A 70623-nucleotide genomic window follows, 5' to 3' on the forward strand; every position below is an offset into this window, starting at 1 on the left:
TTAGTTATCTTGGTATCCTCCAAAGTTAGCAGTTTGGCAAATACTCTATATTTGTTGACAGTATTTATACTCAGAACTAGACACCTTGAGGTATATATAAAAAAAGACAAAACATAAAATGCAATCCTTCTCAATAAGTTTATTAGTTCACAATTTAATGCAATAATTTAATACATTTAATAATAATATTAGATGTGCCACATATGTACCATTTAATAGTGCTTACTATATCCCAGGCACTGAATCACTGAATTAAACACACATATCTGGTTTTTAACTCATTTACTTCTCACAGTAACATGTAAGTATTGTTATTATCCCCCAAATTACTGGGTGGGTAAAATTAGGCTTGGAGAGATTAAAGAATTTGCTTGCGATCTCAAAGTGATTGTCAGAGTACAGGCATTTCCAACTCCAAAATTCATGATCTTAAAAAAATTTTGAAGAATTTATTTTTTTTAAGTTTTTATTTATTTACATAATCTCTGCACCCAGTGTGGGGCTTGAACTCACAACCCCGAAATCAAGAGTCTCATGCTCTTCCAACTGAGCCAGCCAGGCATCCCCTAAATTTATGCTCTTAGCCTTTGTGCTATAGGGCCTGAGTCAAGTTTTGTACAATACAGTTTATACCATCACTATTACAAGGCAATATAATAAAACACAAAATCATATGGTTTGATTTGCAAATAAAACATGTAAATCAGGTTATTAATTATTTGGTACATATAAGGGACCGACACTCATGGACTTTCTGTGTAAGCGCTTTACGTACATGGTCTCATCTGATCCCTCACAATCACCTGCGTCGGGAGCTCTATTCTCCCCATTTAGAAGAAACTGAGGCTCAAGGAGATTAAATAATTTGCCAAAATGCACAGTGCTGTGTTGAGCTGACAAACTCAGATCTCTCTTCTACTCCATATTGCCTCAGGTTGGTAGGAAGGGCCAAGCAGAGCATTCTGGTGGAGGCGAGTGGTTTGAGCAAAGATAGAAGACTGGACTGAGCAGGATGGCTGTGAGAAGGAGCAAATAGTCAGGCATCTGGCTGGCTCCATCAGTGGAGCCTACGGCTCTTGGTCTTGGGGTGGTGAGTTTGAGCCCCACGTTGGGCACAGAGCTTACTTAATTAAAAAATAAACAAAATTAAAGGGACACCTGGGTGGCTCAGTAGGTTAAGCATCTGCCTTCAGCTCAGGTCATGATCCCAGGGTCCTGGAATCAAGTCCCGCTTTGGGCTCCTTGCTCAGCGGGGAGCCTGCTTCTCCCTCTGCCTGCTGCTCCCCCTGCTTGTGCTCTCTCTCTCTGACAAACAAATAAATAAAATATTTTTTGAAAAATTTAAAAAATAGGCATCAAGTCTCATCCTCTAAGGCGCAGAGGGTGGGGCTTCCTAGGCAGCTCCACCCCTGCAGAGGATTACAACATGGTGAGGTGGGGCTAGGGGCTTGGGGTTCCTGGAAGGTGACTGAAGCCCATAAGCTGGCCCTGTGCCCATTGTGTGGCTAAAACTGGCCCCGCCTAATGGTGCTGGTGGGAGAGCCATGGCCTGAGGGCTAGTTCCTGGAAGTCTAGCTGCCACCCGTCCCCACAAACTGCTGCGTCCTAGGCCTGAATGTCTCCCAGAGTCAGGCTGCCCACTGGCTGGCTGCAGTTCTGTTCCAAGTGTCTCTCACAGAGGAGTGTGGGCTCCAGATAGGTTAGTCTTGTTCCCCAAGCCCCTGGGACGCTCTGGCCTCCAGGCTTTGAAGCTTCCATCTCCTAATAATAACAAACTCACTTTCCTATTGACTTTTTTTCATCCTCTCAACACCACTAAATAGGTATTATTACCATCATCTCCATTTTTCAGGTGAGTAGAGAAAGCTCAGAAAGTTTGGGCTGGGCGCCTGGGTGGCTCCGTCGGTTGGGCGACTGCCTTCGGCTCAGGTCATGATCCTGGAGTCCCAGGATCGAGTCCCGCATCGGGCTCCCTGCTCGGCGGGGAGTCTGCTTCTCCCTCTGACTCTCTTCCCTCTCGTGCTCTCTCTCTCTCTCATTCTCTCTCTCTCAAATAAATGAATAAAATCTTTAAAAAAAAAAAAAAAAAAAAAGAAAGTTTGGGCTGCCCAAGCCCACATAACCGGGAAATGCTGGGACTCAAGCCCAGGTCTGAAGAATCAGGATCTGGTCCTCCCTCATTCTGCTATACACCATGCTCACGTCTCTTTAGAGATTTAGAATGAAGCCCCAGGGGTTATTTCTTCTGGGCTACTCTGGACTCATCTATTAGCCTTCATCCATTTTGGGTTCAGGGCTAGGCTCTGCTAGCAGGGCATAACTCTTAGATGTCAGAGTCTGGGAACTTCAGTTTTACCCAACTCCCTGGACCCGTAAGCCCCAAGCTTTTTTGGTCTGAGAGTGGGGCTCAGTCTCCCCTCAACTCCTGCGTCAATCCTCTAAGAATTCTTATCACTGGAAAGCAACCTCCTCAACTTTTTTTTATCCTATCCTTACCCAAACTAGAACACAAGGAAAAACCCCAGTGGATGGCTTAGGAGATGTGGCTCCAGTACCTGGGCCTCGGTTTACTTTAGTAAGAGGGGCCTCAACTATTCCCAGGTCCCAGACCCCCTCCACTACCTCCCCCTGCCATCCGGGGTAACCGCCAGGCTCTGGTGCCTAGGATAACGCCCAGCCCTCCCCTTGCCTCCTGTGGCTGCCTCCCCTTTCCGTCTGTTGAGAGAGGAAGCCAGGGGGTGGCGGGTGCAACCCTGCAGGGCACTGATAAAGGGCCAGGCCTGCCCCCGCCCCCTGGGGCCACTGCGGTCAGGCCAGCAGGCAAGCAGGCAAGGCAGCCATCTCCCCCTGGGACCCATGGCCCTCCCCTGGTTCCACCTCTACCCACCCCGCCCTACTCGGGAAGCTGGTTGCATAACCCATTGGGGTGTTTGGCAACACTGCTTGTGGCTTGACCTAATGCTGGTGGTGGTGTGCATATGCGTTGGGGTGAGGGGGGGTGGATTGATCAGGGGTGACAAGTCAGCCTTTTGGGGGTAGGTGAGCAACATGGATGGAGAATGGTGTAACAGTAAAGATATGTTGCCATGTTTTTCTCCATACTCTGTCTGCTACCTTTGCTGAAGTGGGGGAATCTTGGGATAGGAAAATGTTAGGTATTCTGCCTTGCCCAGCCACAAGCACTACCCAACCAGGCTCCTAATCCCCTGCTAATCATAAATCAAAGGAGACTGAAGAGAGAAAGCTGTTGACTGGACATCAGAAATCTGGGAGGAGGAGGCTGAAGGAACCATTCCCACCCCTGAGGGCTGTCAAGGGTGTGCTGGAGGCAGGACACAGCATGGGAACAGCAGTCATGGCCTCTTCTTATAGGAGAGGAGTAGGAGAGAGGTGGGAAAGACACTTCTGCCTGGCCTCGGTGAAGGCTGTCTGTTCACTTAGTTCACCCTACATGATCATGTCTGTCCCCCTGAAATAAGCAGGAAACTGCTTCAGATACGTCTATGAATGCCTATTGCTTACAAGATAAAATTGTCCCTAGCTTGACTTTCAAGACACTTTACAATCTAGCCTCAAACTTCCCAGGCTTATCTTCTACTACTTCCTACCCCCACACGCCACCCTAGTAGACCCAAAGTACTACCCTATGTTTTATGGCTCTGTGCCTTCATATCTTTGCTTGGAATACCCTTCTCCCTCTCTCTGCCAGGTGAACCCCTAGTCATTCTCCACAGCCCCACTCAATTGTCACCTCCTCTGTGAAGCCTTTCTTGAATTTCATCAAGCAGAAATTCAACTCCATAGCACTTTATATAGACCTTTACTAGTGTAATTCCCCAACTAGACTATGAGCGAGGACACAGACTACATCTTATTCATCTTTGTGTTCCTGGAGTATAAAACATAGTAGACACTCAATAAATATTCACTGAATGGATTAGTGAATGATGAGGCTTGTGTTACCCACAGTTGTACTGCAATGCCACAACAGTGTCCTGAGCTGGTAGTTTTCATTCAGTAAATGTTTGTTCAGTAGCTGTAACCTGATACCATTATTTAATCAGCCACAAGTGTGACTATCACCACCCATCATCCTCTCTGAGGGGCCCGAATAAGTAGGCCACTGAGAGAGCTATATCTGAATACCCAGATGCCAGGTATGTGACCCAGATTCATGCCCAGGTCATCAAGAGATTCTGGACCCACAAATAATGTGTCGTGGAGCCATAGGTCCCCTCTTGTCCTACATAGATCATGCATATAGAATCATGATCTCCTGGGATAGAGCTAGAATCCAAAGTGTTTAACCATGGGTTTGATGTGGAGGTTGATCAATCCCACCCCCCCTCCACCCCCGCCAGACACAAGCTGCAAGGAAGCTGTATCAAACTGCCTCTTGAGTTGCTTGGTTGTGTTGCTAGTTGTGGAAGGTCCCAAGGGAGAACTGGGGTGCTGAGGTAGAGGTGTCAGGGTGGGGAACACTTCAAGGAGGACTCCCAGCAGCTCTTCTTTATCAACTGGGACAGAATATTTTCAATATCTGAACAGTGAACATGATCCTATCAGAGGATGTTGGCTGTGTGCCAGCTTTGCCTTGGGGTGGCACCCATCTGCCTCCCCATCTTTAATTGTTTCCAATAGAACTTGAACTATTATAAGAAAAAAAAGAGAAAAGTCTAAGCTGCAGCTGTAAGGACTGAAGCTAGACATAGGAAGGACTTTCCTTACAGCTGAGAGTCACTAAAAGAAAGCTAGGAGGAAGCAAGACTCCTCTGGTCTCCGGAGAGAGATCTGTTTGGCCTGGGTCTTGGGTTGTGTGTTGGAGATCAAGGGATGAGGGAGTGACTTCTGGGGGTACTTACTGGCCTGAGAAAGAGCTGCTGTGGGTGCTGGGGGATAAACCTGATATCCTACACACATGTGCTGGCCTGTCCAGAGAAACACAGCTGCCATGTGTTTGGGGTGCCCTGCATGAAAGAAAGGAGGACAAAGGGCACCCAGGGCCCCCTTTAAGAGAGATGAATACTGTCCCTGCTGGGCACCCCCATGTACACCTAACTCCCCTCACACACTGACAACAAACCTGGCCAAGAAAGAGGCCTTTGTCCTAGAACCTCTGAGGCTGCTGGGGGAGGGGAGAAGGCTACAGGTGGGAGGACACATCAAAGCAGCAACTGCCCCTCCTCCCCAAAATAGCTCCCCTACCTCTCTCCCAGAACCCAGGCCTTCCTGAAGTAGAAGCAATGCCCTAAATGCCCACCTACCTAAACAATTGGGACACTAGACATTTGGTCCTTATCTTCAACTGCCATCCACCTTGCTATGACTCGGTTTCCCTGTCCCTAAGAGAGTCAAGGGGACAGAAGGAAGGAGGTTAGACTTGTATAAAGTTTAGAGGTCACCTTGGAGTGGGCCACCAGGTTGGAATTTATATGCATAGGAGAAACGCAGACCTGGCCAGACTCCTGGGCTCAAAAGGAGGGCTGGGAGGCGCTGGAAGCCATGTGTGCCCCCGCTGGCTGGGAACAAGGTGGGGGCGGGGTGTGGGCAGAAACCACACCAGGCTCAAGTTTCCTCTCTTGGCCAGAAGGGGCAGGAGGAGAGGAGGGCCACGGGGAAAGGGGAGGGTTGGAGGAAGGACGGAGAACTCAGGCTGAGGTCTTCAGAGAGGAGGCTGGTGCGCCACCCGGCGCTCCCCGTGCTCAGGCCGAGCCTCCACTCTCAGCGCTCAGTAATGGCCCGGGGGCGGGGCGCAGCCCTCCCCCGTTTTCAGAGGTAGCAGGGATCCTCACCCAGGAGGTGTCAGCGCAGGCCCAGCCTCCCCAGAGACAGCACCGGGAGCCACATCTCTCTCCTCACCCAGCTCGGACCCTGCCACAGGTGCCTGAGGGGCGGGGTGGGTGGGCCATTCCAGTGGGATCCAAGGGGCAAGCTGGGGAGGTGGAGGTGGCAGACAGAGAAAATCACCAACTTTCTGCACATCCCTAGGAGATCTCGGGCCCTGCCAGGCTGCCCCTGGTTTAGGAATCTGACATCTTTGGGAATTCATCTGGGAGAAGACCTAGATGGCTTATTGAGCACTCTGAGATTCTTGGGGTGAGAGGCTGTAGATGCGGACCAGACAGTGGTCCTCTGGGGCACCTTTGAGCGGCCGGGGGTGACCCTGAGTAACCCTTCAGCAGGGGACTGCTCCCGGGGAGCCGATAGACTCTTAGGTGTATGGTACCAGCCTTTCCCCTACTCTATTCCATCATGCTGCTCTTTCTGGCCAGCTGGGAGGTTTTGGGGGAAGGTGAGGAACTGGAGACACTGGATGCCTGGATGGGTGGGGAGCACGGCAGAAGGATAGGGTGGTGGGCGCAGGGCTGTTGTGCTCTTGCCTCCTTTGCCCCCTTGTCATCTCCGGGCCTGGGCAGTCGAGCTCAGCTAGAACTGGCTGGGAGAGGAGGGCGTCCTACCCCAGTGCAGTTCCACGGACCAGAAATCTTAGCAGCTTGGGAAGTAGGAGGCTGGGTAGCAGTGGAAGAGAAGAGGAGAGGTAACAGATCTGCTGGGGCTGGGATTCTCTAGTCATTGGCCCCCAGATGACTGGAGTTTGGTTTCTAGGGACCGAATGAGGATAACACAAACGTGTTCCTTTCTCCCTTGTTCCCATACACCTGTTTGAGTCATGTATACCCTCAGGAGACTAAATCTCACTCTGATTAACTCTCTCTCTCTCTTCCCTTTTCCTCCATTCTCTTTCTCTATTTCACTTCTATGTGTCTCTCCCTCTTTGGGGTTGGTCCTAATATTTCTGAATAACCTGCTTACCTGCCACTCCACACCCCAGGCTTCGTGGATCCCTGCCCATCCTTTCCCTGCTATTGTTGATAGCTGGAGAGGTGGGGTGGTCTAATCAATCTCCGAACAGGATCCCAGAGGCAAGCACCCTCTGTCTTTCTCCCTGTCAAGGCATCCCTCCACAAATGGTCCTCATTTTGAATCTTTAAATATAAAGCTCTATATCATTCTGTGAGTACTCAGAGACTGTAATAAGAGCTTTCTGGGTAGGACCATCAGGATCAGAGTCAGGAGGATGGATTATAGTCCCTGGAGATGGCTCCAGTCCTACCTGGTACTTTTTGGTAGGGAGGAAGATGGCTGTGTGACCCCAAAGTGCAGGTTAAACTGGAAAGTGGGAACTGTATGTTGTAAAGCAAAAGGGACACAGGGAGGCCCACTCTACTTTCCCAGGATCTGTTGTTTCTGCATCTTCTGTGATGTTCTGTTTGACTCAATTCTGACTACACCCTCCTCCCTGCTCTATACCACTAGTGGCCAGCCCCAGGCCCCCAGGCCCATCCTAGAAAGGTAGGCTCCTAAGACCCAGAGGGGCCTATGCCTGGTGTATAGACCACCAACAACCACTGAGTATCTAGGGAAAAACATACTACTCCCCTTTGGCCCGATGCAAACTTGCCACTGCTCCAGAGAGGTGGTTGGAGCTGATCCAGAGAGTCTCATCAACTCCCTCTTCTCCGGCCTCTTGCCTCCCCCGCAGGGACCCTTCTGGATTTTCATTTCCCTGTCCCAAAGGTGCATGAGAAGGGGCTGATATCTGCCAGGGCAGCTTAGAACCCAGCCTTGCCTGGGTCTGAAGCTAGGAGAAGTCTGGAGGTCGTTTGCCAGGCTCTTTTCTGGCTTTGTGTTCTTTCCTGTAAATACATATGGTTGGGCTAGTTCAGCGTTTTTCAAGGTGGAGTGGGTCTCTGGCATCAGAAACACAAGGGCGCTTGTTAAAATGCTGCTTGCTGGGTTCCTGCACCTATGAATTTAATTCAGTAGGTCTGGGACGACTCGCAGGAGCCCGTGTTTTTACAAGTACAACAGGTGACTGCAGTGCACAATCAAGTTGGTGACTGCCTCTCGCAGTCCTGTCTCCATTTAATGGAAGAGACTGAACGGGGAAGTGATTTGCCCAAAGTCTCGCATTTGGAAGGCCAGAGAACCTGGTCTCCTGCCTCCTAAGGCAGGATCTTTGTACTGCACCTAAGAGTCAGATCCAGGAAGATGCAAGGAGGGACAAAGTTGGGGGGGGGGTGCAGTGTGGTGTGAAGGACTATGAGGCAAGAGTCATTGTCCCTGCCCCCAACCCCCTTCTCCATTCACTTTGCCTTTGGGCAATTTCCTCCAGAACCTGGGTGGGGGAGGGTGGGGTTCCGGTGTTGAAATGGCATCCTGGACAGACATAAACACCCCACCCACTTTGCCCACTGGCCAAGCTCCTGTGCCTACACCAGCTCCCAGCCCTGGGGATGGCAGTATAACAAAAGGGTGGGGGCAAGGGCTAAGGGAGATCCTCCTTCCAAAGGATAATTTGGAGTTCTTACTAATTTGGGGTTAAGTCAAAGAGTAGATTTCATATTGGATAACTGTGACAGGCCATCCTTGTGGTGATCTAAGGTCATGCAATTTGAGGTCATCCCGTCCTATCCTCTGTCCTTTTATAAATTTCTCCCACCCCCAGCCTGCCTGCCTTTACTTATATGGTAGGGGTGGGGTGCTGTGTCTGGCCCTAAGACATTGGGAAGCCCCTGTGAAATCTGCTTGGCATCTCTTTTTGAAGGCTGGGCGAACAGGTGCAGGGAGATGGGTGTCAGGGGATAGGGAGGCAGGATGAGGAGAAGGGCAGATAGAGAGAAGATGAAGGCGGGGGGTGGGGGGAGGGTTTGCTGAGAACAGTAAGCTGCCCAAGCAGAAAGGGACCTCTGAGTTTGACTTATCCAACTCCTTGGTTTTATAAATGAGGAAACAGAAGCTCAGAGCAGCGCGATGGCTTGCCCAACCTCACACTGCTGCTTTGTGGCTGACTGGCAGCTAGAGCCCAGATCAAAAAAAGGTGGGGGGCGGGCGCTAAAGGAGACTGTTTTTAAGGCTCTAAAGAGACATTCCCCCAGAAGAAAAGAGACAGATACCACAGACAGAATTGACTGAGGTAAACCACCAATAGATGCTTAGAGTATGGAGACACAAGAGTGGGTTGGAAAGGCGTCTGAGAGGCCAGTACAGGCTAGCAGAGTCAGCTAGCATAGGTTCCAGACCTGCGCCTGCTATCTATCAAGTTGGGTCTCAATTTCTGAATGGACCTTATAGGATCTTTGTGAAAATCAGTCTCAAACTAATGCTTGTAAAACATCAGCACAGTTCTTGACAGTGCTTAATAAGTCTTTGCTATGATTGTTATATTACCTTAGGAACCCTGGAAGCCTGGCTGTGTGGGTTGGGGTATGGCCAAGATGACCCTGCAGGGACGTAGGACAGAGGTCCAGTGTCTCCAGAGACCATTCCTCCTCTGCTGCCTCCAGCTGATAAACCTCTTATCAGGCCCAAGCAGGGGAGCCCAGAGTCAGGATAGGAGGAGAAGGCAGGGCTGCTATCAGCCACCAGGCCTGGGCCATATCTCAGAGAAGGGGAGGGGCTGTCTGCTTGGCTCTTCCCACAACATGCTCCTTGGGGATCCCCAAGCACTCATTCTCAACCTTGGAAGATGAGACAGAGGAGGAAAACTGAGGACAGAGGAGGAAAGCAGGAGTGATCCCTGATGTTGCCCCAGAAAATGGGGAAAAAAAACCCCAGAAGATGTGACTTCTGCCCTAGCCAGTGATACAGTTTTGGGGAGTGAGAAGAAGGGGAAAGGGAAGGCATCTCATCTGAAAAAGAAGGTAAAGACCCACTGTGCTCCCAAAGGACCTGACCACAGCCATAGCAGGTGAGGTGGATATCACATTGCAGAGAAAGCTTTTGTAGCTTAAGGAGTCGGTTGATGAGGACAACATAATTCAGGGGATGAGGCCTCTCCTTCTCTCAGGTGAGGCTGCAGGGAACTCTCCATGGAGGCAGGACAAAGTTGCTGGCCCTGAGCAGGAGAAGCCTTAACCTATATCTCCTGGTTTTATTATTATTATTATTATTATTATTATTATTATTATTAATTATTATTATTATTATTTTTAATCTGTTTCTCCTTTGACATAGGCTTCTGGGGCCTTTTGTGCTCTGGGGACCCTGGACCAGGCCCTGGCCCAGTAGGATGCCCCCGTGTCCTCCCCAGCAGAGCAGGAACAGGGTGACACAGTTGCCCACTCCGGAGCTGGGCGAGATGGAGCTGACTTGGCAAGAGATTATGTCCATCACTGAGCTGCAGGTGAGCAGATCTGGGGGGACCTGGGGAAGGAAAGAGCAGAAAAGCAGGGAGTCTGGCTGGGACTGAGGCAGGGGCTGGAGCAAGCAGGGAATGTTCCAGGCACTGGAAAAGGAAGGGCTGGAGTAGGAGGGAGATCTGGATGGAAGACCAGAATATTAAGGGGAAAAGGGTGTGGAAGAGCAGGGGAAAGTAGTGGTGGGGAAGGAAGGATCTGATTGGGGATGTAAGCTCTCTCAGCAGCCACTCTGCTCACATCTCTCTATCCCACCTCCTGCCCCGCCTTCCTTTTCTCACCTTCTTTCCTTCGGAACTCCCTCTCTTCCAATTCTGCCCATCTTCTTCCCTCATTTCCTCCCCTGTCCTCAGATGCTGGGCCCCTTTCCCTCAGGTAGCAGAGCAGTAGTTCAGGGGCCTGGAGAAGGGGGGGGGGGTCAGACTATGACGGGGTCCTCGCCTCCTGCTAGTTGGACAAAGGGGTGTCTGTTGGCCTAACAATGATGCCTTTGTCCCCATCTGGGCTGGAGCACGGTGGCTGCTCCATGTGAGTTGGGGGCCCTGTTTCCAGCATGTTCTCTCCTCCTCTCCGCACCTGGGCAGGGACAGAGGGACTGAAGAGGAGAGGGTAGAGTTTATGCCGGCTGCCCAAGGTGCCTCAGCCCCCAGACCTGGCTCTGCGCCGCCCCCCCCACCCGTCTCTTCCCTGCCACAATGCCTGAGGCCATCAGGATCTGCCCTAAGCCCTCCTCCCGCTCAGCAGCTCCCTCTGCTGGGCACCCAGGGCATGGCCAGGGCCTGAACTTGACCCTTTTGACCCTAGATAACCACAGCAGGAAAGGGTTCTGGGGGTGGGGGTGGGGTCATCATAGATAACAACTTCTTGTCTTCTTGAAGGAAATAAAGGAAGAAGTGCCATTTCAACCCAGTAAGAACTTCTCCTAAGAGGAGGAGATTCCATATTGTTGCAGCGTTAGATAGTCCTTTCCGAAGTCTGACCTCAGTGACTTCCATTCCTGTTTAAGCTGCTTTCTGCTTGAAATAGCTGCACTGCAACCTTACAAGGAGCTTCGAATGATTTTTAGCACTTTTCTGTTCCTCTGTTATCTTACTGTGTCTTTCAGAAGGACCCAGCTTGGTCCTGAGAGAGAGCTGGTTTCTCTTCTTCAGCCTGTCTCCAAAACCTCTGTGTCTTTTCTTGCAGGGCCTAAATGCTCCAAGTGAGCCATCGTTTGAGCCCCCAGCCCCAGCCCCATACCCTGGGCCCCCGCCACCCCCAACTTACTGCCCCTGCTCAATCCACCCAGATGCTGGCTTCCCCCTTCCTCCACCATCTTATGAGCTTCCAGCACCTACATCTCATGTCCCAGACCCTTCATACTCCTATGGCAACATGGCCATACCAGTCTCCAAGGCACTGACCCTCTCGGGCCTGCTCAGTGAGCCCCTCCCAGATCCCTTGGCTCTCCTGGACATTGGGCTGCCAGCGGGGCCCCCCAAGCCCCAAGAAGACCCAGAATCTGACTCAGGATTATCCCTCAACTATAGTGACGCTGAATCTCTTGAGCTGGAGGGGACAGAGGTTGGTCGGCGGCGCAGCGAGTATGTAGAGATGTACCCAGTGGAGTACCCCTATTCACTTATGCCCAACTCCTTGGCCCACCCCAACTATGCCTTGCCACCTGCAGAGACCCCCTTAGTCTTAGAACCCTCTTCAGGCCCTGTGCGGGCCAAGTCCACAGCACGGGGGGAGGCGGGAAGTCGGGATGAGCGTCGGGCCCTGGCCATGAAAATTCCCTTCCCAACGGACAAGATTGTCAACTTGCCGGTAGATGACTTTAATGAGCTGTTGGCGCGGTACCCACTGACGGAGAGCCAGCTGGCATTAGTCCGGGACATCCGACGGCGGGGCAAGAACAAGGTGGCCGCCCAGAACTGTCGAAAGAGAAAGTTGGAGACCATTGTGCAGTTGGAGCGGGAACTGGAGCGGCTGGGCAGTGAGCGGGAACGGCTTCTCCGGGCCAGAGGGGAGGCTGACCGGACCCTGGAGGTCATGCGCCAACAGCTGACAGAGCTGTACTGTGACATTTTCCAGCACCTGCGGGATGAAGCAGGCAACAGCTATTCCCCTGAAGAGTATGCTCTGCAACAGGCTGCTGATGGAGCCATCTTCCTGGTGCCCCGGGGGACCAAGATGGAGGCCACAGACTAAGCTGGACCAGAGGGGTGGGACTGGTGATGGAGATTTCCTTTATTCCCTTCTGGTAAAGGTACTCCCCAGAAGCAGCTGGGTTCTCTAGACCAGAAGGGGACAATGGGAAACCTGGTATTTGGAGGGTCCAAGGTGTATTCAGTAAGGCTTGCCTTAAGACAAGTGTATGAGGGGAGGGCTGGAATCTCTTTTCCGTGTTTCAGCTTCCTAAGTCTCCAACCTCCACCTCTTGTTTGAGCTTTGGTATATAAAGCACTCTACACAAATACCCTTCCACTGTGTCTTCCTTCTCAAGAGAGGGTGTTGAAGCCGAGTACTTAGAGTTCAGTGCTTGTTAGTGGTGGGGAGGGAATCCTGCCAAGCTCATTTCTTTCTCCGGCAGCTCTGTATGAGAGAGGTATGCAAAAAATTTGGGCTTGAGCTGTGTGATCTATCACCTTCATCTCCTTTTTCAGAGTCAGAGGTCATGGATGATCTGAGGAATCCCACCCTCCCTGGGGGCCCACTATTTATAGAGTGGGCATTGCTGCCACCACTGGCTACACCCTCTGTGCAAGGTCCCTGAGGTTCAGACCTCTCCTTTCTGTCTTTGGAGCACAGAGAAGTCTAGAATGCCCATAGCCTTTTTTCTGTTCTCTCCCTCCTGCCTACTTCTATTGTACTTCCTCATCCTGATGTGCCTGAGCTCTCAGAAGTCTGAGATGCTCTTGATTGGAGAGAATTTGATTGGACATCATAGTTTCAAGGGACTTCATACACAAGTCTGGGCAAAACCTGCTCCCGAGGTTATGCCTTTTGGTGAACTTTTCTGTCTCCTTGGTTACGTTAGACACACTATCCAATCCTCATTTTGGGGCCTCCCTTTTCTAGATTCTCAAAGACCTAGGGTCTCTTATTTTCTTCCTTAAGCAGAACACGAAGTTCTAGAATCCTTTATCACATCAAAGTCTCAAACTTCTCTCACACATCTCCTTGGATAGAGTTGGGTGGTTCCTATCTTCAGTCACTGGATTACACCAATTACCTCTTTGGCGTATTTTACTTCTATTTATACTTCTACTCAACTTTAGTAGCTCCATTCCAACAAGGAAAACATACTCTTACTTTCAAGTTCTGATAGACACTCAGTTGTGAGACATGAAAAGCAGACAATGATCAAAGGTAGTCTTCATGCTTACAGAGTCTCAGAAACGTGGTCTCTATGCTAGGTTAGGGAATGAAAGCAATTTAAGGCTTCTGATTCCTAATCTGTAAGTTCATCTTGGAAACTTTCTCAAAAAATTTGAAAATGCAGGATCAAGTTGTAAAGGGCAGTGCCTGGGATTAGCTGTTCAGCAACTTGATTAGTTCACCTAAAGGACATCAGGCAGTTTTTCACTTTTAGGCAAGCTCCCAAAAGTGGTAATGCAAATTGAGACATTTATCCAACACTAGAGCACGCAGGTTCTAGTATTGTTCTAGGCACTGGAGGTAAAAATGGGGAGAAATGCCCCCCTCCTGAAAATCTATTGCAGTACATTACTTGGTGTGTACCTAACTAAAGCAAAAGGTGAAATAGCTTTGGAGCATGATTCGGATTCTGTTCCAGATTCAAAAACAGGTAATCATCTAAGGTTATGTAGATCTTCATCTAAAAAGTTATGTAGCTTAACTAGCAACCTTGTATTTGTAAAGCATGCTGTGAAGTATGTAGAATGTGATAGAAGCATAATGTCATTTTCTTCAATAGCAGTATTTTGCACCCTATGGCCTGTTGTCCTGTCCTAAGCCAGGATTGTGAGAGAAACCTGTTCTAGTAACTCCAAGCCACGAATGATTCTTAGCAATTAAGACTGCCTATACATTTACACTTCTCTACCCCTTTTACTAGGTTTAAAATTGAGGCTGGATCTTTTCTTAAAGATGGAAAGTTTAAGCATTTGCTAGGGGGTTAATTATTGCCCCCAAATTTTTGGGTCACTTTTGAAAAACTTGATCTTCCCCTCCATATTCATCTTAACCTGGTTCCAGATTTTTTGGAAGCCAGAAATAGCTGGCAATAAATACTTGTGGAACAATTGTAAACAGCTTATTTCTAAGTGGTGGGCCAAGATTTATTCCGGCAGCAAGGGCCAGTTTGATTTCACTAAACCATGTTGCTGATGGGCTAACTTTTACATATTAATACATGGTATTAGAACCACTTGTATTCCAAAAGGTAAATATCGTTTTTTAGTTTGTGGAAGGGTGGGGTGGAAAGAACCACTCCTAACAACCCGATTTTAAGATGTTAAATATCGTCCCACCTTTAACATACCTAAGGTCTAACTTGTTCCTTTAGAAGGATCCAAGGAAGCATGAGTAAGGAATGAAAAGGGAAAGACTTTCAAACTCTGCTGGAAAGTTCTGATTTACCATTATCATGAAAGGGGAAAAAAAAAACCAAAACGAAGTTAAAAGCATTTTATTAAAAAAAGTCCATTCATAAAACTGAATAATTCAAGCTGCAAAGCAGCTAACAACTGCATGGCAGTGAAAATGAGGTGCAGTGGCTCAGATAAAGGTTGTCCTCATTAAGGATGTTGCTGCAAGAAAGAAAAAAAAAGTTATCAAGTGTTTTACATAAGCACTTCAAAGATTCTACAATTATACTCGTTCTGTTTACTGGGAACCCAGTTGCTTTAAAACATTTTGCTGGCTAAGATAGACTATCTCATTTTTTTTGGTTCTCAGGCACAGCTTGCCATTCTCTAAAGCACTCTTGCCGATCATAAAGTTCATAAAAAGCTTACCTTTTAGCCATAAATTTGGACAGATGAGTTTCTGATTTTTTTTTGTTTTTTTTTTTTTTTTTAAAGAGAGTTGATTAGCCTGGAGTAGCAGACTCCTCCCTAGAAAAGTAAACAACCTTTAGAACTAGCTTTTCTGAGACCAAGTCCCAGCTCAGGGTAAATCCCCCACCCCCCAAAATTAATGATCCACCCTTCCCTCCCGCCATGTTTTGGGGAAGATTTTAATGCATTACTTTGAGCCATTGTTTTAAGGAAATGGGTTAAAGGAAGGTAGCAAATAAAATTAAAGGGCAAAAATATATTGCCACAGTAGAATTAGTGTTCACTTAATTTGGGAGCCAAGTCTAGGGTGTCAATTTAAAACAATTGATCTCCAAAATAACAAAGTTCAGCTTAACTGGACTAGTTTTGGCTCAATATAATTAAGGAAAATATAACAAAACTGGATTTTAGAGAACACTATATGGACGTAAGTAAAATCTGTTCTTACCTACCAGCATAGCAATAAAACCTTTCCTCCTGGTTCTGACTGCTAGTCCTAAGAGTCAGGTGTGCCTTACTCTTGTCTGCCTCCTTTCTTGCGATGGTCACTGAAACTTCACTCCCTCCTAGCTTTCATGGAGCGTGCCGTGGCCTGCCCCTGGCTTATCTGTACTCCACATACCACAAGTGTCTACTCTCAGCTGTAGAGTGTCTGAGCTCGGAGCCATTCGCGCTATACTTGCTAGCAGTTCCTAGTAGCTGAACATCTCTCCTGGATCTTTAAAGGCATTGTCACGAATCCTGAGGTATCTGCAAACTCCCTCAATAGTTAAGGTTCCACCTGCCATTGCAAACTCAGCCAATATCAAACTCATGGAACTATCAACCATGCTTTCCCACCCACCTCCCCCCCCACTCCCTGCCCACCCTCCTCCCCAAACTTCCAAGTAACACACCCATGGGATGGAATACACAGTCCTAGTGATAAACAATTTTCTATGCTACCAGGTACAATGGCACTGAAATTGAGGGTACCAAAGGGAGGGCTCAAGAACCTATGTAACAAATAACAATGATTGGATATTAAGTAACTATAAAAAAGGCTTTAAAGAAATCATTTTCTATACAATTAACAAATTTAAGATGGTTGTGTGATGTACCATATTTAAAGGAAAACTGCAGTTAACATGAATATAATAAGGTTCCTCACCATCTCCATAATTTTAATGTCCAAACACATTCAATAGTATGGTTAATCTATAAACCTCTACTGGGACCCACCCCCCAGAACAAAGTAAAACTGCTGTTTTCCTTTAATGTAAGCCTGTTTTTGTATTAGAAATAAGATATTCTTACTGGTGCTGGTCAGTTTAAAAAGGTCTCCCAAACACTTCTAATCTGTGCACTTATGGGGTGGCATTAGCCAGCAGCTGGTTTCTATTCTCTGGCAGAGTTTTGAACTTGAATCGTGATAGAAGCATTCAACATTATGAGGGGTAGTGGGTAGGGAAGTCCAAAGCTCTGCCAGTCCCAAATCCATACAGTTGTCATTCCATTCAAGAGAATATTAAATCGTTTATTGATTACACATGATAATGGATGATACACAAGCTTTAATCCCATCTATAATTTTATCTGATACCATAGTTCAATTTAGATATATTGCATAGGATGTGCCAACAATCATATTAATAACCAAATAAACTCCAGGACTTTGCTTGGGTGACCCTTTTAATGGTGAACTCCAGGTCACAACACATTAACTGTCAGTTCAACTACACCAAGGTTTGTGGAGACAATGGCTTCTGTGCCCAAGCAGGTTGCAAATCAATTTCGAATGGAACCTGGCATCACCCTGAAGGAATTCTAACTTCACACTGTTGGGGTAGTATACCAAGATGGCTTCAGAGTAGACTAACTTTACACAGCACATTTAAAAAAAGACACATTTATTCAGCGTCATGATCAGACTATTACATTTAGCAATCAACAGCATGGGTGCAAAAAAAAAAAAATCTACATTAAAACCCTTTGTTGGAATGCTTTACACTTTCCACAGAACAGAAACTAAAATAACCTGTTATACAATTAGTCACAAATACAGTCCTCGAGTTTTTTGCCCATACACATGAGTATTGTCTAAAACATGTCTTCTTTGTAGCAGCTAGGCCCTGCCACCACTGTGCTTGGCTGAGTTCACAAATCTGTTGTAACCTGTAGCTTCCCTGTCACTTCTCTGGCTCTCCTCTCCTGCTAAGCTTTGTTTCCTGTTGAACAATATGGAATAAAGTTGTTAATCTAAACATATTAAGACTCAAAGCTACAATCCAATAGCAAGTTTTGTTTCCCACAAATTTTGCTGATCTGAATATTAACTTAATATCCAAAATTTTACTGCAATTATAATGTTAACTATGTTGCACTGCTCAGCTACATTAGGGTTACTGGGTTATCATTTACAAAAATTAACTTAAAACATAAAAAGGTGTTTACTTACCTGGCAGTAATTAAAACCTTCTGCCACTGCCATAGCTACTGCTGCTGCTGGAACCACCATAGCCACCTAAGAATAGAATTTGTTCCTTTGAAGCTTTGGAAATGCCAACAGTAAGACTTTCTATACAGAGGGACAATAGAAGTTCAAATTTTCTAGAGTTTGAGCTCACATGACTTTCCCAATTTGACTGCAAATTACCCGGTCACTTAAGTTTCCTAAAAGCTTTAAATTGTCAGCATTTCACTATCTATACAAACATTACCTAAAAATTAATGTATTTTTTACTGGGACTAGCTATAACTACCCAGCATTTCAACAGTGCATATATACAATACCTTGGTTTCGTGGTTTGGCAAAGTATTGGCCTCCACCACCATAAGGGCCAGAGCTTCTGCCTCCAAAATTTCCTCCTTTCATGGGTCCAAAATTTGAGGATTGATTGTTGTAATTGCCAAAATCATTATAGCTTCCGCCACCTCCAAAGTTGCTTCCTAAGAATGGAAAGAGGACCTTTATCTGTTACTCAAAGATGGTAGTTCTGAATTCTATTTAGTGCTCAGACCAAAAAAAAAAAAAAAAAAAAAAAAAAAAAACCACAAAACACAAAAAACCAAAAAAACGCATGTTCTGCTTGCCTTCCTCCCAAACTCTGGTAGCTCTAAAGTTTGATGAACTATTTCATCCTTTTCTGGGCAAGGCACTGAGATGAATAATCCAGTACTTTAAGAGACTTATCCAATGTACCGTGGCATAACATATTGTCTAGCCTTGAAGGCCTCTACCCATCCAGGGCACTGCAAACACATGCTGGATATATCCACTAAGTGCCTCTAAGATCCAAAGAAGTTAAGATACTAAATCCTGCTGGAAACTAATCTAATTCTGATTAAAGACACCGCTATCCACTTATCCATCTATCTAATTTGGGAGTGAGGCGGCCCCAGCTTAAAGCTAGGAGGAGGTAGCATTAGCAAGCCCATTAAAAAAGAATACCATGCATTGTACCACATAATGCTTTTAAGAGCATCAAATCCCCTTGTGGGCATAAACTCTAAAGGGCTAATCTAGCTGTTGCACCAAGTACTTGGATCACTGGATACCTACCACTACCACCGCCATAGCCGCCTCCGCCTCCTCCGTTGTTATAGCTGTCATAGCTGCCACTCCCGCCATAGCCACTGCCCTGGTTTCCATAACCCTGTCCACCACTTCCATAGCCTCTGCTTCCTCCAGAGTAACCAGGGCCGCCTCCTCCATAACCACCTACAAGAATACAATTCTTCTCAATAAGACAAAAGTATTCAACAATCAAAACCTGTGCAAGCGTAATGCCTAAAAGCCTGCACGCAGCATGCTGTTATCAGATCTGAGCTTGTCATGCACTAGTTTACTAACCTCGTCTAAAAGTTGCCAAAAGAAATTTCACCTCTGAACTCCTTAAACTTACCATCGTTACCAAATCCGTTATAGCCATCCCCACTGCCACCATATCCACCACCACCTCGACTGCCACCAAAGCCACCTGGAAGAGAGAATTTTATACTTTTTGAAGTATATAGATTATACGTAATTTTTACCCTTCTAAATCTAAATCTTTTAAAAACTGCTGCGTTACAAAAATTGTTTTTATACTCAAGATTTAACCTTGTTAGTGAGAAAGCCAGAACTACATTTGGATAAAATTTAACTTTGGAAAGGTTGGCCAGTAGCTGCATCTACTACAGGTTGCAAAGAGGACAACTCATCTGCGGATAATCAAACTACAAGCCTACTATTCTTAGTGGTAAACTATAACCACACATACCTCGACCACTGAAGTTCCCTCCACGACCAAAGTTGTCATTCCCACCAAAACCACCTCCACGACCACCACCAAAGTTTCCAGAACCACTTCGACCTTAAAAGTTAAGTTTTAAATGTTAAATCATACAGATTAGAATTACTTAGCTATCTATACTGATTCATCAAATAAACCCACCTCTTTGGCTGGATGAAGCACTAGCCATCTCTTGCTTAGATAGGGCTTTCCTTACTTCACAGTTGTGGCCATTCACAGTATGGTATTTTTGAACTAGAAAATTATAGAGAGAACATCACCTCAGAGTTTAGAATATAACACGGACTTCAGAGCCCTTAGCAAAGAGCATGCCCCTGATACTTACTGACAATCTTGTCTACAGAGTCATGGTCATCAAATGTTACAAAAGCAAAACCTCTCTTTTTGCCACTGCCTCGGTCAGTCATGATCTCGATCACTTCAATTTTCCCATACTGTTCAAAATAATCTCTTAGGTGATGTTCTTCAGTGTCTTCTTTAATGCCACCAACAAAAATCTTTTTCACAGTTAAGTGGGCACCAGGTCTTTGAGAATCCTAATATGAAAAAGCCCAATTAAGTTACTTACATCAGCAAAGGTATCCCTGATAAAGATCACTAAAATGTGTTAAGACCACAGAACTGAAGTCCACCTAGTGGCACAGTTCTAAATCGCCAGAGAAAGGAAAAAACTATCACTCACTTCTCTTGAGACAGCCCTCTTTGGTTCCACAACTCTTCCATCCACCTTGTGTGGCCTTGCGTTCATGGCTGCATCCACCTCCTCCACAGTGGCATACGTGACAAACCCAAAGCCTCTGGAGCGCTTGGTGTTTGGATCTCTCATTACCTGGAATGTTAACTCATTTAATACATAGTAAAACCCCAAAAGTTCTTGTCATTTCTACCCTAAGGTTAATAAAAGTCTTCGTATCAACCCTTCAGTTTCCCACTACCCATCTAATATAAATTAACTAGGACCTTCTAATTAGGTAAGGCCACTTTCCCTTATCAAATTATCTTCAACTATAAGCCCGTTAATCTTCATAAGCACACTAATTACAACAAAACAATCCAAGTAAATGAACTAGTTCTACTGGCCTTTTGTCTCTTCCAAGTCTTACCACACAGTCCGTAAGCGTTCCCCATTGCTCAAAATGGCTCCTCAGACTCTCATCGGTTGTTTCAAAGCTCAAACCTCCGATGAAGAGCTTCCGCAGCTGTTCAGGCTCTTTGGGAGACTAGGAGCAGGGGGAAAAACTCGTTACGTGGGGGCTATAATGCCAAACACCTTTGTTAGAAAAAGCAAAACCAGACAACTATGTTACATAGCCCTTATTGTTCCTTCGGGTCACAGCAAGCCACGTGCTTCTCCCCATTAGGGAAGATGGTACGTTGGGGGCTGGGAAGCCACGAGCGCATGCGTCCCTACTCTCCCTCCGACGCACGCGCAACAAAAGGACTCGGCTGGAAGAATACATAACCAGCAGGGAACCGGTACTGTTCTTTTAAGAACTCGCCCCCTGAGACAAAGTAAAACAAAACCAATCGAATGTGCCTAAGTGATTCGCCAGGAGGGGAAAGCCCGGCGTGATAACCAAGTGTTGCAGGACGGCGGGCTCATGGCGACGACGAGGACAAAATGGCGACCTCAACTTTGGGAGGGGTAGGCCCCGGCAGCAACCGAAGAACTGCCGAATGAGGTGGCCCAAGGAACCGAACCAGACCGCATCGTACCGAACTCAGGAAGGAACGAGGAAAAAAATTAGATTGGAGACAGCGTGTTACTCACCTCTGACTTAGACATGACGGCGGTGGGAGGGGAGACTTAAACGATGCTTACTCTGCGGCGTCCACGGGCAGAAAGGAGTAATCTAACGAACGTATCTGCCAGCCTACCTTCGGCCTCGCTTTTTTATCCCGCCTCCTCGCTTTAGGCATTGGTAGACTCCGCCCCTGAGTATCTCTGATTGGATATTTGCAATAGCTTTTCCCTGCTATTGGTCTGTGGTCCCGCATTGCTGTACAACGTCATCCGTTTGGGCGTTCTACGTAGTCTCCGCCCCTTAGGGGCCATTGGTTCCCGGGTAATATTACCCTTATCTAGTGTGATTGGCTCGCCAACCAATCATTCATATTTGAACGTACCTAAGGTATTTAAATAAATTTTTAATCCTTCATGCCTCGAAATTACGTTCAACTCACTTGGCAAAGTACGGTTAATACTATGTATTAGGAAAGATGTTATCAGGTGACTTTTTTTTTTTTGCAACGACCGCCTGCTGAGCGCATGTGTAGTAAAATGGCGAGTTTACGCAGGCGCATTAAGAAGTTCCGCTTGGCGCTTGGAGCACGTGAAATGGCGGGCGGGAGACGGCGGCGAATCTACAGCGCCTGCGTAATGGCGGGAGTTGTGCCCCGTTTTGCGCAGGCGTAATGGGCGGAGAAAGGGTCCAGTCCCAGGATTGGTCGCGCAGGCGCAGGGAAGGATCCGTTTTGGCGGGCGGTTGGCGTTGCGCAGAAGGCGGTGGCGGTGGTGTCTTGTGGTCCGGCCTCACCACAGAGGAACAGGGAAGACATTAGCGTGAGTGATCGGTCTCGATTGCGGGTAAGTGGCGGATAGAATTGCCTACCCATACGAGGTCTTGAACTGACTCCAATTGGGCCCGTTATTGTGTGAAATGAATGGACCGCGGGGTGGGGGCTAGTGAAGGGGGAGCGGTGCGTACGGCCAACCAATGGAAGAACAGGGGCGGGATGTTTTAGTCCTGTAAGTTCTGTGGAGCTTTGCTGCCGGAGAGTTTGACTGGCTTGTGTATGGGCCAATTGGGTTTGCCTTTAGCTGCCGACTGATCGGTCCTTGGGCCATCGGAATGTGGGAGGCGGGTTTTCTGCTCCTGAGCAGCGTCTCCCTGAGCCAATGAGCACGGAGCGCGCGGTAGGTTGGGCTTCCCCAACAGGCAGCGGGTTGACTTCCAATGGGGAATGCAGGAGTCGGGCGGTTAAATGGATGGACCAAATTTGGAGCCAGTAGGCGCATCGCCTACGGAAAGCGTTCGGGCAGGTCGTCCAGTCAGCAGTCCAGAAGAGGAAGGTCTTAAATTTCGGGTAGTGAAGAGGATTCAGTGCCTGTGATGGCGTGGCGGGTACATATTTTATCCACAATGACTTTTCTAACGAAGCCTTTAGGCCTCCATCCCACATACCATTCTGGTAGGGAAACTATAAGTTTGCTCCTGTATTGCTTCGAATTTGGCATTTTCACCCCCACATCATTAGTTCTCACCACTCAGTACTTTTTAGGTTTTGAGAGGAGTAGGGTAGGTCTTTGGGAACTGACTTCTTTAGGACGACTGACTTGAAATGTTAGAACCAATAGGATAAATCTCTACTGTCGTGGAAAGGCGCCCGAGAAAAATCTACATAATGATGCATCTTTCTGCGGATAAATGGATACTTGTAAATCTATTTACAAAGTTTTGGAAGGCTACATACTATAAAATGTGTTGTCTCTAGAGATAGATTGAGATCTAGGCAGGTTGGATCTCTAAGTTTTTTCAGGGATCATAATTTATGGTTAAATAAAGATGAAAAAGTCAGTTTTTGTGTTTCCAGTCATAATCACTTGCTTCTCACCTCTTCTTTTATCCTTAGACCTCGAGAGAGTGCTGTGTTTTCCTTAAGAACTAAGGTGATCCTCAGGATAAGAATACAAATTATAAGGGGCGCCTGGGTGGCTCCGTCGTTAAGCGTCTGCCTTCGGCTCAGGTCATGATCCCGGGGTCCTGGGATCGAGCCCCACATCGGGCTCCCTGCTCCGCGGGAAGCCTGCTTCTCCCTCTCCCACTCCCCCTGCTTCCCACTCCCACTCGCTGTGTCTCTCTGTCAAATAAATAAAAAAATATTTTAAAAAAAGTTATCTTTTTAAAATTTGTTTTTTTAAAGATTTTATTTGACAGCAGAAAGGGAACACAAGCAGGGGGAGTGGGAGAGGGAGAAGCAGGCCTCCCCACTGAGGGGATGCGTGGCTCGATCCCAGGACCCCGGGATCATGACCTGAGCCGAAGGCAGTCGCTTAACGACTGAGCCACCCAGGCGCCCCCAAAAGATGATTTTTGTGTATTTAGTACCTGCTAGGGAGACATCACGCTAAGGACTTCACAAGCATTATCTATGTCTCAATGCTTTTATCTTAGTTTCTTCTTTGAGGAACTTTTTCTCTGTGTATGTCTTTCTTTATACCATTAAAGAGTTTCTAAGTCCTCTTTCTGCTCTTCCTTTGAGGATATCTGAATTTTGATAAGTTGCTTAACAACGGTGGTATTTAGGGTTTTAGGGACAGGAGGAGTCAGCCATCACCTGGATTATTCCATTGCCTTGATTATATTTCCTTCAAAGTGTTTATTTTACAGGCATTGTAATCACCTGTTGGTAACACCCATTCAGCTGATTTGAAGATGTTTTGTAAAAGAAATTTTCATTACATAATGGTCATATCAGAATCTAAATTGCTGTCTTGTTCACTGACTTAAGGTTAATAGAAAAATGTTTAAATACTGTAATAAGTTCAACTATATACGAAGTACACTTCTGATTAGAGACCTTTGTGACATTGTACAAAAGTTAATTTTAGTTGCCCTTATAATGAACAGAGATTTGTGTTCTCTGATGCTTGCAAGAGGACAAATTTGTTGCAAATTGTCATAAACTATTTGTTGGTATGCTAATAATGCAGCTGCTTCTGCTGAGTTTATAAGAACTAAAGGGATCTAGATTAAGGTTATCTGTCCCTAATTTATTTAGGTTCAAAAGGAATACAGTCTTGATCTACAGGGTTTCTTGCAGCACTGTTGACATTTTGAGCTAATAAATGCATCTCACCTCCTCCCTCACCCCCATTTGTGACTATCAAAATGTCTCCAGACATTGCCAGATGTCCTGGGGGTGTCAGTGGTGGTGGTGGTGGTGTAAAATCTTCCTCAGTTGAAAACTTGATTTAGGGGCACCTGGCTGGCTTGGTCGGAGGAGCACGTGACTCTTGATCTCGGGATGGTGACTTCAAGCCCCACGTTGGGTGTAGAGATTACTAAAAAAAAAAAAAAAAAAAAAAAAAACCATTGATTTAAAGTGACAGATGTGCTGGGGGTGCCTGGCTGGGCTCAGTGGAAGAGCATGCATACGACTCTTGATCTCCGGGTCATGGGTTTGAGCCCCACATTGGGTGTAGAAATTATTTAAATAAACTTATAAGAATAAATAAGTAACATGTCAGATGCTGGAATTGATTATCTTGTCAAAATCTTTTATTTTAATAATTGGAAGTTAGAGGGAGAAGATGGGTGAAGTGTTTAGGAAGTGGCCTCTGGTAAATGGATCACTAAATCCTAACGGTTATCTCTTCAGATGTAGAGAGATCATCATTCCATTGGATAAAAGGAAAATTCATTAAGTTTTTACCATTTCTTGCACTTTAAACATGATTGATTTCATCCTTGCATCCTGTATTTGTTTGGCTGCCTAAATAATGGCAAATATGTTTTGGACAAAGGTGGACTCTGGGTTAGATGCTTACTAGATTTTCACTTGCTCCTGGGATTCTTTTGGATCAGTGTGTCTCACACTTTTGATCTTGACCCTTACAAAGAAATACATTTACACTGACACTGTACACATATCGAAACAAGCTTCACTATATGAATATATGTGCATAGCACTCTAGTACTTTCTCATCTACAGTACACTTTCATTTTCTTAAAAATGCAGGTCAGTTTTTGCTGGTTTCGTGGCTGTGTATAGACCCACAGATTGGGGGAAAAAAGAAGATCTGAAGACTAGGTAAATCTTGTCATCTTAGAGTACTCCGAATGGGTTCCACCCATCTCCAGCCCCAGCTGCTTGGATTTATAAACAAATTAACATGACCCTTTATTTGATGGTTTTAATTTGAAAGATTTCAAGATTTGAACATAGGCTTCTTGGTTTACTGTGATGTGCAAGTACACATTGATTTTTTGTGAATTCTCTTATGATGTTAGAGTTAATAGGTCTGATGAATATTTCTCTCCAGTAGGGAAATTTTAGTGGATAACTTTTCATTGATATTCTGAGACATCACATTTAAAACTTTTTTTTTTCCTTAAGATTTATTTTATTTATTTGAGAGAGAGAGAGGAAGCCTGTGCAGCTTGTGTGCAGGAGCCAGGGGCTGGCGGGGGCAGGGAGAGGGAGAGAATCCTCAAGTGGATTCCCCTCAGAGCCAGGTGCGGAGCCAGATGCGGAGCCAGGTGCGGGGCTCAATCCCAGGACCCTGAGATCATGACCTGAGCCGAAATCAAGAGTTGGATGCTCAACCTACTGAGCTACCCAGGTACCCCCACATTGAAAATCTTAAGTTTAGACTTATTTCTTGCCTTTGGAGAGCTTGGTTTGGTTTTCATTTGTACTGATCTGTTAACAAGATGTTTAGCCTGTGTTACAAAATTAAATTTCAAGTACTTGTGTTTACAACTTAAGGATGTATTATTGTTGCCAAACCTAAAAGGATAGTGTTCACTAAAAGGGAACATAACACATCTTCACTGGTCTGTCTGAAAACTCAGTAAGTAGAAAGCTATCTGGATAGTAGGTGAGCAGGGTAATGGTTGAGGCAAAATAGAAAAAAGAACATTGCTCTGCAGTGGCTGGATTTTTATTTTTCTAGGAAAGTTTTGGTAGTTTTCAGAGCCCTTGTTTGTAGCTCTAGAAAAGAGAAAGATATCCAGGTTACAGAGGTTTCTGAGAAAGAATAGTAATTTTTATTTAGGTATTTTATTTAACCACATATACTGATTTATATATCTTATTGGAATAGCACATTTAACAAATTCAAGCTTTTCTTGTTCTTTTGCTTGGTCTATTTTTATTTCCATTTACCTTATATGAAATTGGACTTAAAGCTGTGTGCTGTGGATATTGATTTTATTTTATTTTTTTAAAGATTTTTTTATTTATTTGAGAGAGAGAGAATGAGAGATAGAGAGCATGAGAGGGAAGAGGGTCAGAGGGAGAAGCCGACTCCCCGCCGAGCAGGGAGACCGATGCGGGACTCAATCCCGGGACTCCAGGATCATGACCTGAGCCGAAGGCAGTCGTTTAACCAACTGAGCCACCCAGGCGTCCCTGGATATTGATTTTAAAAGTAGTAAATTACAATGTGAGATATCACTTGTAACTGACTCAGCATCGCTGCTATTTACATTGTTATTCATGAACTTGAACTCTGGGCAGTTATCTTTTTTCCCTGACATAAACTTTTATTTTCCTTTCCTCCTTATAGAGGATGCCTTTTAGCTGATCATTGTACTAATGGGAAAGAGTCCAGGTCATCCTGAGAAGAGTTGGCTTGTGCAGAGTCCAAGATACAGCTTTGTTGGATTTCTGTAAGCTACTCGAAGCCACATATTCATTTCTGATGACAACTTTACACTTGTGTTGGCAGAACACCCACAGTGACAACTGGTGCCTATGTTTAGTCTGTCCAGGAGCTCTACCAGCTAACATGTTTGGGGAAAAACCTACACTGTTCTTGTTAGCTATGTAAATATTAGACCTTGCTGAGTTTGTCTTCCTGGATCTGCCAGTATTTTGGGGGTAAGTTACATTCTCTGATTGCCTTAATTTACCCTTTGAAATGAGGGATTTAAAGGTTTTAGGCATTCTTTAGGTTACTTGAAGTACAGTTCTTTTTGGATCGGTAACTGGTTTTATATATATCCAGTTTATGATTTTTAAAATTTTATTTCTCTTGTGGCTGCTGGCACAAATTACCACAAACTTAGTGGCTTCAAACAACAGGAATTTATTCTCACAATTCTGGAGACCAGAAGTCTACAGTCAAGGTGTTGAGCCCCCTCTGGTCCCTTCCTTGCCTCTTCCAGCTTCTGGTGACTGTCAGCCTCATCTCTCCCTGCTTTTTCTTCACATTGTCTTCTCTGTGTCTCTGTCTCAGTCTCAGAACTGCCTGTCATAAGAATAGATGTCATTGCTTTTAAGATCCAACCAGATACTCCAGGATAAATTTTTCCTTTCACATCTTTTGCCATATAAAGTAATGTTCATAAGTTCAAGGGATTAGGACTTGGGTATCTTTGTGGGGGCCATATTCAGACCCCTATAACCTAGTTCTCTAACCCTTATCCAATAAATTTAACCTAATTCAAAAAAGAAAAAGTTATGGGGCACTTGGCTGGCTCAGTCGGTTAGATGGCTGACTCTTGGTTTCACCTCAGGTCATGATCTCGGGTTGTGAGATGGAGTCTCGAGTGGGAATCTGTTTCAGATTCTCTCCCTCTAGCTCATGTCCGCTTGCGCGCATGCGCGCTCTCTCAAATAAAATTTTTTTTAATGGAAAAAGTTAATTAAATTATCTTTGGTTTCAAGAAAAATTTACTTTTAAAGATTTTATTTATTTGACAGAGAGTGGGTGTATAAGCAGGGGGTAGTGGCAGAGGGAGATGGAGAAGCAGGCTCTCCACGGAGCAGGGAGCCAGATGCGGGGCTTGATCCCAAGACCCCTGGATCATGACCTGAGCCAAAGGCAGACACTTAACCAACTGAGCCACACAGGCACCCCAAGAAAAAGTTATTTATTTATTTTTGAGAGAGGGAGGGGCAGAGGGAGAGAAAGAATCTTAAGCAGGTTCCACACCCATTGTGGAGCCTGACACTGGGCTCTATCTTGCTACCCTGAGGTCTTGACCTGAGCTGAAATCAGCTTAACCAACTGAGCCACCCAGGTGTCCCGAGAAAAGTTATTTTTAAAATGAGAGGCAAATGGGAAAAAAAGCTCAGAAAACTTAGATTCTCTTCCCTCTTCTGTCATTAACTACTGATATAACCTTGGGTGAGCCATTTGCCCTCTTTGGTCCCTAGTTTCTTCGTCTTATATGGAAAGAATTGGATAGGTGATTGCTGATAGCCTTCTAGACCAAAGACTTTCATGAAATGATGCCTGAATTGTCAGGGAGTTTGTTTTTTGAAGTCAGTGATTTTAAATGTGAGTGAAGAACTCATTCTAATATTTTGGGCCAGTGGAGGCCTTTGCCTAGGATTTGAGGGATAGATGACTGACTTGTTGACTGGTCGTCAGATCCTTCGGGTATTAACATAGGGTAACAAATTTGTTAATTGTGTGTGGTTTTCTTAAAAAAAAAGTATAATGGACAGGTTGGGCCATTTTTCACTCTCATCCTAATGAGGCTGTGGACTGTGTAGTCTGGATTTCCTTTCCAGTAAGAACAGTTTGTCAAAATTAAACTGTGACAGATTTTCCTACCTGAAACTAGGTTGTGGAGCTAGTTTTCACATGCAGTCTTACTCTTCAGACTTAACTGAGTGCCTGTTCCATCATACTTCATTGCTAGAAACGACACTACGAAACACGGGGTTGAGATGGTATTGTTGAAAGAACTATTCAAAGGTCAAATTTTTAGTACAGTCTCATTTCTTACATGGAGAGGAGGAGGAGGAACCAAATTGAATTCAAGTATTTCTCTGATTATAATCTCCATTTCTTGGAATAAAACAAGTTCATATCTGAGTCAGCAGGCATAATTATGTCGGAATAAAATGCCCTGCTAAAGAGGTCAACCAACAGCCTGGGAAATCTATCTTAAGTTTGGTTTCTGAGGCAGATCCTTGAACTCCATGTACCTTCTTTCTCATCCCTAAATCAGTAAGACTCACTTACCTCACAGGGAGTTGTGGAGGGTAATATACTGCTAATTTGTTCAGTATTTCACAACAATAAATTATATGTAAGGATCTGATAAAACATCGACAAACCCCATTTATATGAGTAGTTGGAGACAGGCAGAGATATAACTTACAGATAGTTCAGAAAATTTATTAAAGTTATTTTAACTTCCTCTATCATCAGACATCTTACCTTCTGTTTGCTGCATACTTTCCAAAGAGTTTTTTTGTTCTTTTTCCATAACAGACCTGAGGTAGGTAGGGCAGATAGCTAACACCAGATTAGATGATAAAGGGATCAATTCATCAAGAAGACACAAGAACCTAAATTTTACACAACTAATAATAAAACTTCAAAATATGTGAAAGAAAAAACAATGGAACTGAAATATATACATCTATAATTATATTAAATGCTTATAAGTAACCCATGGATCAAAGACATCACAAAATTAGAAAATATTTTGAGGGCGCCTGGGTGGCTCAGTTGGTTAAGCCACTGCCTTCGGCTCAGGTCATGATCCTGGAGTCCCAGGATCGAGTCCCGCATCGGGCTCCCTGCTGAGCGGGGAGTCTGCTTCTCCCTCTGACCCTCTACCCTCTCGTGCTCTCTGTCTCTCATTCTCTCTCTCTCAAATAAATAAATCTTAAAAAAAAATTTAGAAAATATTTTGAACTGAATAAAAACGATAACATGACCTTAAAATTTGTGGGATATAACTAAGACAGTGCTTAAACGGAATTTTATAATATTAAATGCTTGTTTTTAAAAAAGCAGAAAGGTCTAGAGTCTGTGACCTACATTTCTCTCTTAAGAACCTAGGAAAAGAAGAGCAAGTTAAATTCAAATTAAGCAGAAAGAAAATGCTAAAGATAAAAGCAGAAGGTAGTTGGTGAAGTCTAAAACAAAAATAGAGAAAATCAATGAAAGTGAAAGTTGGTTTTTGAAAAGATCAATAAAATTAATAAACCAAGCAAGTCTGATCGGGGGGGAAAAAGACACGAATGACTAATAATCAGGAATAAGAGAAGGGATATCAGTGCTGTCTCCTAGAGACATTGAAAAAGTAGTAAGGGACTATTACGATCAACTATACCAGTGCATTCAATGTCTTAGATGAATTGAATCACCTCCTTGAAAGACAAACTGCCAAAGTTCACTTCAGAAGAAATACAGAACCTCACTAGCTCCATATTTATTAAAGAAATGAAATTTGTAGTTGAAAATGTTCCCCCAATGAAAACTCCAGGCCTGAATGGCTTCACTGGTAAGTTTCACCAAACCTTCCTCCACCCCTTACCAATTCTTTAAGGAAGAGATAGAGCAATTCTACAAACTCTTCCAGAAAATAGGTGAGGAAGGAACAATTAAAGCATTCATTATTTTTAACATCACCTGTTGTCAGGCAAACTTCTATTTCCTTTATGTGTGTGTGTATTTTTTTTTTTTTTAAGATTTTTTTTCCTGAGGATGTTATTCTAGAGAGAGGGTGAGCCCGTGGGGCGGGGGTGAGGGGGGCACAGAGGGAGAGGGAGAGAAAGAATCTCAAGCAGACCCCCTTCTGAGCGTGGAGCCTGACACGGGGCTCTATCCCTTGACCCTGAGATGATGACCTGAGCCAAAAATCAAGAGTCGGACCCTCGACTGACTGAGCCACTGAGGCACCCCAAGATTTTATTCTTAAGTAATCTCTACAGCCAAGGTGGGGCTCAAACTCTGAGATCAACCCTGAGATCAAGAGTCACATGCTCCACCAACTGAGCCAGCCAGGCAACCCCCCTTTATATTCTTTTTAAAAGTGTTCTCCAGGTTTTTCTCTTCCCTTCACAGTAGAGATAAGTAGGGCAAATAACACCGTTAAGATTAACTGAACTGGCTAGTTTGAACTTTCAGTTACCTAATTGGGAGAGGACCACATCTCCTTATTCCTAGTCCTGATTTTGCCACTGTTAACAAGCTGCCTCTTTAGAAGCTTTTTTGTTAACAGCCTTTGGGGACAGGACTAACCAGTGCTGACTTCGCCAAGGAGAAACTGTTAAAATCCTCAGCCCTTAAGTTGAAGACCGGGTTAGACTTAGTGCCCATGCAATGTTTGACACTTACATACCAAGCCCTCAGTAAATATCCCAGAACGAGGATCAGAATAGCAATGTTAATCATCCCTTCAGCATAGGATTTAAATTAGGATTGCAGTTGGAACCCGGATAAAAAGATAGAAACATCTTATTTGGTTTAAGGAACACATCAGAAGATGTGGAAGAGCTGGGTGGTCTGAGATTGGCTATCCCTTTTAGCCGTTAATCTGGTGGTGGCCTTTCTTTGCATTTAACTATCAATATATCTGAAGTGTAAAACACACTTTTATGATATTGTGGCATAGTAACTCACACTTAAATGTCAATAGAGACGCTTGCAAAGACCTACAAGGTTCAATAATTTCTGGTGTGGGTTTGTTTCTCCTGTCATCACCCATTATGTATTTTTTTACAGCTTTTAAATTGCCACAGAGAGAAATTGGTCAGGATCATAATAGATGGCCAAGGAGCTGCCAAGGATACCGTTGCATGGATGGGAAAAAGTTCAATACTGCCTTGATTTTATTTATCTAAATTGTAGGCTATGACTTCAATATAATTCATGTTGCTAATATACCAAGGTAACGGCAAAGCACAGAATTATGCCATATGTTGAAGGAATGCTCTCTTTTACTCCATGAAGTTTTACAGTCTGAGATATCTAACTCCAATTATATAAAAACTCTTTTTTTTGTCAGCATTTATTAATCAGATTTTAGCGTATTGACTTAAATTATAATATCTCAACAGTTAAATTAGAGATTTTAGTTTATGGTTATGCAAATTAATTTTTATGTCTCTTGAATGTCTTCTCTAAGGCTGTGAGAGAGCATAAATTGTCTGGTATAGCAGAGGCTTTTCCTTAAAGGATTTGTTAGAGTAACCTGGAGGGGTCTTTGTAACCCTTAAGCTGCTGATGTCCAAAATCTGTACAAGCTGGATGCTGGCAAATAAGCACCATGTCTTAATTTTATGGCTGTTTGAAAAATATGACTGTTCTTTTACTTGGGGGTGGATACTTCATTTCTCTTTTAACCCTTCCATATTTTGTGAACATGCTCTGCCAAAGTGGTATCTAAAAACCCAAGATTCATAGTAACTACTCCAACATTGTTATAACCCATATTTCTTAAGATTTATGTATGGTAAAATTGCCAGGTTCTTCATGAAAGGTGACTGGGTCTACTCGTTCATGCATCATCACATTTAATTAAGAGAGGAGTGGGTATGAGAATAACACCCACCTGAGACTGTGGTGCCTTAAGAGGAGTTCAATACATTGCAAGGACAAAGTTGTCGGAAAGCACCATCTGGAAGACATTTGCCCATAGTGGTGCCAAATTCTACTTTCTCATAAATCTTGGAACAATTGGATATCTAACTTTGCCCAGTGATGGGTTTAGGTGTGGCCTAACTAAATTTAAAGAAGACTGACACTTGAGAGAAGAAATTCAGTGGATTTTAATAAAGGAAAAAATCCATATAAAATTATTTTGTGGGATTGTGATCTTGTAATGAGACGTCAAGAATTTGTGCGTTACTGCTAAATATGCCAGTGAACCAGGCTGATAACTTTTAAGCAGTTCTGAGAATTGCTGTAGTACACATTCCTTTATATTTTTTAATGGTGGTCAGAGCTTGGAGGAGAGTACAGCTGTATAAAATTTATAAGGCAGCCTTTATCTCTGTTTATAATGTATATGTTTTAATCTAAAAGAACAAAAGGCCCTTTACTCCTTTGCTCACTGGAGCGGGAGGCTTAGATAATCGACAAACAGGATACTTTGCCCCAGAATAATTCTGTGACTGGATGAGGCAGTGCCTTGGCCTGATTTTTAAAGAATCACAAACTGGAGTTGCACTAGCCAAACGGAGAACATTTCCTCTCTCCACACTCCTTTCTATTAATAAAGTTTGTGTTGTCTATATGTGGCTTGTTAATGATAGGGGTGTTAACGACCATAGTTAATCTTCCTCCTCAACTCTTCCCTAATCCAGTCTCTTAAATAGACATTTAAAAAGCTTTTAACTCCTCTTGAATTGGGTGCTCATGGGCTTTTGGTGGAGGTGGAGTGATAGTTATCAGCCCATTTAACAAAACCTGAGACAGCCAGGACAGCTGTAATGTGTATCTCTATGCTGTGTTTTTGTTAAAATGCCACATGGCTAATACTTTGGAAATCATAAATCTAATAGAGAAAACATCTTTATAGAGGGTATTTTAGTTTTGTGCTGTATGTGTTACAAACTTAAAATCATTGGTGGTGCTTCTAGATCCATAAAGAACAAAGAATATAGACTAGATTAAAACGGTTCTGTAAATTTGGTTTCTTTTCATCTATTTTATTTATTACAATAAGGCTATATAGAGGACGCCTTGAAGACAATGCTGCAGCTGACTATCTAATCTTCACTTAAGCCACTAACTTTCCCAAAGCCCTTTGGGGAGAAATGGGAATTTCTCAAGCCTGGGCCAACTGAAGTCACCCAACCGCAGCATATTTAATTAATACATGTGATAGGGAGCTTTGCATATGCCCTCACCCCTTTCCCCTCTTTATGGAGGCTTTCTTTCTGGAGGATTTTGCCTTCTTACTAGGCTTATAGATTTTAATTTTATTTATTTATTTATTTATTTGACAGAGAGAGACACAGCGAGAGCAGGAACACAAGCAGGGGGAGTGGGAGAGGGAGAAGCAGGCTTCCCGCCGAGCAGGGAGCCCGATGTGGGGCTCGATCCCAGGACCCTGGGATCATGACCTGAGCCGAAGGCAGACGCTTAACGACTGAGCCACCCAGGCGCCCCTGGGCTTAATAGATTTTATATTGAAACTCTAAGATAGGGGTGCCTGGCTGGCTCAGTCAGTAGAGCATGTGACTCTTTATCTTGGGGTTGCAAGTTTGAGCCCCACATTGGGTGTAGAGATTACTTAAATATAAAATCTTTGGGGGGGGAAGAAACTCTAAAATGAACAGAGAGCTCACTGATTATGTGTTTTGACATTTGGTCTGACTACCACCTCCAAATAGTTCAGTGGGTGGTTCAGTGAGGCAATTTACCAGTTGGTTTTCATTACTTTTTTAAAAATACAAAGCAAGCTCAGAGAAAGATTTAGAATTATGTTGTATATATACTTTTGCTCGTAAGTAGTGATGAAAATAAAATGTGCTACACCAAGATCTAAGAAAAGCCACCAAGACAGCTGGCATTGCCAAGTAGTGAGTGGAGGGACTAGAGCAAAGCCTGAACTGGACAAACAGATCCCAGAAACCCTATGTGGGCGATTCTGTGAATCCAGGATTGATAAATGCAAATAGCTAACCATTACCTCTGTTGTTCTGGATTGCCCCAGTTTTCTCTAATGGCTTCTCTAACTTCTGGGGACTGACAGTTTCTTACACATTTTTTTTTTAAACCCTTATAATGAGTGGGATTTTTTGGTCCTTCTTCTCTTTCTGCTTCACTTCCTCACCTCTTCCTTTTTTTTTTTTTCCCCTGGAAGATTTATCTGTTAAAGAAGTCTTCTGTCATCGACTTGGAATGTGGGTTCTGCCTGGGCCTGACCACAAAGCTCTTTGATGTTTTTCCAAGGCTGACTTCTCACCAGATCCCTGGTTTAGGGTTTTTTTTGCCCAGCACTCGGAGGCTTGTAAGGTGAATTTGCCTTGTGTCGTTGATATGAATGGTTGGTGGGGCCTTCTCTTTTCTCATGTCCTGATGGGCAATTAAATTGCTGGAATCTATGTGTAGTTGTTGATGCCTTTACCAGAGAGTTACTGTGTATAGTCAAGAAAGGGCTGAGAGCTGTTAATGCCCGAGACTCTAGAAACTTGAGAAGCTGCTCACCCCTTCCTATGGAGATTTCTACAAGGATAGGGTTGCGCTCGGAGGCTCATCCTCTCTTCCTTATTCATGGTATCGGGATTCTACCTTAATCACTCCATCATCCTGCCAGCCATGTCTCATTTCTCATACTTGAACGCTCCTTCCTCTCAAGCTCAGCGTGAACCACCAGTCTTGATGCTTTATCTGGTACAGGCTCTAGCCCTTAAATTGTCCGTCTGGCTTTGTGTTTCATTTGACCCTAATACACTGGGTCGCACTGTCTAAAAGAGAATTATGTTCCCTCCGATGTCTGAGTGCATTTCTCATTTCTTACTGCTGCTCCTGAGCAGATCTGTAACTTCAAGGTTAAGATAAGACACATTCCATCAGAACTATGTCGTCATCCTTGCCAGCTTCTGATCTGTGACTGTCCAGGAGATTTATAAGACAGTTGCGTGCCATTCTTTACAGAATATTATGGTTGGACTCTGACTCCTGGCATCAGGCCCAATTTGATTTGTCAGCTGTTACAAAACCCATTTCCCAAAGAGAAAGGAACCTTAGCTGTGTGCCCTTTTAGGCAGTTCTTAAAAGAGTGGGAAGGAGGAAATTGATCTGACATTATTTCCGGATGTTTTAGGGAGGGGGTAGACACCAGAATATTTTTGTCCTTCTCCTTGTTGATTTCACTTTTTTTTTCTGAAAGGTTTTACTAAAATACTAACGTTGCTGTCATTCTTTATCTCTTCACAGAATTACTGTTAGTCTTTTCATACTGCCATCTCCAATGCTTTTCTGAGTTTTAAGGCATAAGAATAAGTATTTTATCCTTAAGAGAGAATGTACCTGCTTATTCTCTGAAGCTTTATTAGTTTACCGGTACCTAGTTAACAAAGATACTTTTCCTTCTTTGTTGCTATCTCCTAACATTTTGAGCTGCAGGAGTTAACTTCTTGTGATAGGGTTTAACAGCTTAGGAATTTGGAAGGTCACATATTTCCTGTTGCTGTTGTATTTGGCCCTATATTTTTACAAAAGCTTCTCTTTGGGGGGACTTACCAGCTCTTTGGTCTCTATTTAAACTCGCTGTTTCCCTAGGAGGTAGGCAGTGGGGATTTGGCCCATTTTAGTGATTCTGGGGTTAGATCTCAAATTTACTCAAGGTCACACATGGCAAGTTAATCACACAGTGAGAACCCTGATCTAATTCCTTTAGCATTGTTTTTATATCCCTTAACTACACAAAGTATTAAAAAGTTAGGAAGAGTCCAAAAAGGCAGTTTTACCCAGAGATTTTCTGACAGGTACATTCAAAATTGAGGAAATCTTCTGTGGTTAAAAACTGTCTACTCTCATACCCCTGTGATTACTTCTGTTTGATAAGCGAAATAATCACTATTCTCCACCTTTTCTTCAGTTGGGGTCTTTGCTGTTGATTGTCCCTTTTTCTTACTCTCCTATGGCAGCAACCTCTGGCTCTAAAGACCTGAATTGTAAAGCAGAGGAAGGCTTTAGAGCTCTCCAAAATGTTCTTTAGCGCCAGGAGAAAAGAAACTTTATGGGAGTGCAAGTCTCTAAGTAGCTCTTTTCTTTATCTCAATCCTCCTTTTTTCAAGTATTAGGGATTATTGATACATGGAGTTTTAAATTATTATAAATGCTTCGGGTAGGCAGTAATTACTTAAAAATTTGTTTCATAGCATTACAATAACAACTAATGAAAGTGTTTTTTTTTTAAGATTTTGAGAGAGCAGAGAGCACAAGTGGGGAGGAGGGGGAGAGGGGCAGAGGGAGAGGGAGCAGCAGACTTCCCGCTGAGCAGGGAACCTGATCCCAGGACCCTGAGATAATGACCTGAGTGGAAGGTAGACCCTTAACTGACTGAGTGAGCCACCCAGGCACCCCGAAAAGTGGTTTTAATTCAAAAATAATGGTTGTGACTGGACTGCTCTCCCCTCTCTTTTTAAAAAACTACTTAAGTATTACATTTTTTTCTACCTGCAATTTCAGTGGACAGGTTCTTTGGTGGTGCTTCAAGTGTCTGGATTCTGTTTCAGTATCTAGTAATCCCCCAAAGAAGGAAAGTTGTATAGTATCTTGAAAGACTTCCCTTACCCCCTTTCCTGCTATCCTCCCATCCCCCAAGCAATTTTAATTAACTGTTCAGTGACAGATGGTAGAAAAGGCCTTGTTTAAAGTGCTTCTGGTGGGCTGGGTTAGGGGTGAGTGGTTTGTACAGATCCTGTTGTAGAAGGACCTGGCTTTTCCCTTCCCCCTTCCAGTTGAGCTATAATCCTGTTAGATCTTAAAATGCTACTGATTAATTCCCAGTGCTCTTAGAGGAATACAGTGTTGGGTTTAAAACCCAAGAACCAATTCCCTTGAGCTCTGAATGCCTTCAGCTTTGAGGCCAAGGGAGTACCTTCCAACTTCTCCACCCAGTCTTCACTGAAAAGGAAAGTTAAGCCTTTTAACTTTTCCGTTTGCCTCTCCGCCCCCCCCTAGTCTAGTACGGCTGCCAGTTGCCATGGCAACGGGCTGGGACAGCTGCGCAGTGGCTCCCAGGCAGCTGGGTGGGGGCGGGGGAGCTGCCAGCCCGCCAAGCCCCAGACCTGGGAGGGGAGGCCCCTCCTGTTAGCCCAGAGGGAAAGAAAGAACTGGGGCGATCCGGTAGGTAAAGGAGGGAACCCCCATTCATCTTCTACCTTTGGGGCTCCTCTTTTGCATGAAGGTATAAAGGGAGATTTTTCTCTTTCCACCCTCAAACTGAAGAACACATATGTAAATCCTTGTTTTTGCTCGTGAGGCAGGGGAGGCCATAGCCACAATGCTTAACTGCATGCATCTAACCCGGGGCTGGTTTTAACCCCAGCGCTCTGACCTAAACTGCTCAGCTACCGGAAATTCCAAGGTGAGTGGGGGTGGGGGTGGGGTACTCTCCCTGGAATATGACATTTCCTGTCTCTGGTGAGGTCGGAGGCTGTTTTTATTTTAAATAAATAAGATTTTTTTTCTTGAAGCTTAGGACTCTCTTCTAAATTCATGGAAAAATTATTTTGAAACTCTTGTCTACATTTTCCCCTGCTACCTCCTCTTCCGAATAAAGTACTTCAATAAAAACTTAAGTTTTTTTTACAGGGCAGTAATGGGTACAGACAGTTGTTTGGGTGGGCAGACCTATTGCTAATAGGTTCTGGAGATATGGTTTCCAACTAGATGTTCTTGGAATAATTCCTTAAATTTTGCTAACTTGAAGTAAATTGATAAATGCAACTTTTTATGCTACTTGACTTGAACACAATTCTGAGATTAGTAGTGGCCTTCCCTATTTCTGGGAGTTGTCTTCTAGTCAGGATGGAAATATTTTTAAGAGAGTGCTGAAAAAAATCTTTTAAGATTACAGAAAAATAAAAATGGAGTTCAGCTAAGAAAACAGTTCCTGCTACTCTGTAATCGAGACTGTAGGCACCATTTAACATGGTTAAAGAAGAATTCTTTAAAAGTGATTATGGAAACAACAATGTGGGAATTTTAAAAACTAGATTCTGAGTTGAGTACCCCCTGGTTGTGCATATTTCTGAGGTTAACTCAATTTCCATTTGTGTTGCCTTCAGCTTTCCTTGGGCCTATGAATGGTTCCTCTGTGTTTTGAGGCTTCGTGTTGATGTGAGTTTGGGGCCAGACTTCTTTTTCCTTCTCTTCTTCCTTTGGCCCAAAGTCAACTCCAGTTAAGAGAGGTACCTCCTTAACCATTTGGATTAGTTGAGCCATGAGAATTACTGAACAATCCAGTAACTAATTTTTATTTTTTGGACTAAAAAAAATTTTTTTTTCTCCCTGCCTCTCTCCCATCCCAAAATGAAAAAGGAGGCCTAGTGTATCTGAGATGCTAGCCTTGCTTTTGTGAACTGATGGACGCTCTGTAGGGACAAGCTCAGTTTGTTTAAGGGAAAGATATACCACCAAGTCACTGAAGACAGTGGTGAAAGATGCCTGAGCAGGCCTTTTTGTGCTGCTAAGAGACTAGTCAAGATCCTCAGAGCAGAGGAAGGTTACATTTTGGGGCTTTTTTTCATTTTTTTTAATCTTTTTTTTTAATAAAGATTTTTATTTATTTGAGAGAGCGAGAATGAGAGAGAGAGAGCACATGAGAGGGGGGAGGGTCGGAGGGAGAAGCAGACTCCCCGCCGAGCAGGGAGCCCAATGGGGGACTCGATCCCAGGACTTCAGGATCATGACCTGAGCCGAAGGCAGTCGCCCAACCAACTGAGCCACCCAGGCGCCCTTGGGGCTTTTTTCATTTTTATGAAGAACCTTATTCACCTTATAGGTAAGGTTTTAATTCTGTCAGTGTTCTTTTAACTGGTAGTTTTCTGCATTTCTTTGAGATCCTGGCTTTTTAACGTTCTCAGAAGTACCCAGGAGTAACATACCACACCACTTGTCTTTTGGAATCTGAGATTAGAGGAGTTAGACAGTTGTGTATATAATAATGATTTTGGTCTTGTGAGCTGAAGCAAAAGATGTATTTGGGAAAGTAGGGATTGACCATTTTTTTCTTATATTCTTAGGAACCATCTGTAGAATGCTTCAAGACCCAAGAGAAGAGTACATGGCAACTTTGTGTTATACCCCCTGCATTCCATCAAGAAGAGACATAAGTTTTAACTCCTTGCATGGATTCTGATCATTTTGATCTTCCTCTTTGCAGGAACCGGTGGCCTTAGTCCTTCAGGTGGAACAGCGTGCGACATGGGAAAGAAAACCAAGCGGACAGCTGACAGTTCTTCTTCAGAGGATGAGGAGGAATATGTCGTCGAGAAGGTGCTAGACAGGCGTGTAGTTAAGGGGCAAGTGGAATATCTACTGAAGTGGAAAGGCTTTTCTGAGTAAGTGCCTTCTTTAGGCCTTAGGACTCTACAGAGGTGCACACTTTTGGTTTCCTTCCTCATGAGCCACTGCCATCTTTGTCTTTTTCTCTCCTCACCTGCACTCCTCCTAAGAGTCAGAAGGTGCAGCAATAAACTAAACAGAGTCTCTCTCTTGGAGCTGGTCTTCTAATGATAATGCTTTTGGAGACAGTGTAACGAATTGGTTAGGTGCATAGACGTGGATCCGGATTGCTTAGGTCCAGATTCTTGTTCTTATGAGCTGGGTGACCTTGGTTTAGTTCCTTAATCTTTTTCCTCCTCAATAAAATAGGAATAGGAAATAGTACTTGTCATCGCTTCTCAGCCTTTTGGCTAAGATCAAGTGGAAATAGTACTTGTCATAGAGATGTTGGGTATATGTAGAGTCTGACAGGTAAGCTCAGTGTAAGTATAAACTGTTACTGGGGCACCTGGCTGGCCCAGTTGGTACAGCATGTGACTCTTGAAATCTCGGGTTGTAAGTTAGAGCCCCATGTTGGGTGTAGAGATTACTTAAAAATAAAATCTTGGGGCGCCTGGGTGGCTCAGTCATTAAGCTTCTGCCTTTGGCTCAGGTCATGATCCCAGGGTCCTGGGATCGAGCCCTGCATTGGGCTCCAGCCCTGCATCGGGCTCCCTGCTCTGCGGGAAGCCTGCTTCTCCCTCTCCCACTCCTCCTGCTTATGTTCCCTCTCTCACTGTGTCTGTCTCTGTCAAATAAATAAAAATCTTTAAAAAAATAAAATCTTCTTTTAAAAAAGTATAAACTGTTACTGTTAATATTTTTTTGGATATAACTAAGCTAAAATATATACATTTAAGCAGAAATCATCCATTCCATAGCCCATAGCTTTCCAAAATGATCCTTGGATCTCAAAAGTGACCTAGGGTGAAGGACTCATCTTAATGAGAAACTTAAATCTGAGGCCACATTTTTTCCCTCATGATATTTATTTTTTTAATTTCAAATCTACAGCCGAGGCAAAAGAAATTGAGTGAACACTCGGATATACACCATAATCTGTCTGGCTTTTTGTTTTTGTTTTTGTTTTGAAGACCTTTAAAACCCTTTTTTAAAAATCAGTGAGCTTTAAGAATGATACTGAAGTATTGATTAGAATGTTAGGAAGTCATTGGCTTTAGGCTGAAGTGCTAAAGGTGATTATTCTTTTTCCTTGGAATAGATAGAACTAGACACATGGAAGCACAGACGAGGTAGCTTGAAAAGTGAAGTATGTGTAATCGTTAGACATTTTGCCTCAGTTTTTTTTTTTTTTTTAAGATTTTATTAGAGTTAGCGAGAGCAGGAACACAAGCAGGGGGAGAGGGAGAAGCAGGCCTCCCGCAGAGCAGGGAGCCCGATGTGGAGCTCGATCCCAGGACCCTGGGACCATGACCCAAGCCGAAGGCAGACGCTTAACGACTGAGCCACCCAGGCGCCGCTTGCCTCAGTTTTTGATTAATTCTCTTCTCAGGATGCCTGATAACAAAGAATGGATTTTCCAGAACCCCAATGCACTGGTAGGAACGGGTGTAGGCTTCTTGGAGTGGCTGTGGAATAGAAATATAATGCAAGGCACATGGGTAATTCCACATTTCTGGTGGCCATGTTAAAGAAAAGTGAATTTTAATAATTTATCTAATACAGTATATCAAAGTGTTATTTCAACATTAATATGAAAATTAAGATATTTTACATTATTTTTTTCTTTCATGCTAAGTCTTAAAAATCTCATGTATTTTACATTTTATAGCACATTTCAGTTCACACTAGTCACATTTCAAGTGTTCAGTTAGCCACATGTGGCTAGTAGTTAGCACATTGAACATGCCAGTTTTAAAGTGTAGGACTTAAATGTACTGAAAGGTTCAAATTTTGACAGTACCTTTGGACAAAAGTGAATCAGGAGCCTTTGGAACATACTTAAGGTTATTTCATTACAGAAATTATCATTTCTCATTGGGAGCACTTTTGGCATTTTAGGTGGGTCAGTGCACGCACTACAGGATGCTTAGCGTCCCTAGCACAGAGAGCACTAAATGTGGGTAGCACAGCAATCAGAATATGCCCTCCATATTTCCAAAGAGGAATGGTATCACTGCATGCTTTAGAGATAAGAAATTACGAGTTTGAGAGACCTAGAAATAGGAATTAAAATAACACTGAAAGATTTTAAGGGTGTTTATTGGGCCCTTTTGAATCACCATTGGAAATTGTTCGTCGTTTTGAAGGTACTTGAGACTGTATCTGTATTTGAGTTACTGGTAACTTACATAGATTAAAGAGGGAAAGAAAGTTTGAGGTAGGTAAATTAAAGCACTTGTCCTTACTTTCTCGGAAATGCCCAGGATTTCATTAAAGACAGAGACAAATTTTGCCCTATTATGATTGTCTGGAACTAAGTACCTACTGCTTGTTCGGCAGTGGTCAGATTCTTCTACCTCATGTGTTTTCTTTCATTCTCATAACAGCCTTTAGAGGTATTTTCAGTTTACAGATGAGGAAGTTAGCGAAGCTATTTGGCAAAGATAGCGTAACTGGTAAGTGCTGGCACAAGGACCTAGGATCAGATTTCTTTTTTATTTATTTATTAATTTTTTTACAGCTTTTTTATTGTTATGTTAATCACCATATATTACATCATTAAGATTTCTTTTTTTTTTAAAGATTTTATTTGTTTATTTGACAGAGAGAGAGACAGCGAGAGAGGGAACACAAGCAGGGGGAGTGGGAGAGGAAGAAGCAGGCTTCCCGCTGAGCAGGGAGCCTGATGTGGGGCTCGATCCCAGCACCCTGGGATCATGACCCGAGCCGAAGGCAGACGCTTAATGACTGAGACACCCAGGTGCCCCTAGTATCAGATTTCTTTGGCCCTAATGCCCAGACTCTTTTTAAATTAGACCATGCTATCTTTTGGGTGAAAATTGGTTGTTGTAGAAGCAGCAATACCAATATGGTAGGAAAAGAGATAATCCCGTTATAGGACTGGCTTTCCTTGCTACCAGTAGAGATTCGCTCCTCTCCCTCCATGTCTGCTTGCTTGTGTTACAGTATTGGCACACCTCTCACTTTTTGTGTCTTTAATATCTTCTGGGATAGAAAACCGTATGGTTTGTGGATTTGGGGGAAAGTTACTGTATGAGGTTTTTTGTTTTTTTGTCTTTTGCCGAAAGAAGAGCTATGAAGGAGAGGCTTTTCTAGTTTTAGCTCAAATGATTTTGAAATAAATCTTGTTTCATTCTCAAGCTCTTTTTGCAGAAAGTTTTAAATCTAGAGTAAATATCAGTTTTTTCCATTATTCTGCTTATTTGAGTCTAGGTATTATGGCATGTGTTCAAACCATGCCCATCTTAAAGATACCTTATTTAAAAACCAAAATAAAATATTTAAAATGGATAGTACATACATTAAATAATTTTTTCTCAAGTCAGTGAAAGGATTGTAGAAACTGTTTCTATGATATATTTTCAGATGTACTTTAATATAAACTAGTCCTTACTATTTAACCAACACAACCTTTGCCCCTGGCTAGGAGTGAAGAGGATGCCTGGTTTGGTTTTTCCATGGAGGTATATTTCATGCTTTGATTCCATAAGCTTATGATGTAGTTGGTAGTTTGTTTTTCCAAAACCCATGCCAGGAGTAGAGAACAACTTTGTGAATAATAACTGTTTGTTTTCCTCATAATAGGACTCCCTTGATTCAAGTTTAATTAGGCTCAATTATTCAGTTTGGGTTTTTTTATTAATATAAAAATGTATTTTGACTACCTAGTAACAGTAGACTTGAATCTACAGCATTGAATTAATGTACTCCAAATCCCACTTCTGAGTCTTCTCCTTACTGTTTGCCAGTATTCTGATGATTTAAGCCCTTAGACCTTTTTTCATAACAATTACTTCCAATCTTCCCATAATTTATTGACATTTCTTCAGAATATAAGTAACATGTTTAAGATAACTGGGGATGCATGCTTTGTTACATTATTCTCTCAGGATTTGATTAGATGATTATATATATGGAATCACATTATTTTATAAAGCAGAATTCATGTTTTGAGTTTTTGTTTTTTTTTTTAAGATTTTATTTATTTATTTGAGAGAGAGAGTATGAGAGAGAGAGAAAGCACATGAGGGGGGGGAGGGTCAGAGGGAGAAGCAGACTCCCTGCTGAGCAGGGAGCCCGATGTGGGACTTGATCCTTGGACTCCAGGATCATGACCTGAGCCGAAGGCAGTCGCTTAACCAACTGAGCCACCCAGGCGCCCTATTTTGAATTTTAAAAAACTTTATTGAGGTATAATTTACATACCATAAAATTCATTCATTGAAAGTATACAGTTTAATGAATTTTAGTAAATTCGTAGAGTTGTCAGCTATTACCACACTCCAGTTTTAGAATATTTCCATAATTTCCCCAGATTCCCTGGAGCTCATTTGTAGTTAATCCCAGTCCTACGTTTTTGTCTCTAAAGTGTGTCTTTCCTACGTTTGATTTAAATGGAATCAGACAATATATAGTCTTTTGCATCTGGTTTCTTAGCATATTATTTTTGAGGTTCTTCCATGTTGTGGCATGTATTAATTAGTATTGTGTTCCTTTTGTTGCTGAATAGTATTCTGTATAGATATATCACATTTATTCATCCATTCACAAGTTGATGGACATTTGAATTGTTTTCTGTCCTTGGTTGGTAAAATGCTGCTGTAAGTAATTGTATGCAAGTTTCTTTGTGGATATATTTTTTCATTTCTCTTGGCTAGAATCCTAGGATCAAATTTGTTATCTCTTTTAAGTGTAGGGTTTTTCTTTTGCCTACTTGTTTTCTTTAAAAGAAAGCGCTGGATTTTTTTCCCCCTCATTCTTTTCCCTTTTTTTTTTTTTTTTTCCATTCTTTGTGCCCAGGGAGCACAATACTTGGGAACCCGAGAAAAATTTGGATTGCCCTGAGCTAATTTCTGAGTTTATGAAAAAGTATAAGAAGATGAAGGAGGGTGAAAATAACAAACCCAGGGAGAAGTCAGAAAGTAACAAGAGGAAATCGAATTTCTCGAACAATGCTGATGATATCAAATCCAAAAAAAAGAGAGAGGTAAGCTTCTTTACCCCCTTTTCCCACAAACAATTGTTTTGCCTCTTGCCGTACCCCTCCTACCCTGCAAGCGGTATTTTGGTGGTTTCAGTTCTAAGGATGGCCTGCAAGGTAAATTGTTGAACAAAAGAGCTTCCAAAGAGGTATGTTGATTACAGCGCCCCCTCCTGGCTGCGTGGGAAATGTACTATATATTACACTGAATTGTATTAAAGTGGGAAATTAAGTCCCTGTAAAACAGGCAGCTCCCTGTCTTCTCCATAAATAGGCAGCTAAGTTATCTTAGCAAGGGAGGGACTTGGTGACGTTTTTTAAGGATAGAAAAGGGCTTTAAAATGTTTACTACTTCTTTTTTCCTTTTGTTTCAAAGAGCACTTATTTTCAAACTTACATTCTTTTTTAAATTGATGTGAAATTCACATAACATAAAATTAACCGTTTTATTTTTTACTTTTTATTTTTTTAAAGATAGATTTATTTGAGAGAGCGCGCGCCTGCGTGTTGTTGGGGAGGGGCAGAGGGAGAGGGGAGAGAGAGTCACAGCTCTTTGTTCCCCTGAAAACAGAGCCCAACGTGGGGCTTGATCTCAGGACCCTGAGATCACGACCCAAGTGGAAACCAAGAGTGGGACGCTCAACTGACTGTGCCACCGAGGCGCCCCACAATTAACCATTTTAAAGTGTATGTTCAGTGGCATGTGTATTCTTTGATTTTATTATTTCTACATATTCCAAATAAATTTTCATCTTCTTTTTGAATCTTTTTATTGTTCAGTTTGAAAAGTATGCTTATGAAATTTTGGTTTGATGTAGTTGCTTTAATTCTACTGATCTTTAGTTCTCAAGTAACTAGCATAAACACTGCTCTTGCCTCTCTTTTTTCATCTGTATCTTTTCCATCTGTGTACTCACACAGACACACACGCTACTCCCCCCCCCCCCCCCGCCCAGCTTCCATTCCTTTCATTTATTTCAAGGTTATGAAGCCTTTTGTGGTGAAGGATGTATCATACCCTTAACGTTTAATAAAATAAAAGCATAAGTCCACTTCTGAATCTTCTAGCATCACAGCCATAAGCATCTCTATTTATTTTCATTCTACTTGATATCCACCTTTCTGGAACATTAGTTCTCAGTCCTGGCTGCACATTAGAGTCATCAGGGTGGGGTGGGGGCTTTAAAAAAAAAGACCCTTTTCCCAAGATACACCCCAGACTAGTTAAATTCAGATTTCTGTGGGTTAGACCCTAGGCGTCAGTATTTTAAAAGACTGAGACAAGTGATTTTCTCAAATGGGAGATCAGCGTTCCAAAAAGAATTGAAATAAGAGTGAGAGATTGGAGGCTACAAGTGAAAGTGGACTCTAGGTTTGTGTCTGTCTCCTTATTTGTTTCCCTGATTAATTTTAATTTTTAACAACCTTATTTTTAAAACCACTCTATTCTGGTGAGGTGTGTTTATCATTATGATATAGTTTACTGATAAGGAATTTGAGAATGCCTTCCCTTCTCTAAGGAGCTAAGACTTGGTTCTTTCTTTTTTTTTAGTCCTTTGTATTCTGGCTTTTGTCATTTGATTGATTTTCTAATTTAAGAGACCAAAAACAACACAGCAGAAGACTTGTGACTAGCCATTTGTGACATACAGTGTGTATTTCCCCAACCTAAGGTTTCTGTCCTTTCGAAAAGGAGTAGTCTGGCTTTAGACCTGCTGGCCAACATAGAGAGTTTCGTTCCTACGCCAGGTTCTGATGCTGCTGACCTTGAAAACAACCCCCACACGTCCCTTGTAATGTTCATCTGGGGCCCCTGGCAGCATTCTCAGCCATGCTGGCGGCTGTCAGGTAGGTAGCCGGGAAGATAGGTGATTGTATGTTTTAAAGGTACAGGAGGGGATTGCGTTTCTTTCTTTAGACCACTGCAGAAGAAATTTGTTAGTTGGCATTATGCCTGATTTAAGATTACTGCCTGTGTGATGATTTTAGCATTTTCCTCGCCTCGGCTCCTTTTCAGCAGCTTGAACATTTTTCTTCCTTTCCCTCTCTATGTGGCAAACTGTTTTCAGCCGCCAGCTATGATTTACGACTCAGTTCTTGTGCCAGCGTTCCAGCTGTGAGCAGCTGTGTGCACATCTGGGAACCTCCTCTCCTTAAGCGCCCCCAAAAGAGGCTGTGTTTTTGAGTCAGTATCTCCCCTGATCCATGCATGGAATTTCCTTCCCAGTGTGGGTTCTGGTATCTTTGGGGACCACCTGGATCCTGAATACTTTGTATCTCTCAGAAAAAAGCAGGGTGAATGTCAGATCAAAGAGATTTTATTATGAAAATCAGACATCAGAGATTTAGTTCATTTGGGCAGTCTTACTAAATCTTTTTTATGTTGCCACTAGATAAGTTTGCATTATGTTCCATAATAAGGTCTTTAAAATTACCTGGTTTGTCTAAAATGTCACTGTTTTGCTCTCATCAGTGCCATCACACCCGAATCGGACTTTGTGGTCCTGTCTCAATGGCATGGTTGCATTTGACCAAGTTTGAATAATCTCCAAGAAAAGTACCAGTTTGTTTTAAGTCACTGTCCAGTTCTGTTCTCTAATTTGCTAACAACTCATCCACATCAGGAGGGGTTAGGCACAGACCAGGGCCTCTTCTCCCAAGTGTGTGGGTATTGCAGTACATGAGCTCTGAAAGAAATTTGCTGTTTTATGGTACTGCCTTGAATCATTCTTACCTCTGTTCTTTCATCAATATAGACGACTGTGTGAAAGAAGTATTAAAAATATTGGTCAAGGTTAAGGTAAATTAAATGTCTAAAAAAAGTTAAGATTGGTATATTTGAAGTTTGTAAAATGAAAAAGGGTTTAGTTTGGGTAAGCATGGACTTGTTTATCATCTTGGAAGAAACAATTTAGGGGTAGTCAATTCATAATATCAAGGAGATTAGATTAGAGGGTTAGATGAGTGTTTAGATGATGCCTCCAGAATATCTTAAGGGCTATGGAAGAGTTTTAGGGGCCGCTCCTCATCCTTGAAGGAGTACTGGAAGAACAGCTGCATCTTCTTACAAAAATATTTCTTGGCGTCACTGTCACTGGCTGGCCCAGTATTGTATTTCTTAAGTTCTAAGAATCTCTGAATTGGTGACAAATATGGACTTAGATGGTGCTTTGTTGAACTGAGAAACTGGGTTTTTTTTACTCTTCTCTAAGCTGTAACCTTTCTTTATCTTCTATTTATAGCAGAGCAATGATATCGCTCGGGGCTTTGAGAGAGGACTGGAACCAGAAAAGATCATTGGGGCGACAGATTCCTGTGGCGATTTAATGTTCCTAATGAAATGGTGAGAGAGATTGGGCCTCACTGTACAGTTGTGTTTCTTTGCCAGTGGCTTGAATTTGTATGGAAGATAGGGAAGATGGAGTATTCCCCAACTAAGAATTTTGATTGGCAAGGATCTTTGGCTGATATCACCTGTTAGTATTAATGGAAATTAGGGTTGGGAGTGGATTTAAGACATTCTCAAGCTTTGGTATTAAGCCAAATTATTTTAGCACCAATACCTAAGGTAGCTTTGAGGTAGGATACATATAGACATGACCTAACCATTTATTTACACAGTTCTGAATCATTTACCATCAGGCCACGAGCCTGTGGCCATGAGAAAGGACTTGAGTGAGGCTTTCTTCCATCACTGAGGATCAAAACAACTGAATAATCTCAACAAAAAGCATTAAGACTAATACTAGCAAAGTGTAAGTTACTTCATTCGGTGGAGGGGGTGTCTCTTAGAGGAAAGTGTAGTTACTTCCCTCAGTTTGGTTTCTTAAAGACAGGGTGATTTATGGTGTGGCCCTCACTACCTCTCTGTTTCCAAGTGTTCTGGGCTTGTGATTTAAGTTTGGTCTCTAAATAGAGGCTTCGTGCTGCATTGCCACTGAGGAAGCTAATTTACCTTAAAGTTGTAGAATCAAAAGGTTTAATATTTTATCTGATCGAAATTTTGCTGGTAAATTACCCAGAAGCCTGGATTTGAAGAATCATTATACTGTGTCAGAAGTAAGGAGCTGTATTGACTGCTTTTCCCACTCAGCCATATGTGTTACTTATAATTTACATTCATATATTAACTAGCTTTTTTTTCCCACCACAGTCCAAATTTGAGTGTCTGATCTGAGCTGTGTGTTTTCCCCTCCTCTCCTCACCCATTATACCTCTATGAATTAAACATCTCAGTTTTCTAGAAAAGGAGGTAGTTGTCTTTGCTCACATCTCAGTGGAATTTTAATTTAAAATATTTTTTTTCTCGATTTGGAATACTGGTTAAGGGACTTGATAGATTTTTTTGTTATATATGGTAGTAGAGCGTTTGTAACTTGGGTAATTGAAATTTGCAGCTAATTCCTACATTTTCGTTTTAGTGACTAGATTTTACATTCTCTCTTATTCTCCTGTATGTGAGTACTGTTGTGGACTTAAGTTTCTGTTTACTTACTATTCCAAACCATTGTTTTCACCAAAAGGATAATAAGTGTTTAAAAGGCCACAAGATGAGGAAGGTTAAGACCCTTCCACTCAGATGATCCAGAAGCTGGATTGATCATTCTGTGCATAATCAATAGAACTGATTGTAGGTTTGATTGTGTTCACTCAATACATAGAAATCAAAATTATAGGAGCAAAATTTATATAACTTCATTTTCAGCCTTTTGATTAAGCCTGCTGTGTTTTCCATCTAAGTTCTAGCTGAAGACTTCTGCTTCTGTCTGATGTAGTAGTTAAATGATACTCACTGATAATTTATTTACTTGAATTTCTCCTTGAAAATATTGAGGTGTTAGGGTCCTTCTCACCTTCAAATCAAGATGGAGAAGAAATCAAGTCAGTTAAATCCATATAACAATATAAACCTTGGTTTAGATAGATTCTCTCTCACTCTTACTTCCTCTCCTTCTAAGTCTCATATTCTTTCTCTCCAGGAAAGACACAGATGAAGCAGACCTGGTTCTTGCAAAAGAAGCTAACGTAAAATGTCCACAGATTGTGATAGCATTTTATGAAGAGAGACTGACGTGGCACGCATATCCTGAAGATGCGGAAAACAAAGAGAAAGAAACAGCAAAGAGCTAAAGGAGGGGGTGGTCTCTGTCATTTCTCTTTGTATATAATACATTCACCTCCCTGCCTCCTCTCCCTTCTGCCCACCCCCTTCTATCCTAAACACATCCATAAAAAATGTGCTTATCACTGTGCTCCACAGGAGAAATGTTGGTATTGGTTCTCTTGTAACATAACTGATGGTCTGATTCATGATAAGTGTCTCTCTGTGAAGACCAGGCATTTACATACTGTGTAATTCCCACAGTTTTTTCCTTTGCCCTGATCTCTTCCTTCTGCTCCCCTGCGACCTCAAGATGCGTTTTAACTTTTTAATCACCTTAGAGTCTTGATCTTTTCAGGGTTGGTTGCTTTTTAGATTGGGGGATTTTGTTATAACGATGATGAATTTTGGTTTCTTGCTTTGGTTCTTAGAACATGTTGATGACCAGCTAGCTTTTGTTTTGAGATGTTGGGATAGAAAAGATGTTCCCGTCTTTTTAAAAAGCCAATAGCAACTGCCTACCTGTTGGGGCTTTCCCAACCTCATTCAGCTCTACCCAGTAGAATACAGGGTTCCTGGTGTGGTCTTCTGGGCCACCCTCTGTTGTTCATCCCCACTCATCCTCCCAGAATAGCTCCATTCCTTGGAGGACTTGAAATGTTACACTCAGATTTGTCAAGGCACTCTTAGCCCCAGGACTCCTGGCCTTGTTTCTTAGCAATCCCTGATTCTTCTTCTGCAAGGTGGTGTAGTCTGTCATAAAATGACAAGATTATGAACTGTGGAGATTTTTAGCTATTCGTACATGAGGATGATGGGGTAGGATACAGTTGTCTTTATGATCACCTATGGTATATATGTATTTTTTCCTTCCATCCCTCACATTTGGACTATATATTTATGTAGGTGTGAGTGACTGCCTGGTGCTTGCTTGTGCCAAGGTGCTAGGCACCCTCCAGCCCTGCCAGCTTTTGTGGCCTCCCAAAGCATTCCTGGTACCAAAGAGGCTTCAGACCTGACCCTCACTTCTCAGTGGACCCAAGTTTCCCCTCCATGCCATTATTTTCTGTGGGGAATTCTTGGAGGGGAGCCATCGGCCACAGTATCAATTTTAAATATTCATAGCGTTTATAGTCATAAATTTCCTGCTTTGTTGACTCCTGGATTTGCCACCAAGAGTCCCCAAGGTATTACTACTCTTCCCCTTTTCTACCCTCAAACTCTTCGTTGTATTTCATTTTTAAAAATAGGATTCTGTGGAAGACTTATCACCTCAGAGTGACAGGCCTTGGCATTAGCATGTTGACACAACCTTCTGTCCCTATTCAGAATATTTCCCTTTTGGCTTCCTCCGGCTTTGCCGTTATATTGAGAGATGATTGTCTGATCTTATCCTTCCATCCTTGTCCCCCCAAGAAATGCCCTACTTCTCTTTAGCCATTTCCTTTTAGTTGGGGGGGGGGGTGACTAGAGAATCAAGACTAAAAGTAAGGCAATAGCAGGGTTATGAGCATCCGTGTCCCAGTCCAAAGCTGAGGAATTAAGAATAAATGCTTGAAATAGCCTTAACTCTAGAGTTCACCAGCCATTGAGGTTGTTTTTATAGTTGCTTTTGATTTTTAAGACATATAGCTTTCTGGCCAGGAGCAGTCAGCCATTTCTAGATTATTCAGAGTAATCAGGGGAATGGATAGATTGCTGCAGTCCACAGATGAACTGAATAATATGCAAATCATATACCCATTCATAGCATTTGTTACCATTGCTTTCCTGCTCAGCTGCTGATTGAATTCTGTGTGCTTGTATAAATTATGTCAAAAATTATACTGCACAGTTGAGAAGACAGCTGTTGCTGCAGTGACATGACAGACTGGAACAATGAAGCTCTTGGTTTAAGTCATCCAGGAAAATCCTTCTGAATGGTAATGTGATTGGGTGAGAACTCCTAACCCGTACCTCAAGTGGGTAGGAGTTTTTAATCTCCATCTTTCTTTACTCTGAAAGAATTCAAGGCCTAGATCAAGTGGTAGATAATTGATGGTTAGTACTTAATCTGATGGGCATCTGAAAGAAAAAATGGGTGTCATAAAAGTAGCCAAGGATATAATTAGGGTAGACAAGAATAAGACAAAAGTAGGCCAGAGCCCCTGAGGTGGTGAGCTGGGCCTGTTGATCTGCAGGTGGAGAAAATGACAGCTTATCCATGGAGCCCGTGTGTGTCTCCCAGGAGCAGTGGGCACGTAAACTATAGTGACTATTTTCCAGACCAAGATCAACATGTGGACAAAGAACACAGCAATTAGTTGCTGCTGAGATTGGTCCTGAGAAAGCTGGGGCACGTGTTTGGTGTGGTTATAGGTGATATTTAAGACATTCCATCAAAATCTGATTCTCTTTTAGCAAAGGAAGTACCATCTACTCATCAGCTCTGTAATACCTTACTCTTCACTCCATCTTTTCTGTTCACAGTTTATTGAATCATGGTCTTGTACTGAATGCTGCTGCCAGAACATTCGTTTTCTCCCTGCCTACCCACAGCTGCTTCAGTCGGAATGTAGGGAGCCAGAGCCCGGTTCTGGCTTCAGCCCTCAGCAGAAAGGAAACCAGATGCCTGCCTTGTGTTTCTGGCTTTGTTAGTTCTGAACAGCTATTCTGGCCCTTGCAGAATTGTGACCTCAAATGGAGACCTGTCTTCATGGGGCTTTCTCCTCAGAAGAGTTAGTAGCCATGGGCTACGCACTCCTAAACATCTAGGTCTCTGGTGCTCAAAGCATATTTTTCCTGTATTTACTTAGTCTTCTTTCAAAACCTCTTTCTAATGCTGAATTTCTTCTAGTTATCAGCATTCAAGGATCTCCCTTTGGAGGTAGCAGAGTCTTGCCCAGCAGAGTTTACTAGTAGGTCAGTGTAGCTGCTCTTCTGGGCCCTGCACTGGGCCAGTGCCCTCATGTTAGGATTAGCTGTTAGGAACATCAGCCCTGATGGAAGCACCCATTTTTAACCTGGAGAGAAGAGAACCATGTCATTTTTCCTCCCACAGTCCAGTTTTTGTCTGCGCAAGGGAGCATTTGAGCCTGTGGTGTTCCTTAATCAAGTCTAGGTGGTCCTTGACTGTCCCCCAGCCATATCTGTGTACTGCTCTTTGTTGGTGATGAAAGGTTAGTCCTGTTCCATAGCTTGGGCAGTTATGTTATTCTTAACTCTCTTCATTCCTGTTCTGTAGCTACCCTGCAGTCCATTTTCCTTCTCTCCAGGTCAGATCCTAGGGCTTTTTGGAAGGTACTTGGGATTTTCATGCGATTTTTGTTGGATCTGTGTTTAGTCCAGGTCACCTCAGGTACAGTGAGGGGTCACAGGGACCTAGCTTGTGTCTGGGCTGGAGAGCAATTGTCTTTGCCCTTAGGGTTTAAATGCAAGGGCCTAAAATACTGCTTTCCAATGACATGAGAACACCAGGCAGGGTTAGGTCATTAGATTTGAAATGTGGAGGTTGTTGCTCACAAATGAGATCAAAGGGAAAGCTCATTTTGCATCCATGATTCCATCCTTTTGGTTTAAGGTTTTTAGATTAAAAATTATAGTGTGGAGGTCTGTACCTTTGTAATTAGACTGCCAAGCAAGCATACCTGTGGCAAGGTGGAGAAGAGGAATGGTTTGAATCCAGTATATTCTAGTTTCATGCTGGCTTTATGGCTAATCATAAAAGTTACATTCTCAAAAACGGAGATGTTACCAGCCTTGCACCCAGGAGTATATGATATGCTCAGAATTCAATGTCCCCATCCAATTAATAGTGTGTGGATTTGTATTGAGCTGTCCATATTCTGGCCACCTTAGTGTTCATCAACATTCATTTTATTCCACAAGCACTTTTTTGGCCTTGGGGGTACAAAGTTCAAGAAGATACAGTCCCTGACCACAAAGAACTTTCATTCTGATGTGGGATGAACTGACTGTTAATAGTTCAGTGAAATAAATGCTACAAATGGGTACACATTTTTTATTTGGGGACAGTAGGAGGGTGACAGTTCATAGGGGGATAGACCTGGACCTTGGATGAACTGAGCTAACTAGCTATAGATGGACTATATAACAAGGGCTTGTTTTATTCCAGAAAATAAGGATAACTGAAGGTTGGTTAGCAGTGCTGTTGCTGAGAGAAAATAACAGGTGAGTGGGGATTGAGAGCCCCTCATTTTGATCCCTGTTATGGGCTCTTTGCCAAAGTATTTAATGATCTAGTTAATCCTTGCCTGTGGAAAGTATTATCTATGTTGCAGATCCAGTTCTGTGGTGTTACATTATTGTGGGTTCTGTAACATTTATTCCTCATGGACATTGTATCAGAGTTGCTCACACGTTTTTGTTTCTCATCCTTTTGGAAGAATTAACGTGAGGTTGGCTTTAAGCCTAAAACAAGGACATACTTTTCAATGACAAGGGATTTGCTAAAGGCTTAGAGGCATAACTCTTAACTCATGAGCATCTATTCTGTGCAGTGTAGTTTTATTCAACACTGCAAGGTGGTGATTTCTAAGCAGATGTGTGTCAATTATGTGCAAACCTCTCCGGGAAGTGCACATACCCTGGCATTTCAGATTTGATCAATCTAGGGAAGTCTAGAGTGAGGCCTAGCCCTGCTAAGAAACAGTCTGACTTGAAGAAGTTTCTTAATTCTGAACTGTGTAACCATAAGAAAAAGATACTTTTCTCTCTCTGGATCATTGAGAGTTGACTAACTTTGGAAGTGAGAATTCCCAGGAATGAAGAGTAACTGTTCTGGAAGATTAAAATGTGAAGGTTCTTTGGATAGCTTCATAAAAACAATTCTAATTTCTTTGTGCTTACGCTGGATTTCTTGAATTTTAAACTACCTCATCTTGTCTTTTTAGAGTTACTTCAGCTTGTCCTTGCCACTCTAACATCATGCTTGACTTTGGTTGTTTTCTGACATGGAATTTTTTCTATGCCTTGACAGCATGTTCTTTTGCCTTTTCATCCTGATCCTCATTTCATCATCTCATATTGTTCTTCTGTCAGAGAAATATTTTAAAATAGTTTAAAATCTTGGCTTATGGGAAGAAAGTGATCCTTCAGTGCTGTTTGTCTCTGGGATCAGTAAGAGTTAAAACAAGGTGGTGGGAGGAGGGGACAGAACCTGCACTGGAGGCAGCTGAGGAGGGAAGAGCCATTAATTAAGACAATTTCAAAGTCAACTGATTGTGATCATTAATGTCACAATAGATCAAAACCTAATTATCACAGCCTAGGTAAGGGCCATCAGTATTAATCGGAAAATCTAATAGGAAACTATTATCAAGAAATTAGGCTAAATTGAATGCAATGAACTTTTTATCTTGCCGTTCTGTTTGTGTGTGTGTGTGTGTGTGTGTGTGTGAGAGAGAGAGAGATGTCCCCTGGCATTGGCAGGTGTGACCCTCACAGTTGATCTAGGTGCCAGTAGCCAGTTCATCACACTTTCTGAGGAATTCCAACAGATTGAACCTGAACTGTCATTGTCATTTTAATGTCTTGAACATTATCATCACCTGGACTTTTCCAGTGTGACCAGCAATCAATGAAAAAAGGTTAATATTTAGGTCTTGGGATGGTTGGTCCTGCCTGGAATGAGCGTATCCCTGGTGGACATTATACTGTGTGTGTTGGCAAATCATTCTTTGAGCTTCAGATGTATGTAGAGTCCTGCTGCTCTGGCTCTTTTGAGGGGGTACAGAGGAAAAGAGGGGCTTCCTGCCTGGAGATTCTTCAAGGAGACCCGAGAAGATAAGAATTTAATTGTGTCACAGAGCTTTTAAAGCTCAAGTCAGTGTTTTGCAGTTTCCAGTAGCTTTAGGATTTAATTCTAAGCTAGGGCTAACTGTGGATTTAGTATTTTTTCCCCTAGTTTTAGGATAAGGATCATAATGATTACTACCAGAATCCAGTTGTAACTTTGGGGGGTGGGGGGGGAGAAGGTGTTTTTTCTTTTACGCTTTGATCCAAGAGTTATGCCCCTGTTGGGATATTAAAGAATATTACAAGAGTCTTACAACTAGTTCTAGGGAACACTTCATCCCCTCTCTCTGAATGGAAGACTAGGGGTCACCATTTATATCCTTAATCTCGAGAGCCATTTATGAAGATCTTGCCAACTCCTGGAGTTGGGCTGGTGCAGAAAGTTTGGAAAGATGCTGCCTTGTGGGCATTGAGGGGAGGGACAGGCAGCAGCAGGAGGGTGTCTGGTGGCCGGATCCCGCTGCCTGGCTTAGCCTGGAGAGAGTGCTGTAGCCAGTGCTGTTGCTAGCCTTGCGCGCCTCCCCCGACCTTGCAGCTCAGAGCACTACCAAGACCACCGCTGGGGACAAGGTTCTTGCTCGAATGAGGTCTTGTTCTTGGATTTTAGGATTTAGGAATAGGGGTTACTCAGTATAGAACTTTGGAAAATCAGTGTGACTTACTCCCTCACCTCTTAATGGTGAAGTGAGTATTTCTTTACAAAAGAATTCATGCCCTGAATGCTTAAAATGTAATTTTATTTGCAAAACATCAGTTAACACATGATTTTCAGAAGCAGTCTGTGTCTCCAAGGTTCCTCACGTTATGCCAGATAAGTAATAGGCCCTCTGTTAATACTTGTGGGTTGGTTGAGTTCATCTAGTTTGCAGAGTGAAGTGTACCTGCTGACTTCCTTTTGCTTGCACATGCAGTCTAAGAAGTAAGATGCCCTAGGGAGTGAAACAAGAATTGAGTGGATGCTGACTATGTGTGCCAACCTCCTCAACTGATTCATAATGGCTGACCTTGGGCAAGTCACTCCTTTCAATGCCTCAGTTCCCCATCTGTCAAATGGGGTTAATGATACTGACCTACCTCACAGGGGTGTTGTGAGGCATTGTAAATCAAAGTTGGTAGAATACTTTAGGGTCCTCAATGGAGGATGCCTTGAGCCGAAGTCTAAAGTCTAGACCTGACCTAGGCTTTAGTCCTCACTGAGCTGTCCCAAGGTTTGGAACTACTAGTGACCTCGGCAAGTTCTCTGCCCCCCACCCCTCATCAAAGCTGCTAGTTCAGGTGTTGACAGTGTTTTTGTGAATGTTGGAGTCTTAATAGTCCAGACATAGGATGTTCTGGGGGAAGGCACTTAGTATTTTCTATGTCTTGCATCCACAAAGAGAGGCTGTTTCAGACCCAAGAGCATTGGATTAGGGAACTATGAGGCAGGGATGCTACTGCTTGTTTCTCTCTGCGGGTTGGGAATTAAGGCCCCATTCCCCATGGGATTGGAACAGACTTCAGCTGTCTCAGGAGCAAAGGAACACAGTGGGCTTAATTTATATCGTTGGTTTTATCGAGTTCCCCCCACCACCCCGAACTGAGTCACTGCACCCCTTGCCTCCCCATAGGAATCAGCTGGTTCAATAAACATAACCACTTTCTCCATCCCCTACCAGAAAAGAGCCACTTTGGGAAATTTTTTTCTAGAGATAGGTTTAACACTCTTAAAGCTTCATCCAACTTAACTGTACTCATTTGTCATCTTCTCAGTGTCCATAGTCTGAACTTGACTTTGACCTGTTTTTCCTCTGGTTTGGGAAAAGTTTGGACACTATTTCTATTTGCCCAGATGTGGGCTCAGCCAGCTCCTCTTCCCAACAGGGCTCTTTTTCCTTTCCCTCTCCTTGGCCCTAGACGTGTAACCCATGGAAAAGCACAAGGTCCTGGCCCCTTGCTGCGGTCACATTACCGGTTCTCCGTGCTTTGTGGACTTGCTCTGTTCCCCCAGCTCTGGCGGCACCTGGTAGTTCTGTGGAGTTCTGGAGGATGGAGAGAGCACAGTCTGACCTCCTGCCAAGTAGCCAGGAGTTGATTTACCCATGGCCCAGCAGCCTTGCCACCCTTTCCCACAGGATGGGATGTGAGAGACTCTGAGAGGCTGGGCTTCTTTCCGCACTCTGTTCCATCCTGAGTAGCAAAACACATCACGCTTGGTAGCCAGATTTCTAAGTGGAAAAATGGGAAATTGAATTCTCTATGGACCTTTTTGGTTTGTGGGGGAGTTTTGGTTGTGTTCCTTGGTTTTAGTTCAGCCAAACATGTCGGCTTTTCATTTTTTTATTTTTTTAGGATAAGTGATATATATATATGTTCGCCTTTTAAATGTAAATGTTTAAAAGTAGGCAATTTATGTGTTTCCACAACTGACATTGATGCAGACCTCATTCTCTCCCCCTCTTCCACCCTCCTCTTTTCCCTCTTTTCATACTCTTGTATTGGTTCTAATAAATGGTTGCTTTTCAAATACGGATCCTGAGTGGTGGTTTGAAGATCTGGGTCTGACACCCTTCCTTAATTTGGTCCCTGGAATGTCAGCCAGTTGTCAACACATGCCTTTCTGGAAGAGCAGCGAGACTTCCAGAACAAGGGCTGTCTTTTTTTGTGTGTGAAGATTTTATTTATTTGACAGAGACAAAGTGAGAGAGGGAACACAAGCAGGGGGAGTGGGAGAGGGAGAAGCAGGCCTCCCGCCAAGCAGGGAGCCTGATGCGGGGCTCGATCCCAGGACCTTGGGATCATGACCTGAGCTGAAGGCAGATGCTTAACGACTAAGCCACCCCGGCGCCCCAACAAGGGCTTTCTTCTAACAGTTGCTGGTCTCTGACTTGCCACAGGGTGGCGCAAGCCTGAGAGTAAGAGACCGTGTATCCCATTCCTGCTCTATTCCCTTAACCTGTTCAGACTGTGCCTTCCTGGTCTCTGCACTCCTCTCTGCTGCCAGTGGCTCAGAGAATAAATATTAGCCTTCAGCAACCCAGGGACCTCAGAAGAGTCAGCTCCTGGTTATTAGAATTTGTGGAAAACTGCATTGACAATCTAAGGCTTGAAAATCCCAGTATATGTGAGCTTGCAAATACAGCTATTTTATTATCTTTTCTGATTTGCTTCTCAAATACCAAAGAAACTATTTCTCTGATGACCTGTTGATTGTGGGTCAGGAACATGGTGTGTCTGTGTGAGCTGGGCAGGGAGAGCAATTGGAAGTTGGATTAAGAAAATATGTAAATAATTTATTAATTAATAAAAGCCTGGTGCAGTTTTGAATCTAATGGACACAGACAGAAACTCACAGAAGAGCAATGAGGAAGGCAGAGGGGTCCCAGAACCCAGACCTCCTCCCACTGAGAACACCGCTGAAGGCTGAGCACTCTTTCCCACTCTCATCTGCAATTCTCCCCTCTTGTTTTCCCTTCTTGCTGCTGAGTTATAGGGTCTCCCCAGTCTAATCTCGTAAAGTCTTATGAAGACATCTGTAGGTTGGCTGGTTTAATGGTCCGTGACCCCATAAACATGGGACAAGAGAGCCATTTGGTCCACTTCAGAGCCAGCCCCTTCTGGACATTATTTATTTCCCATCTCTGAAGCCTGGGACTGCTTGTCCCCTTCCCTTCCCTTTCCTAGTTCTCTCACCCTCACGCCACTTTGTTCCTGCCTAGGGCCTGCGCAAGGCGCAGCTCTGGGGTTTTGACACCGCACTCCCACTCCTAAACAACTGTGTCTTGGTTTTTGTTTCCCTCCAGTGTGTCAGGGGGTACGTCTGCATGGCACTCATTCAGATGAGCTCATCATCGCTCATAACTCTTCTCCCAGGAATGTTGCCTCTCAGTGTGCTGGACAAGTCGGGAGCTGGGCTGTTTTGTCTCCCCTTTTGTCTCCACTAAAGGGCTGCAGAGCTGGTGAGATCGATGCAGCACTGACAGCCTGGGGAAGATGGAGGACCGAGTGCAGGGGTCTGTGCTTAGGTGGGCTGCCGGGTGCATGCGCTCTGCTAGAGGAAGTGGCCCCCCAGGCAGCCTCCACCCTTGGAAGGAAGCGGAAGCCCTAGTGTTGAGGGCTACTGCCCATGAGTGCGTGCAGAGGGAAGCCCGTTAACAGCCTGCGGACACGCCAAGCTGCTCCCCGAGCCTTGAGGGTGACCTGCGGAGGGGCGTGGGGGCAAGCAAGGCAAAAGCTGGGAGTCTGCCACACGGGTCCTGGGGGGCTTTAACTCCAGCAGGGATGGGGGAGGTAACGACAGAAATCTCACGAACCCTTTCACTCAAAACCCTCCTGCTTGAAGTCAGGGACAGGCTGAAGGCACGTGAGGGGAAAGGGTCTGGTCCTGGGCTCTGGCTCGTCGCCTTTGTTTCCTCCCCGGCCTCTGCTCTCCTGCTTCCCCTACCCCCTCTGCAGCTGTAACATCTTGCTTTCCAGGTGCCGTCTCCCTCCTCTCTCAGCTTCTGTTTTTATTTGTATTTTTTATGGTTTCTCCCCTTTGTCTACTGTATCGTATGTGTTTTTCTCTTTCTTTGTCTTTTTTCTTCTCATTTCTGGTCTCTCCACCCCATGTTTTCTCCACCCCCTTTAAATTTCATAAGCAGCCTCAATTTGGACATTTAATTTCAACCCCATCAAATTATTATCTTTCTTGCAACAATCTGGGACTCTTTACGAGCTCTTTCTACCCCATGCCACCTCTGGAAACAGGTGCATCTCTTTCTGTGTATAATGTGATGCTCCCTCCCAGATGGGGAAAGGCGATGCCTCATGCCTTTTCTCAGCAAAGCCTTGTGTGATCATTTGGTTATGAGCCAGGGAGAGAGGAAGAGAGGCTGAGAATTGCGCTGGCTGATAAATCTGGGGGCTGCTGAGATGAAAAGGTTTGGGGTTATCATTGTACCCCTTCCTTTCCTCCCCCTTCCTGCTACTGCTGTCTTCTGGGAATGAAGCTGGCGGTGAGCTGAGGGATGGGCCCCAGCTGCTGCAGGCTGCAGTGAGGAAATTCTGCTTCTATGTCTGCAGCAAGGGTGGGGGTGGGAGCAGGTGAGATCTGCGGTGCGGGGGAGGAGGGCAGGTGAACGGAAGCCCTTGCCTGCGCTGCGTATGCACAGGATGGACCATACCTTCCTGCTATTTCCAACACCATGCAGCACCTCCCTGCTGCCTGTTCCCCGACTCCCCTGCCCCCGCTGGAACCCTCTGCTGCCTTATGTTTCAACTCCCAGAGACCGGGGGCATGCCTCTGCCCCTTTGTCCTGTCACGCACCCCCCTCATCTAGTACCCCCCCTCCTCTAGTTCCTGCCTCCCCGTTCCAGGCTTATTTGCACAAGGAGCTGGGAGGTAGAGGGCTCAGAGCCACCAGGATGCTCCCAGTCCGGGACAAGCCTGGCCTACCTCTTTCTCACAAGTGCTGCCGAGGATGGGGAAAATCCTGCTTTGAGACCAGGACACAGAGGATGCTCCCTCTTTCCATCTTTTCTCTGCCCTTCCTGCCTCTCCCTTTTTCTCCTGTTCATTCTCATTTCCTTTTCCCCCTTTTTTCCTCTCTGTTTTATTTCCATGTTTCTAGGAACAGACTACTAATAAGGGCTCACGGGAAGGAATTGAGAGGGAAAGAAAAGTACAGTGTTTTTCCCCCTCCCCTTTCTCCTCTTGGGGAATTGGAGCATCTCTCCATCCTCAGCCCTCCTGATTCTCTCAGCAATGATGTCTACAACAGGGACTCTTAACCTTGAAAAACAGCTTCTATTTTTAATTGAGTACTTCATGATTTTGTATATGAGAGAGACCCTTGTCATCCCCACAAACACAGAGTCAGTTCTCTGGTATTTTTCTGGTAAAAATTTTAAGATTATCACTTTTGATAATTTTATAACCCTCCTTGAGGTGATTGGAGTCTGGGGTGTTGCTGTTTAGCTAAACCAATTGCATCCTTATTTCTGTCTGAATTTGTTGCTCCCTTCCAGCATAGGAATAAAAACTTCCTTCTCTGGGCGGAGGGGTGTCTTCTTGCTCCATTCATCAACCTAAGGGATCCTGGGGCAGGTAGAAACCATTTCCCTGATTCCCTCCTCCACCCCTAGAAGGCAGGCTCAGCCTGCTGATAGAGGGAGGTGAGGAACAGTGGTTGGGTGTATTGTCCCCACCTTGCTTTTTTCACTCAAAGTGGAGAAGAGGGTTTCCACTTTGGATTAAGGAGCTGGGTCTGGTGTGGCTAGGGACGACGTTGCTTGGATAGAGGACGTGGAAGAGAGAGAGAGAGGGAGGTACAAGGTTATCCCTGTGAGAAACTGGGAGAATGGAATGAAATGAGGAAGGTTGGGAGATGAGAGGCTTGGAAAAATCAGATGCTGTGCAGGGGATGTGTGTGTGCCCAAGCCCAGATGTGAGCACTGTGGAAGCTCACAGAAGGGCCTGTGAGGCCCTCCAAGATGCCTCGGCTGCAGGCACAATGTCTTCACCCAGACACAGACAGCTGGCGCTTCACTTCTGAAGAGCTCTGGGCAGTGAATCAACTTAGCATTTACCCTCATGTGTTCTGAGTTAGAATAGTCTTTGCTCTGAAGTGGATGAGTGCCCTGAAAATCTAAAATATATTTTTGATTACTTAAGGAGGCCCTCCACAGCATCCTGAATGGCTTCAATTTCTACCCTGGCGTGGTGGGGGAGGGCCTGGAATCCTCATGTTTTCCTCCCTCAATCCCCAATCCTGCTTCAGGTGGTCTCAGGAAGTGTAGGGGGAGGGGGGATTGGGGGTTGGCAGTACAGGTGTCTCTGGCTGCAGAGGGGATGCCCTCATGTGCATTAGAGATTCCTCACAACTGACTAGCTGTTGCTGTCGCCAACAGGACGGGGAGGCAAACAGCTCCCCCTTCCTCCCAAAGAAATGGCAGGTTTGTGTGTATATGAGAATTCGGAAATAACTCTCAATATACGTTTGTGCTGATATGAATCTATTAAACCCACTGAGTCCAAGTTGAGTTTAATAGGGGAAGGAATGGTCTAGGTAATTCAAGGTAGCAGATAATCCTCAAATCATTTATGAATATGATTGAAAGTTGCCTTGGATTGCACACAGGTTTTGGAAGGTGCTTTGTGGGCTTCTTTGGGCCAAGAGGAAGAAGTCGTTAATAGAGGCAAACAAAAGCTGTTCTTAGCTCTGCACCAGGACAGCCCTACAGATCAGAAGCAGAAAATTGCAGGCAATGTGTCTGTTCAGGTGGAAAGGCAGGGAGGCCAGAGAGGGCCTCAGGGGCAGCATGCTATTGGAAGGCCAGTCAGCATGTTGGAAGGCCAAAGGCACAAAGAATGGCAGGATGAAGTGTGTATTGAGAGAGGTTAGGAAGCAATAGAAGCTCACAAATGACCTCACTCTATATATAGCAAAAGCACCAGCCCAGAACAGCCCTGATACTGGGGAAAAAAAATCATTCCATGAAAGTTCAAGTCAGGCTTTGTCATTCACAGCCTGTCAGTCAGGCTGTGTGATATTGGGTAAATTAATTCCCCCCTCTGGGTATCAGTTTCCTGGTGGGGGGGTGGAGGACTCACATCAAATACTGAATAATAATTTCATTTTTCACAAAATGTTTTGTCTTTTATTGTAATAAAACATAAGGAAAAATGGGAAAAAGTGTAATTCTATCATGTTAATATAATTAATGTATTTTTATGTTTTTGTGCTTGACCGGATTTTGTCCATATGAGACAAATTCTTGTTTTTATGTAGTGTGTGCCATTTTGTATTTTTTTCACTTAACATCATAAAATAGTTCCATAGCACTATATATTCGTAACAATCCCTTTTTTAATTTTTTTAAAAGATTTTATTTATTTGAGAGAGAGCGTGCAAGGGTGTTCAGGCATGAGCAGGGGGGAAAGGCAGAGGGAGAGGGAGAAACAGGCTGACTCTCCTCCCCACCCCAGCAGGGAGCCCAGGACCCTGGGATCATGACCTGAGCCTAGCAGAAGGCAGATGATTAACCAACTAAGCCACCCAGGTGCCCCTTAACAATCACTGTTTAAAATGATCATGAAGGTATGAGGTATGGATTCTGGCAGGATCCCGGGTCCTCAAGGCCCCCTCCTACCTCTCTAGCAGCTTTACCTCAGCCTTCTCCCTCTGAAATAGTGGTGGTTCCAAGGTTACCTTTCTCAGCTCTTGTTCTCATTGCACTGTTCTCTCCTCCTGAGATAGCTCATCCATTCACATAATTTCAGCTACTGCTTCTTGATAAGGCTCATGACCCCCAGATCTTTATCTCTGCACCCCAACTGTGTCTTTGTCTCCCCTGTATCCACTTGCCTTCTGTTGCTTCCTCGTGAGGATCCTGGAGAGTTCTCAAAGCCAAGAGCTTTACTGATGGGAGTTCCATGTCACCCCTGCCTTCTGGAGCTCATGGTCTAAGACAGAGTTGGGGCTTGGGGGGTGGTCCTTACAGACTTTCTATAGGAGGAACAGTGAATAAGGATGGGAACGTAATTTAAAGAATGACATGATGGGGCGCCTGGGTGTCTCAGTCGGTTGAGCGTCTGCCTTTGTCTCAGGTCATGATGGGATCGAGCCCCTCATCAGGCTCCCTGATCCACAGGAGCCTGCTTCTCCCTCTCCCACTCCCCCTGCTTGTGTTCCCTCTCTCGCTGTGTCTCTCTCTGTCAAATAAACAAAATCTTAAAAAAAAAATGACATGATATGACATCAAGGGATGTCTTCGTCATCACCAACAGGGGTGAAACTCACCAAGAACACCAACAATAGTTGGCAAGACTTTCACTGCCAGACTGTCCAGCCACCTCTAGCCTCAGCCGCACAGGCCTTCCTCCTGCCTTGCTACTTCCTGCAGGTCTCAATATCATATGCTCTCAATACCCTGGTCTCAATACCCTTATCCCTGAGGCTCTCCCCGCAGTGGTGTTTGCACATTATGTCCCTTGAAATACTAGAAGGCTGTTTCTGAGTCTGGGATCTCCAAAAAAGTGGCTCATAAATCATTCGGGCCTTGGTGGGAGAAGCACAGAGGGCAGAATGGGGGAATTGGAGGAAGGTGATGGAGAGCTCCCCGAGGAAAGCAGGGGAAAGCAATTGAGATGGAGAAAGGATAGGATTTCTGGAGGGTAAGAAGGAAGAAACTAAGCTTGGAAGAAAGGATGGATAGCGAGTGGGGGGGAAAGGCACTACATGAGGGAGGGGTATCTTGGTTGTGTCCAGAGACCTGGACACCGCCACCAAAAAAAGGTGTTGAGAATCTTAGCAGGGACAGTTTCAGGAAGTCCTTCTGTCCGGGAGAGTGGGAGGAGAAGTTAGGGCATTCCAGTGGTGCCCAGCCTCAAGGAATGTCACAATCCCTGACACACATGCACACTTATGGCCTCCTGTGCTAACGGAGTTGCTGGTTGTCTCATCCAGAAAATGCCCGGTTGAAGCTCTATAGGCGGGAGTGGGCTGGAACCCTATATGAATTCCCTCCATATTGGGCACACTCCTCTCTGGTGTGAAGCTGGATCCAGACTGCATCTCCTGGGGGGATAAAGTCAATGTTAAGAATGAAGGGTCTTGGGGAGCGCCTGGGTAGCTCAGTTGGTTAAGCATTCGATTCTTGGTTTTGGCTCAGGTCATGATCTCGGGTTCATGGGATCAAGCCCTGTGTTGGGCTCTGTGCTCAGAGTGGAGTCTGCTTGTTCCTCTCCCTCTGCTTCTCCCCTGCTCACTCTCTCTCTCTAAAATAAATAAATAAAACATTAAAAAAAAAAGGAATGAAGGGTCTTGTCATCAGAGTCAGAGGGACCAATGTTTAGTAAGACAAGCATCCAGCAAACGAGCTTTCCTGCACTGAATGCATTTACACTTCAAAACTCAAGAGTTCGGCCCTTTGTGATCTGCCCAGGTGTCAGTTGATTAATGGAAGAGCCAGGCCTGGAATCCAGATCTGCCTTACCCAGAATTCCCCGCTGTATTCTGTTCCCAGAGGTTTTGCCTGTGCCCCTCCCCCAACGTTGGGGTGCCTGCTTAAGGCAAGACTGTTCACAATCAAGGGCAGGCTGGGCAATTAAGGCGCCTGGGAGAGCCTGCTGTAAATTGGCCAAGGGAGCACAAAGCCACAGGAAGAAGCTGGAGGCACTGGGGATGGGGGGAGGGAGAGGAGAACAAGATGTGCCAGGGAGGGGACGGGAAAAACAGGGGAGGGAGCTGGGGATCAGGACTCAGTCAGTTTTCAGGAGATGGCCCAGAAGGGTTGCCTGCCTCTAGCTGTTAGGCAGCCTGCGGGGATTTGGGGGTTTGTGCTGCCCCCTGGTAGCCATTGAGGGAAGAGCAGTGAGGACCATCAAGCCCACAAGCAGGTCTGACCCCCACCCCATGGGATAAATGTCTTGCTGTCCCACAGGTTCTTGCAGAATTAATACTGGTGAAATTCGAACCCTGGAAACCTCAATCCTTTACTCTTCTTAGCGTGGATCATTTAGTGGAGGTGCTGTCCTCCCCAGGGAAAGGGGCAAGAGGGATCCTCATGTCATCTGCCTGCAATGACATATAGTAAGCATTTCATGAACTATTTCATTCAATCATTATGAAGTCCCTCTTAAGTGGTAATATTTTCATTATTCCCAGTTGAGGAAAGAGCCTCTGAGAGAGAAAGTTGCTTTTCCAAGGTCATGCAGCACTAGAGTTTAACCCTAAAGCTCTTTACTTGTGAGTCCAGTGCTCTCTCACTGCATCAGCTCTCCACTCATCCTCCTGGTTTCTCACCTCTCACAATCTTAGGGGTGTTGGACCAAAAAGGAACTGGTGAGGGAGGAGGGACTCACCTGTGGGCTCACAGATATCATGTAAGAGATGGCACTCCGCAGAGCCCTGAGTGTCTCTGTATGTACTCCACACATACAGAGTGCCTGGGAGAATCGCAAGCTTCCTTCCTTCCTTCCTTCCACTCCTTCAGTATTTCTGAGCATCTCCTAGGCGCCAGGCTCTGTGCTTAGGAAATGGGAAACAGCAAGGAGCAAACAGTTCCTGTCTTTTTTTTTTTTTTTTAAGATTTTATTTATGTATTTGACAGAGAGGCAGCGAGAGAGGGAACACAAGCAGGGGGAGTAGGAGAGGGAGAAGCAGGCTTCCTGCTGAGCAGGGAGCCCGACGTGGGGCTCAATCTCAGGACCCCGGGATCACAACCCTAGGGGAAGGCAGACGCCCAACGACTGAGCCACCCAGGCACCCCGACACAGTTCCTGTCTTAGCTGAAGGGGCCCCGCAATCTGGTGGGTGCAACTACCCAAACGTGTATATGGTAGATGACATTAAAAGTTTCCAGAGGTGAGAGAGCTTAAGATCTCCCCAGAGGAGGGAACATTTTAGTACCGACTGAAGGATGTTTGTCAACCTCAGTAGGGAGCGGCAGTCCAGGTGGAAACAAGGCAGAGATAAAAGCCAGGTGGATGGAGAGAGCTCACGGGGAGCTTAATGAATCTGCGGTTTGGTGTAACCAAAGTCTGGTTGTGTGCCCGGGTCTGGCTACAATGCAGGTGATGAAGCTAAAGCTAAAGAGATGCCGGCAGGATGTGAGGGGTTTTCCTTGGCATGAGTGAACAATATAAGCTTTCTTCTGCAAGCCTAGGGAGTCCACAGAGTTTTCAGCTGTTGACCATGATGAGACCTGTTTTTTAGCAAGGGACCCCCGGAGGCAGGACTACCACCTAGGAGGCTACACACCAGTCCCGGCAGGAAAATCTGACCGAAAGCCCCTGGTCCGAGGCATCAGAGAAAGGGGACTACATTCAGGAGACAATGACCGGGTCGAGTCCCAGAGAGCCGGAGGAACCGGGAACTGGCGTTTCAGGCCTGGCCGGCGGCCATGCAAAACACACAGATGCCCAGAAGGCGGCGCGAGCCGGGGGAGGTGGGGAGGGCAGAGTTGCCCCGGCCGCTGCTCCGGGAGCCGTGAGAACCCGCCAGCACCCGGGGCGTGACAGGCGCGGCGCAGGGGCGCGAAGAGAGCGCCCGCCCCGCGTGGGGCCCGCTTGCCCGCAGCCGCCCGCCACGAATTTATGGCCCCAAACCGGATGCAGCTGTGCACAGCTGGGTATGCAAATATATGCAAATTTACACTGCCCGAGCCTAGTCGCTGGGAGCGTCAAAGCCGGGGGGAAGGGGCGCAGCATCGTTAGTGCTCTTCCGCTCCCTAAAGGAGTTCAGACAGGGTGGGGGGGGCATCTTCCCCGCCCAGGTCCCATCTCAGGACCCTGACGGTCGCTTGTGACGAAGATGGGGTCCCCTCCCTGTCCCCATGGTGACCTTGTGCACCCCTCACCCAGCCTAAGGTGCAGGGAGAGCGGTCCGGTCCCTGGCACCGCCGACACCACCTGAGCCCTCCTGCTGGTGGGGTTTCGGCCACTGTGAACCGGAAGCAGCCTCTGGGCGGGGGCTGATAATCCCACACCCGCCCGGGCCTCAGAGATGTCCCTCTCCCCAACGCCAGGGAAAGGGAGGGTCGGAAAGCCTGTCTTCTCTCATCCCTTCATCTATCCTCCTGCTTCCCATCCGCTTCTAGAGAACTCCTTCCAGAAGTCTAACCACAGTCACACTTGCTACTGTTATCTGTTTTTCTTCTCGTGATTTGGAGAGAAGACTCTATTTTCGAAATCCCAGTTGGGTTTTGAGGGTGTGGGAATGGGGTGAAGGATTGCTGGGCACAGCTAGCCACCAAGCCCTCCCAGGGAACAAGTCTCTACCTCAGGCTAGACCTAGAAGGGACTCCGGGCTGGGGACCGTCACCTCTCCGCTCTAGCCCCCTTTTCTTGCTGGCTTTTCCCACAACAGCCACAAGGGGTCTTCCTTGCGCCAAGAATGGGAAATCCTTCGCCAGGCTCGAGCATTGGCGGGGGCGCCTGGCGCAGTGTCCTCTCTGCGGTCCCCGAGCACCAGACCCGCAGGCGTCCGACCACCCCGCCCTACCCCAGTAGCTCAACGCAATCGCGGACGACCTTCAGCTTTCTTACCTGCTAAGCAGGTAAGAGGTCCGCGCCACGGACTGGAGATCGGCACTCCTGGGTCTCCTGCTTCTTCCTTTAAGCCAAGGGAGCGGCCAGAGGGCTGGGAGTCGAGGCGAGGAACTGGGGCCAGACACATAGTAGGCGCTCAATAAATGTTTTTGAGATGAATGAATGTGGCCGTGTCCTGTTTAGTAGCTGGGACGAGATGATCTAGATGCGGTTGAGCTGGACCCTCACAAAACAGGAAGGCTCCACAGAGGCGGGGCAACTCCCTACCAGGGAAACTGAGGCCATCTATGGGCCTGGCGCGTGGGACTTGGATTTAGGTACAGCTGGGGAGGTACTGTACTGAGATGGGGAAATTGGAAGGGACGGAGCCGCCAATCAGAAACAACCTTGGATTACCTTGACAATGAAAGGAAGGAGAAAAGAATTCAATCCCTAAAGGAAGGCCTTGTTAGGATTGGGAAACGAGATGTCAGCGTGGGTAAGGGACAGGAGGTTTGCATTGTTTAGCTAAGGGAAGGAAAGTTAAAGCACTCACTCTCTTCGGTGAGGACAGAATTTGTTAGGTTTAGCTGCACCCGCAGCAGGAGGAATAGTGGTCAGACACCAAGAAAGACTTCCCGGTTGGAGTCCTACGGGGAATTGTGGTAGTGTATGGGAATGATTACGTCGTTCTCGGGGCCTGGAAGCAAATGACCTGAAAACCCTATCAGGGGTAGTGGGGACAGGAGAGAGAACATAGAAAGCTAAAGGTTAGACGCCGGGAGCAGAAGCCTAGGTGAGGCGACTGCCCTGCCCCCACGGAAGCGCCTGCGGGGCTCGAGCTTCCGACCAGGTGCTTTCACTCCGTCCCTCCCACCGGGACAGACTCCTGGGTGGCCTCGCGATCTGCCCCCGCCCGGGGCTTGCTGGGGGCCCATCCCCAGCCGGATGGGGCGAACTGTGTCCGAATGAGCCAGAGTCTCCGCCCGCTCGCTGGCGGCACCGACCTCCTCCAGGATTTGCATGGGGGCTCCCGCGGCACCTCCCCCGCCCGCCCGCCCCTTTGGCGCGCTCGGGGAACTTCCTGAAATGTCCACTCTGTACCCCTAGGAAAGGGCTCTTTCAGGAGGCTCGCACTACCCCCGTCAGCCGGACCGGGAGTCCTCTCCCTCCTCCCATTTCTTTCCCTGGGTGACCCTTCGTTTGTGAACGGGGACCACACCTTGAGTAGCACATAGTAGGGACACCAAATATAGCGGGGAGGGGGGCGTGGCTGGAGGCCTGGTTTTAAGTCTTGCACTACTAACCGTGTGACCTCGCTTTGTAGTCTCCATTTCCTCATCTGTGAAATGGGGATGTACTGTCTCGTTCACTTCCCAGGCGGTTGAAAGGAGAACCTTGTGAGGTAATGGAAGTGATAGCATTTCGTTTTGTGCAAATTGTGCAAATTGTGGGAGTTTAAGCCACGCAGACACGGCGTGCATAGGCATAGGTACACCCATGTTCACACACACTTGCTGAGGCTCTTGGAGGTGCTAGGTCCCGATGGCGATCAAAGCAAAAAGCTGGAGAGCAACTAGCTCGACAGGGACCCCAAGAATGAAACGGGTGGCCCCTAGAGCTGACTGTCCCAGACCTGGGATCCGATT

General features: G+C 44.6%; 2 protein-coding genes and 1 long non-coding RNA gene across 7 annotated transcripts; 2 read left to right on the forward strand and 1 right to left on the reverse strand.

Annotated features, from left to right (window-relative positions):
- Positions 1 to 5609: 5609 nt before the first annotated feature.
- NFE2 (nuclear factor, erythroid 2) lies at positions 5610 to 12799 on the forward strand. Its single transcript, XM_027593842.1, has 3 exons — positions 5610 to 5880; positions 10018 to 10186; positions 11385 to 12799. The coding sequence occupies exons 2-3, from the start codon at positions 10073 to 10075 to the stop codon at positions 12390 to 12392; spliced, it is 1122 nt and encodes a 373-aa protein (XP_027449643.1). The 5' UTR covers positions 5610 to 5880; positions 10018 to 10072; the 3' UTR covers positions 12393 to 12799.
- Positions 12800 to 14819: 2020 nt separating this feature from the next.
- Positions 14820 to 18000, reverse strand: LOC113922742. Its single transcript, XR_003520058.2, has 3 exons — positions 17978 to 18000; positions 15164 to 17708; positions 14820 to 14956 (listed from the first exon to the last, which is right to left on the reverse strand). It is a non-coding gene; the product is annotated as an uncharacterized LOC113922742 (long non-coding RNA).
- Positions 18001 to 21896: 3896 nt separating this feature from the next.
- CBX5 (chromobox 5) lies at positions 21897 to 58493 on the forward strand. 5 transcript variants are annotated; one of them, XM_027591665.2, is made up of 6 exons: positions 21911 to 22066; positions 26774 to 27087; positions 39804 to 39981; positions 44909 to 45095; positions 48332 to 48432; positions 50069 to 58493. In XM_027591665.2, the coding sequence occupies exons 3-6, from the start codon at positions 39845 to 39847 to the stop codon at positions 50217 to 50219; spliced, it is 576 nt and encodes a 191-aa protein (XP_027447466.1). In that variant the 5' UTR covers positions 21911 to 22066; positions 26774 to 27087; positions 39804 to 39844; the 3' UTR covers positions 50220 to 58493. The 5 variants fall into 5 exon arrangements, with proteins under 5 accessions (XP_027447465.1, XP_027447466.1, XP_027447467.1 ...); XM_027591666.2 differs by having other exon boundaries at positions 26774 to 26876; XM_027591664.2 differs by lacking the exon at positions 26774 to 27087 and having other exon boundaries at positions 21897 to 22066.
- The last annotated feature ends 12130 nt before the right edge of the window (positions 58494 to 70623 follow it).

The sequence above is a fragment of the Zalophus californianus genome, chromosome 9, assembly GCF_009762305.2.
Source record: "Zalophus californianus isolate mZalCal1 chromosome 9, mZalCal1.pri.v2, whole genome shotgun sequence".
NCBI classification, from domain to species: Eukaryota; Metazoa; Chordata; class Mammalia; order Carnivora; family Otariidae; genus Zalophus; species Zalophus californianus.

Bases quoted from the DNA above. Each gene is read 5' to 3' on its own strand.
- NFE2 (XM_027593842.1), top strand. From the start codon at position 10,073: ATGCCCCCGTGTCCTCCCCAGCAGAGCAGGAACAGGGTGACACAGTTG. The intron at 10,187-11,384 runs GTGAGCAGATCT...CTTTTCTTGCAG, and splicing joins TGTCCATCACTGAGCTGCAG to GGCCTAAATGCTCCAAGTGA.
- CBX5 (XM_027591664.2), top strand. From the start codon at position 39,845: ATGGGAAAGAAAACCAAGCGGACAGCTGACAGTTCTTCTTCAGAGGAT. The intron at 39,982-44,908 runs GTAAGTGCCTTC...CTTTGTGCCCAG, and splicing joins AAGTGGAAAGGCTTTTCTGA to GGAGCACAATACTTGGGAAC. The intron at 45,096-48,331 runs GTAAGCTTCTTT...TTCTATTTATAG, and splicing joins AATCCAAAAAAAAGAGAGAG to CAGAGCAATGATATCGCTCG.